General features: G+C 42.9%; 3 protein-coding genes across 7 annotated transcripts in view; 2 read left to right on the top strand and 1 right to left on the bottom strand.

The window, feature by feature from the left end:
- Nucleotides 1-3053, top strand: part of LOC142021204 (leukocyte cell-derived chemotaxin-2-like) — a 4169-nt gene extending 1116 nt beyond the window's left edge. The window contains exons 3-4 of the mRNA XM_075009750.1: nt 1894-2042; nt 2668-3053. Of these exons, the coding sequence (XP_074865851.1) occupies nt 1894-2042; nt 2668-2834 (316 nt within the window). The 3' untranslated portion in view covers nt 2835-3053. The remainder of the gene's footprint in view (nt 1-1893; nt 2043-2667) is intronic.
- Nucleotides 3054-18620: 15567 nt separating this feature from the next.
- On the top strand, nt 18621-23859 carry LOC142021381 (leukocyte cell-derived chemotaxin-2-like). The gene is made up of 4 exons (XM_075010099.1): nt 18621-18666; nt 21450-21546; nt 22744-22895; nt 23638-23859. Exons 1-4 carry the CDS (start codon nt 18621-18623, stop codon nt 23802-23804), a joined length of 462 nt encoding a protein of 153 aa, XP_074866200.1. The 3' UTR covers nt 23805-23859.
- Nucleotides 23860-32419: 8560 nt separating this feature from the next.
- Nucleotides 32420-69266, bottom strand: LOC142021066 (F-box/LRR-repeat protein 21-like). 5 transcript variants are annotated; one of them, XM_075009491.1, is made up of 7 exons: nt 69076-69266; nt 61200-61295; nt 60290-60429; nt 40682-41140; nt 36572-36694; nt 34985-35156; nt 32420-33649 (listed from the first exon to the last, which is right to left on the bottom strand). In XM_075009491.1, exons 4-7 carry the CDS (start codon nt 41051-41053, stop codon nt 33006-33008), a joined length of 1311 nt encoding a protein of 436 aa, XP_074865592.1. In that variant the 5' UTR covers nt 41054-41140; nt 60290-60429; nt 61200-61295; nt 69076-69266; the 3' UTR covers nt 32420-33005. The 5 variants fall into 5 exon arrangements, with proteins under 5 accessions (XP_074865592.1, XP_074865593.1, XP_074865591.1 ...); XM_075009492.1 differs by lacking the exon at nt 69076-69266 and adding an exon at nt 68459-68471; XM_075009490.1 differs by lacking the exon at nt 60290-60429.
- Nucleotides 69267-72089: the final 2823 nt, after the last annotated feature.

Genomic DNA, 72089 nt, shown 5'->3' with positions numbered 1-72089 from the left:
ATCCCTTGCTGCAATTTATACTTCTTGTCCCATCATCAGAGGTTAAGGAGAATAATTTTTCTCCCTTCTCCTTGTAACAACCCTTTAGGTACTTGAATGTTCACTCAAAACAAAAAAATGCTGATTTTAGCCATCGGGCAGTTACAGCACGCAGGGCTTCTGAAGTGTGTCGGAATGATGCCTCTGCTGAGCAACATCGCTGAACCAAAACCATCACAACATCCTTCCAATGTGCATTAATTCTTCATCTGATAGACTCATACTGAGAATGGGAGCGAGACTGTCTCCATGACAGTCCTTGGTCCTTCATTGCTGAGGGTACCGAGAAAGATCTTTAAGCACCTCGGTGGCACTTCTAACAATGTTTGTGAGGGGGACAGAATATTTGCCCAGTAGAATCTTGAGTCAGAACACCACAGGATTTCACATGCAGTTGGCTCTGATGCTATTTACTTTGTAACTCTTGACCAAGGGTGGCCAACCCACAGCTCTTGAGCCGCAGGCAGCTCTTTGAGCCATTAAATGTGGCTCCTCCTCAGAGCAGTGCACTGCGAGTGCCATCAGCCACTCTGCACACACGCCCCACTACTCAGTGGGAGAAGTGTGCGGTGGCAGCGGCGGCTCTGGGGAGTTGCTGGCATTGAGGTGGGGGAGGGGAGGGCTGGGGGTGCCTGATTCATAGGTCAGCATAACAGCCATAAAGTCACTTTACACCAGTGGAAGGTGCATTGCTCTTTTGAGATGTGTAAGTGAATTGACAGCCTGCAGCACCATGAGAGAGATCAAAAGTAGAATGTGTTAAAACATTTTTATCAAAAGTATCAACTTTTAGTTTAAAGAGGCCTTTTCTCTCACAGACTTGTTGAAAATTTCCCTTTTGGTTTGTGAGGTTTTTTTTCTTTTTATGTGGGGAGGGGAATATTTTTTCTTTGCTCAAAACCCGAGACCAGTGTTTTCCAAACGGTGTTCCGCAGAACCCTGGGGTTCTGTGAAGTGAAAATAAGGATTCTGTGAGAAAGCTCTATTGTAACATGATTATGATCATGGGTTGGCAACCTGTGGCTATGGAACCACATGCAGCTCTTTAAGGAGTCATGATGCAGCCACCGCTGACTCCTCTGTGGCTCTCTGCCCTGCCACCACTGGAAGGGGAGCCAGACAGGTCCTGCGGTTCCTAGGTCATCCTCATCTTTGATTGGCTGTGACTGGCTTCTTGTGTCACCATATGGTAGCCAATGAAATTTGGCCTTCGGGATGAGAGTTGGAAGAGCAGTGATGGCTAAGGTAGCTTAATCCGCCACGTTGGGCAAGGTAACAGGAGGAGCTAACTTGGGCAGAGTTTGTGCAGGTGGGGTTAGACTGGGGGCCTCTTTGGGTGGATGGGTTAGTGCCATGGGCCAATTTGGAGCTGAGGTGGGTTAATCCTGGGGAGTTGGGGGTTAGGGTTGAGAGGAGTTAAGCCTGGGGGTGGGGGAAGTTGGGTCTACTTTTTCAGCTCCATATATAAGATTGTTATTAGGGGTTCCACAAAATATTAAAAGGGTTCTGTGGCCAAATAAAATTGGGAAACACTGTCCTAGGACATTCCAAGAACATTTAAAATGTTTTAGAAGCAAAAAATATGTTATAAAAGAATTTTTTTTATTGAAAAATTAAATGAATTTTGACCAACTCTGATGAACAATGGCGAGAGAATCACCATTACTACAAGTGGACTGAAACATCAAACCTTCTTACCACCTCTGCAAAATACAACTCTGAAACACAACTAAGTTTACAATGGTAGCCATAGTGTGTGTTTTGCTTTAATAAACTAGGTGGTGTATTTAGTATCAGACTTTTAAGTCTAATGAATGTGTAATCAGCACTGTCTCATTACTTGCACATTTTCAGAGCTCGTGGACGAAAGCACCGAGGGGTGGATGTAATATGCAATGATGGGTCAACAGTATATGCTCCTTTCAGTGGTAATATTGACAGACGAGTTAACCCCTACAGAAGGAATAATGCCATCAATAACGGTCTCCAACTTCGGGGATCAGGTAACTGAAGCAACCATAGATACACCTTTGATAAACTTCAAATATTAGTCACTAAATACATTCACCTTCATTCTTAACTGGAGAGCTGTGGAAGAAGCACAATCTAAACAAATTTAAGCAAAACACAAGTATATTGAATAGGTTGGGGTTCATTTTTTCTCTCAGAAATGTTTGGCCCTGTATTCAAATCCAAGTACAACTCATTCATTTCATTCTTAAAAACATAAGAGAGAGTTCTCTATCAACTAGCCCAGCAAAACACTCCTTTTCCCTGCAGCTCTATATAAACTCTTGACAATGGGAGGATATAAAGTGACAAAAACAAGAGGGAAAATTGTCAGAAGTGAATACTAAGAGTGTATTTGAAATTTACTGTGGTTTGGGCATATAAGAAAGAAAGCTTCACCCTTCTCTCCTCCCTCAAAAAGCCCCGGTAATCCCAACGTCATAAATATTATTGGCTGGACTGCACTAGACTGCCAGCCCTAACAGCAATGATAACACAACACTGCAAGAGAATGTGACAATTGCCATAGTACAATCAGTCAAGGAGGTCGGATGATGATATTTTGTGTGTCTTTTATCCTCCCTAAATCTTTTTTTCCCTACCTCCTCTAACCTCTAGGCTTCTGCATCCAAATGTTCTACATCAGGCCAGTTAAATACAGAGGCTGGATCAGCAAGGGACAAAAAATAGGAGTAATGCTGCCAATGAGAAGAGTGTATCCTGGTATCACATCTCATGTTCACATCCAGAACTGTGACCGCTCAAATCCCACTCACAATTTATAAAAGGAAATCCCAATTAAAAATTTATCTGGGCAAACAAAAGCAAGCTTCATCTGCTCTGCCTCAGACTGGCCAGATTAAAAACTGTAGTTCCCAGAAAATGAAGATATTTTACACATACAGCTAAATAGAAACACACAACAGCCACAGTCTCCAAATATCTCACAATCAGTTTAGCATGCCAGTGCTTACATGCCTATGACACTGTAATCTCATTCTCAGCAATAAACCATGCCAGAAATACTGAACCGTCCAGCTGCAGCCTTTTTTGAAAGCAATATCATTAATATTGTATCTTTTATTAATATTGTATGTAAATTCAGAGTTCTTCATTGCATGCATCTTGGTGTGAACACTTAGGAAAAAAGTGCGTGCACGTGCTCTCGCTCTCTCTCTGTCCCCCACCCATGAGTTCAGGTTATACAAGAAGCAAGACAACCTATTCATTCTAGCTGAAAGGCAGAAAGAATAGCAGAGTCTAAGAGACCTGTTTATGCAGAATGGGAACAGAAAGGTAATTTTTCTATTACCTTTCTGTTTTAATGCACGTTTATAGACTGGTCAGTAAAATTTCTTACCCCTCATACCTGACGGATAGGATGTATATATCCTGTGTGCTTTAGTGGTGCTCCCCAGTGTTTTAAAAGGATACATTTTCCTCTGCCTCTGACAAACTGGATCTGAATGTTACCCTGGGAGAAAACACTGCCAGACTTTTGAGAATGTTCTCCCGTAAGCAGGCAGATGCCACAGCAGCCCTCACTGTGATGAAGTACGCAGTGGTTGTGAACAGGCACGGGACTGGTCTCTCTTCTGCCAATGAATGAGTCCTGAAGGACCAGCTGGCAGGGGTGAGGAACAGGCAGCTGCCAAGGTGCTTCTCACATGACGTCACACCTCAACACTCATCAGTCCAGTACTGGGCTGCTTCTAATGGAACAAATAACGGCTGATGCCAGGCGTGAACAAAATTTTGTTTCAAAGTTTACACTGACTTATTGTAGCTGCCGGTGCTGGGAGGGCTGCCCACCTTGGGGTGAGAATGATCATGGCTGTCTGCTAAAGGTCCACAGACTGGCAAGCCGAGCTCCATTCTGCAGGGCTGGGTTGCACAGTTTATAAGCTCTGGCCCTGGGGCAAGGTGGGCCAACAGCTAATGGGATTCAGCATCCTGCAGCAGGGCCGAGCAAAACAGTTTAAAAGGCTTGGTCCTGGGGCAGGGCGAGCAGCAGTCAACAAGGCCCAGCTCCCTTCAACAGGGCTGAGCAGCCCAGTGCACCAGGGTCTCCCCTGCAGTAGGATAGAGGGACAAGCACATCACCACAGCAGCGTGGGCCGGGAGAGGCAAGGGATGACCTCTCCAGGGGTAGGCCCTGCACAGGGGCCCTAACAACAGCTCTCACCAGGAGCTGGGCAGTGGGGATCCAGATTGCAACACAACACCATGGGCTCTGGTGGAGCATGTCCCAAGCCGCTTCCTACCTCCATCTCCATCAGTGACTGGTCCCACTCGGAGTCCTGGGGGAGGTCAGGAAGGCGGGAGTCCTCTGGGTCCATGGCGACTGGCAGGTCCAGCCAGGTGGGCATCTCCACGTCTTTCGGGTAGTAGATAGGGGCAGGATCATAGGCTCTGGTAGGTCTGAGGGCTCAAGGTCACTGGCAGCAGCCAGGATGCCAGGCTTGTGCCAGTCCTGGTCCTCAAGGTAACAGGCAGCGGGGGGATCCACTGGTGCAGGTAGGTCTGGGCATTCGGGGTAGCCAGCAGTGGGCAGGCTCACCAGCTCCAGCGGTTCTTCAGGGCGTGGGGCTCGCAGCAGGCCAGAGGACTCCAGTAGATCTGGGAACTCCAGGTACCAGGCAAAAGGCGGGCTTGGCTGCAGCCCTACAGTTCTGTCAGTGTGACTGGCTGGTGGCTCTGGCTGGTCTTGCTGTCCAGCACATGCCTTTTGGCTCCTGCTCACGGGAGCCCAACCAGAAGCCTCTGCCCTGCTCAGAGGCCAGCCTTTTAATGAGCCCTGGGCCACACCTCCGGTGCTTCCAGCCCCAGGTGCTTCTTGCTGTAGGGCAGGACACAGGTGTTTTGGGCTCATGCACCAAGGTCTCTGAGAGGCCTCCTCTGCCTCAGGCTTAGGGGGAGGCCACTGCACCTCACTACACTTAGCAACACATGAACACTTCAGTGAAATTTTACTAAGCCCCACTTTTATTAATAAACAAATTCTAATGTTTCTGTGGGGCCAGAGATCTCATTGCAAGTATACAGGGAGAAAAAGGAATTTAGGAGATTACAGGGTATAAATGTGCAAGGGTGTGAGGGTGTTTGTATTTTTCATTAAGGAAAAAAAACCTTAAAAAAAAAAAAAAAAACTTACAAATATTCAGAACATGGAGCATAAAAAAAATTAGGAGTCTTTTCTCTACGCCAGCACCAATGCTCAAAGGAGGAGGAAGATAAAAATCTAAAGTTCAGATCCCAAGAAGCAATAAATTCAAATTTATTAATATCAATTTTGCAATTGTGGAATTTCTAAGTTCGATTTTGACCATCCTCACCTCCTCACATGCTCCTCTCAAAGTTGATTTATTGCTGCTACACGTTAATTGGCAAACATCAACTGTTACAGTTGTGCATTGTGGGAACCTATCCCACAGTTCCCTCATCCCTGTAGCATGCTGGGTATGCTCGCTGGTCTTTGACATCATCTTCCCACATTGCATTTTCCTCATTCCCCTCCCGTACTTAAAAAACATCCATTTTTCCTGTTGGAAGGAAGAAAAAGTAGGGCATCCACAGAGATGGCAAAAAAGTTTACAGAAAAGTCTTTATTCTGTAGCTGAAATCTCAACTGGCCATCCATGGAGTGTCCCCCCTCTTGTGATTGCATCTGATTCCTAAAAATAATACAGGGAACCCGAAAAGCTTGAAGAAAAAGAAGATAGGAAAGTTTTTCAAAAAAGAGAGTTGCTTTCCAGTACACTATAAGGCTTCTGTGTTCTCAGCTGGTCCCACCTCCTGTGATTGCATCTGATCCCTACAAAAAGCAAAAGGAAAAGACTCTCAAAGTTAGAAGAAAGAGGATAGAAAAGTGTAGGAAAGAATATCTTTGGCTTCCCTCTTCACTATACACACATTGTGAACACAGGGATTCTTGGTGGGGGGCAACTTGCTATGGGCATTGGGGGTTCACTGTGAACTTCTCCAGAGGTGACAGAAAGCCCCCTGAGTATCCTTACAGTCAATTCCCCCCAGCAGTAGCTAGCACCCAACATTTTTTTCTGCCTGGGAAGATTTACCCCAGCATCATAAAGCCACTAAAAATATTGTTGGTGATAAGCCAGTTGCCAGAAGCATGAGGGGAGTTCAGTGGGGCACTCTCCCCACTGTGGCAGCAAGCCCCTGACTATCTTAGCCACCGGGAGAACGCTTCTCCCCAGTGGCAGTAAGCACCACTAATCCCTTGCTAGGGCCATGGGGGGTGGATTCAGTGGTGGGCCAGTTGAAGTGGATCCCCCCCAACTATCTCAGCTGATGGGGGAAACTTTCCCCCCAGTGGCTGCAAGCCCCTGAAATTCTTTCCCACCCTTGTAGCCCTAAACACATGCAAGCCAAGACATGGTGCTGCCTGGCAGCATGGTCAGCACCAAACAGCAGGCACCTCCTTTCATTGGGTCGGGAACTATTCACGTGATGGGGCTGAGCATGGGAAAGGCCCTGACTGCATGGTGCCTGTGGGGGGAGGGAAGGGGGTTCGTGCACAAATGTAAACTGCTGAGAAGAAGTTTCTCAGCATCTTACACAAGAACGATCCCCACAACGGCCTTCTGCCATGTGGTGTGGTAGGGGCAGTGGCTGGCACCAGGCAGAGCAGAAAAAAAAAAGCAGAGAGACAGAGCCACAAACTCTCTATGGGGGCTACTTGTAATGGGTAAATGGGCTCACAATGCTGATTGCAAAGACAAACAAACATTTCTCAAGCTCTGATACAAACATGAGCCCACGGCCACAGGTTTGCTGCTCTCACTTTGAAATTCACGGTCTTCCTGTTACCTAATTCCAGCACACCGGGGCTACGTCTACACGTGCAGCCAACATCGAAATAGCTTATTTCGATGTTGCGACATTGAAATAGTCTATTTCGATGAATAACGTCTACACGTCCTCCAGGGCCAGCAACGTCGATGTTCAACTTCGACATTGCTCAGCCCAACATCGAAATAGGTGCAGCGAGGGAACGTCTACACGTCAAAGTAGCACACATCGAAATAGGGATGCCAGGCACAGCTGCAGACAGGGTCACAGGGCGGACTCAACAGCCAGCCGCTCCCTTAAAGGGCCCCTCCCAGACACAGTTGCACTAAACAACACAAGATACACAGAGCTGACAACTGGTTGCAGACCCTGTGCCTGCAGCATAGATCCCCAGCTGCCGCAGAAGCAGCCAGAAGCCCTGGGCTAAGGGCTGCTGCCCACGGTGACCATAGAGCCCCGCAGGGGCTGGAGAGAGAGCATCTCTCAACCCCCCAGCTGATGGCCGCCATGGAGGACCCAGCAATTTCGACGTTGCAGGATGCGGATCGTCTACACGGTCCCTACTTCGACGTTGAACATCGAAGTAGGGCGCTATTCCTATCTCCTCATGAGGTTAGCGACTTCGACGTCTCGCCGCCTAACGTCGAAGTTAACTTCGAAATAGCGCCCGACGCGTGTAGACGCGACAGGCGCTATTTCGAAGTTGGTGCCGCTACTTCGAAGTAGCGTGCACGTGTAGACGCAGCTCGGGAGACCAGCAGCTAGAGTGCAGCACTGAGAGGCATGGTGGGTTACACATGGGACACCTCTAGAGGCTAATTTTTTTAAGACATGACGCTTCCACACTGGCCTTTAATTGAACTTCTGAATTCGAGCTTGACACTAAACCTGTCAGGTCACAGCGGTATTGTAATCTCAACGCTAGTGCTCCCAAATTTGAGCTAATGGTTCCGACAGTCACATGGTAATATCAAGCTAACTGCCTTAAATTCAAATTTATCTCATAGTATAGATGCAACCTAACAGAGATCAAAAGGAGAAACTCCTGTTGACCTTTCTCAGTGAGGATGGCTAGGTAAGTCAATTGCAGATAAGTCAATTCTAGCTATGCAATTGCTGTTGCTAAAATTGCATATCTTGAAATCAACTTATTTTCCTAGTGCAGCCCACACTCAGATGTTACGTGCTTCAACCGCCTCCCTTGCCCTAGTACAACACCTATAGAACAGACTCTGGAAGTTTCTGAACCTTAACCGTTGCAATCCTGAGGGCAGAGCCAGATAAGATATGGGAGTTAGTCTCACTCAGGACAGCATGATGTTTTGGGAGCACTTTGCTTATCTGCTCAGTAAAACAGAATAGGAGCCAAAGCAGCAAGGGGGCAGAGAAAGGTTGGGAGGGAAAACCTAGTTCAGTAGGGCCATCCCTCATCCTCAAGAATCCTTTGGACCCAGAATAAGGAAGAAAGACCCCCCTCCACATGCCCACATACTGGGCACACTGGGACCCAGGTGGAGCCTCCCTTCTCTGCCCCATCCCCAACCTTCCTGGAGAACTGTGAAGAGCAGCCAGTCAGACTCCAGATGTTGCTAATGAGAACAGCCAAAGGAGGGCCCTTTGGCTGCAATGTTACTGCCTTTCCTAACCCTGTGCCTGTCAGCTCCAGCCCTCCCTCTCCATCTCCACCTTCTCCCTGATTCACAAGGTACATCGACACTGCAATGAGGAGCAGTGAGCATAGCACACAAAGTAGCACGTGCTAGTGCTCATCTAGTTTGGTAGCTGCATAAACTAGACGCTTCTGCCCAGAATATTCAGTAATAACTCCAGTGGTTGCTGGACATTCAGAAACGTTTTGTGCGCCAGTGGTACTCAAGCTACTTTTAACTTAATTAGATCAAGGATAGGTCAAATATGTCTCCACATGCCGCGAGTACACCTCCCGACTGACGCACTGAGACATCCACAGTCTTCTCACACTACCTTCGCTCCACACCTGGTCACAACAGTCAGAGGAGCTGCTGAGAGTTCCCCACTCTGCCCCTGTATCCCCTGTCTATACAGCAGCAGTTCTGCTGGAGGACAGGGCTGGGGGTTCACCCCTTTTCCTTGCTGGGTAAGAATTGACAAATTTGCAATTATTACATCAGGATGAAACCTCAAAGTCTTCTACCTCCATTGTACATGTACAAATCAGAAACCTCACTCAGCTAACAATGGCAACCACAGTCTCAGAATTGCCTTAGATATTCTAGATGGCATATCCAGCACTGGGATGCAAGAGTAATGAATATGTGACTCAGCATTCTCTCTCATGTCTTGCACATTTACATGTTTTCAGAAGCGGTGGAAGAAAGCACCTGGGGGGGTGGATGTAATATGCGAAGACAGATCAATAGTATACGCACCTTTCAGTGGAACTATTGAGGGATGAGTTAACCCCTATAAAAATAATAATGCCATTAAAAATGGTCTCCAACTTTGTGGCTCAGGTAACAAGCTGCCACAGATACATTTTTGATAAACTTTAAAATTATTCATTGAATAAGTTCACTTTCCATTCATAACCAGCTGGAGAGCTATGGAGGAAACCAGACCTAAATAAAGCTAAGCAAAGTATAACACTATTGCTAATATCCATATTTCACTCTGAAGGGTCTGGTCCTGTGTTCAAATCCAACAACAACTCATTAACACTACAAATCCAGCAGACTAAGTTCTCCATCAGAAGAATTACCATGGTTCCCCAATAGCTCTTCAGCCACTTGGACAATGGGTGAAAATGAGGGTGTAAAGTGAAGAAAATAAAGAGCTATAAGTGAAGATGGAGGGGGATAATATTAAAAAAGGACCTTGTGATATTTGTAATCTAGGTGAATAAGAAAAGTATCTTCACCTCTTTGCCCTGCCTGAAAAGCCCTCAGTAATCCCAGTTGCACGAATGAGTTCCCTGATGTCTGGACTACCCAAGTGCTGTCACCACTGCTAGCATCAATGGTAGTATGGCATTAGGAGGCAGCCTGAAAATTGTCATAGTGCAACCAGCCAAAAAGATCAGATAATAATCTTTGATGTGTCCTTTATCCTCACTAAATGCAGTGAGTTTTTTTGTGCCAGTACTGAGTACCACCACCTCAGCAGCCCCAGCTGAGTACCAGCTTTTTTTTTTTCCCTTAAAAACACACACACAAAAAAGGCACTGATTAAATCTTTTTTTTTCTTCCTTTTCTACCCTTAAGGTTACTGTATCCATATGTTCTACATCAAGCCAGTTAAAGAAAGAGGTCATATCAACAAGGGGCAAAAAATTGGAGTGATGCTGCAAATGCAATGCATATATCGTGCTATAACCTCTCACGTTCACGTCCACGTCCAGAACTGTAACCGCTCTGACCCCACTCGCAATTTATAAATGGAATTGTACATTACATGGAAATGTACAAAATCCTAAATAAACCCTCTGAGCAAATATAAGCAAATTTCATATCCTCCACGCCAGATGGGCTATATGGGAAAATAAAAACATGGGAAAGGAAAAGATGTTTTACACAAGTGGTAAAATAAAAATGTGTATGTCAGCCACAGTAGCTACCTCTGTGTCTCACTGTCAGGTTTGCATGGCAGTGCTTTGAGTATGACATTATAATGTGCTGAGCACCCAACCAGACCAACTGCAACCTTTTTTCATCAATACTCATATTAACATTGCATCTTTGTCTAATACAGAAACTAGGATTTCTCCATTGCATGCATGGGCTCTTGGTGTGAGTTCTCGAAGAGGAAAAGTGCTTTGTGTTTTTGCATTCCTAAATGAGTCCAGGTGATAAGAGAAGCAGAACAACCTCTTTGTTCCACTAGAAGGGCTCCAAGGCCATGTCTACATGTCCACAGAGCATAGTCGGCTCAACGCCGCTCTGTTGCCAGTCCCTTATTCCAAAAAAAAAAAAACAGGTGGCACAGGCACGTCCGCACGGCCTCTTTACTGCCGGCAGCCCCCTCCGCCAAAAGCAAAAACTCTCGTGGCTAGGCAAATGGAGAATCATTCGCAATTTCTAGAAACCTCATTAGCATAGTGCTGCTGGCAGCAGCACTATGCTTGGGGGCCATGTAGATATGTCCTAAAAGAATAGATAATCCATAATGGGAAGACAAAGGTAATATTTTTATTGTTTTTTCATTGTAACTAAAGTTTATGGCATAGCCGGTTTATAGCAGACATATCAGGCACACAGGATTTATAGCCTAGGTGTTCTAGCGCCACTCGTCATGCTTTAGAAGGATGCATTTTACTGCATCTTCGTGTAACTGGATCACAATGTTGCACTGCAGGAAAAACACTGAGATTTTGAGAGCATCATCTCACAAGAAAACAAATCACATAGCAGCCCACAGCAGGACCCAGTATGCAGCAGTTGTGAGCAGGCACAGGAAGGGTGCCTCTTCTACGAGGTAACTATCAAGGGCGGGTTTGGTACTTGGAAGCAGGCAGCTGTCAAGGAGCTTCTCACACTATATCAAACCTCAATATTCATCAATTCAATAATGGGCAGCTTTTAAACAAACAGCAGCAGTATCGATAGTGCTGTAACTGCACCAACTTGTGTATCAAGTTTTTCTTTTGCTTGGTAAAATGTAAAAATTTTCCACATCAATAGGTTACTGAAATTTTACTAGCCCCACTTTTTTTTTTTTTTTTGTTTCAGTTTGGTTTTTAATATACAAAAAACCTGTAGGACAACATTTCAATTTCCCGGAACACTGAGTAACAGATTTAAAAGTAGCAGTCCTACAACAAAAAATTTCAAAAGTAAAATGGAGAGAGAAATCTCTGAGCTGCAATTCCACTTGCAAATTTGACTCCATCAACCAAGGATTAAACAGAGAATGGGAGTGGTTGGCCCATTACAAAAGCAGTTTCTCTGCTCTTGATGGTCATAGCTCCACATTAGATTCTGATAATGGGCCGCATCCCCCCTGACTGATCTGACTTGTTTTCTCTTCTCTTTATGTATGATACCAATACTGGGCTATTTCCACCCTGACGCAATAGACTTTGTTAGCTCTGGCCCCCACCCTTTACTGAGACCCCCCTCTTTAAATCCTTCTCTGAATCTCCCTCCCTCCCCCCACACATGCATCTGACGAAGCAGGTCTTTGCCCACAAAAGCTTGTGCTCCAAAATATTTGTTAGTCTATAAGGTGCCACAGGACTTCTGGTTGTTTTTTTTTTTTTTAAAATGAATCAAATTTACAAGTTCAATGTTTACTTTGAGCCATAGATCACCTCACAAATTATACAGGAAGAAAACAAACTAGTTTTGGAGATTTGATAGTGTAAGGGGACCAGGATGTGAAAAGAAACAGGTGTTCACATTTTTCATTAGAAAAAACCCTTCTCAAAGAATACCTGATAAATGGAAAATATTTAAAACACTGTACAAAAGCAAGCAGGGACATAGCAAAGAGCCTTTTCTCCAACCCAGCATGAATGCAGTAATGATGGCAGATACTTGGAGGAAAGAGGGAAAGATGTAGGATATCTGAAATTCAGTTCAGAGAAGCACCCAGTAGCACTCCAAGACTTGTCCAGATACTCAGAGTTTAGGAGCATCTATCCACCACATCCCTTGCGTAACACTCAGACAGTTTCATCCATTTTTATGTGGCAAGAGGCTTCCTATTACATTTCAGAACTGGGCAGATCAACAGCTCAGAGAAAAAAGTGGTGCTCAGAATCAGTTTCTGTGCCATGACAAATATATTTGATTTATTAACACGATAAAAATCTACAATGTCTGCAAAATGTCAAAGTAGCCAGAAAAAATACAATTTGTTAAGCAACCTCACAAACACTAGAGGCTTGTTACTAGGAAATCAAATCAAATATACTCAATGAAGTACACGTTGACCCTCTCTAGTCTGGCATTCTCTGCTCTGGCAACATCTGTGGGCCAACCCAATTTTAGTTAGCTAGATGACCACTTATCATGGGTCTGACCAAGCTTCCCATGCTTACAGCCACCAGTCCTGGCTCAGTGTGGTCTGTTATTTAGTTCTAATTTACCCCTGAATGTCTTCTAAGAGCCCAATAAGCAGTGGAAGGGTTGGTAATGCTGCTAGACAATACTGACCTCCTGTAGTTAGGCAAATTCTCTGGTTCAGCACTGGTCAGGTCCCGAGGGTGCTGGACTACAGACGTTCAATCTGTAGGAGCATAAATCTGGGGAAGTTGTGTTGCATCTAGTAGAAAATAAGGTAAAGTCTCATGAATGGCTATGAAGGACTTCACCAGCCAGAACCTCAGATGCTTTAAATTGCTGTCAATCTACTGACTAACCACAAATGTAAAGGAGGATGTGAAAAGTGTCTGGGGGTAGCTGTGTTAGCCTGTAGCTTCACAAAAATCATGCAGTCCTGTAGCACCTTGAAAATTAACACATTTATTTATCAGGTAATGAGCTTTTGTGGGTACCTGATGAAGTGGGCCATACCCATGAAAGCTCATTACCAAATAAATTTGTTGATCTTTAAGTTGCTACAGAATGGCTTGCTTTTTCACAAAGGATGTATAAAAAATATCTCTGGGATGAAATCAAACCAGCAGAATAGCATTCTAGTCAGAGGCTGTGCTGTGGAGGTTGGCTGGTGTGACTTTGTTGGGCTATGCAAATATATAACAGCTGAGTGGCTGGTCAAAAACCAATAAAACTGCATCTGCACTCTTTGAAGATTCCTGTCTTACTCTTTTTAGTTATGATGAACAAATGTGATTACACCATCTCACTGCCTTCTTTGGTGGTCTCTTAGATAAAATAGAGCAGACTATTTTGCAAGCCATTGCCAATAAGGCGAAGCTAGCCCATTTAGTGAAACTACATCACCATTCTGCCAGTTTTGTTTCATACAAGGAGAATAGATTTATTAGGACTTTGAAAATGTTGTAGCTTCGAGCATATGTGCTTTGCCTCTCAGCTACTCATTACAAATGATCTCAGAAAAGAATACCAAGAGACAATATTGCAAACAAATACGGTAATTACTTAATCCCATAACTACAAAAATCACAAGCAGAGTCTAATTGCCTTAATAACAAGAATGCAAATGAAAAAAAGCAGCTAACAGTGTCACACAGAAAAGTAGTTATTTAGAACCTACCTTTTGAAAACAATTGTCACATAGAAATATAGCCTGAGCCCTGCTCATCAAACAATAACCCTTATACCTCAAATACTGCATCAGAAAGGGGAAATATTATCAATTACTCGATATCAACATGCAGCTACCACCAGCTGCTCCAGTTTCCAAGCCATTACCACTGCATTACTGGAAAGGATGGACACCTGGCAAGCTGGGACAATGGCAATTACCCTCTGAAAGCAACATATTAGGGGATTTTTAAATGAAAGTTTATGCTAATCCACCCAGAGTTTAGCTTTGCATTCGCTCTTCACTGTGATCCCATTGGTAAGGTTATAATGAGCATGGACAACCAGGGAAGGCAGCAGTGAGTACAGGAGCAGCAAATCAAGAAAGGAAGACTGGCTGTGTATGAGAGAGACAGGATGTTTTACTGGATTTAACTCATCTGCTATACTTCTTGCACAGCCCCATGTTCTAGGCACTATATTCTTGGTACCCTACCCTTTTCTGTACCTTCTTGGTTCTACCCATTGTAGCTTGTAAGCCATGTCATAATTGCAGCTGCTCAAGAATTGTGCAATTTTTCAGATCACTGTTCTATTTCTGCCTGTTTTTTTATGTTGCAAGGTGTGTATTGCAATTTTCTTTCACAACTGGACATCACAATGGTTATATTTTCTCAGCTTCCCAGTTTCTTAATATCAGAACATTGCTTTACATAATTTCAGAGCTCTACAAATATGTGACTGGGAAGACAGGATTAAACCTTTATAGAACACACACAGCAAAAGAAACAGAACCGTGTAACACTGATTTTGTGGAACAATTATGGTAAAACAGCTGTAAAATGGTCACACACAGAAATTGACTGCTGTCAAGCCTAGTTATCATTGGCAAGTATATTACTATTTTAGGTATTTTCATGAGGCTTTAACAGAATTTTTAGCAGAAGCTTGAATTTTTGAGAAACATACTTGCAGCAAAATCCATCCTGATGTATTTCTGCAGTTATTGCAAATATGTTTAAAAGCTCCGTTAACAGACAAAATACATTAAAATATATGCACATGGATTTCTTTAACTATTTGGAGTGCCTACTCTAACACACTATCTGTTTTAAAGAAATGCCATAGAAACTGCAAGGCAAAGTGGTTTTAGATTATTCTGAATAGGTTTTAAAATTAGAGTATGTGCAGCCAATTAAGTTATTCGCTCTGCTTGGTTTCTACAGGAGTTTATGATTTACTTTGTAAGACAAGAGTTACAAGATTTTTTTTGTGTGTGAAGTCCTATTGAGCAACTAAATTTCAAGGTACAGAGAGATAACCCACTTCTGACTGCTCTTAGTCTTTAAAGTGCTACATGACTGCTGGTTTGTTTTGCCTTTACACCAGTGTCATTTCATACATTACAAGCAGAATGAGATCAGAATCAGACCCAGAGTCTCTAGCCTTATCTGCACTGGTATTTTTTCCAAGGTATCTCAGCACTGATGTTTCTGCAGCAGCATCAGTGGAGGCAGACTGAAGTGGGATTTTTAATAGCAACTGTTGCCAAGTATGAACTAACAACCCTGTCCTCTACAGCCCCGCTGGATAAATTGGAAGACAGGATGGAAAAAGCACCAGAGACTGATCTGTTCTACTATTCTTACCACTAGTGATAGCAACTGTGGGACATAATTAAGAAAAATCGAGCACAGATGATACCTTTGTGAAAACTGCAGATGGGAGAAATCAGACCCCTAAAAGTTTTGGAAAAAGCATTCAAGGATTGTTCCCAGCTTAAAAAAAAATTCTCTCTAGCTAGATAAAACCTGTATTTCAAGTTCTACATACTTTGATGTCTAGATCTTATGAAATTCTTAAAAAACACCCTTTGTTTGCATTGGATGCAGATGTATACACCAAATTCAGAGAGAAGCTGGCTGAGAAGCAGCTCTCCCTCTCCAAAATACTCTCGGTGAAAAAACCTTTGCAACAGTCAGACTCACTCTAAAAAGTGAGGTATGTATTGATTTCAGTCTCTCATTCAGCAGTCCTCTCACCCACTGAAGCTGAAATGTCAAAGCTGATGATTCCATTTAGTGCTACATTAGTCTCAGAATGCCCAGCTTTGGAACACCGTCATGACTTAACCCAGTTCCATGCAGGCAGTGTAGGAAAATCTTCCTGTCAGGGTGGTTTAACACTGGAATAAATTGCAGGCTGTGGAATGCCCATCACTGAAGATATTTAAGTACGGGTTAGACAGACACCTATCAGGGATGGTCTAGAACAGGGGTGCCCAATCGGCTAGGGACCAAGAGCCACGGATATAGTGCAAAACCATGTACTATCTATCTATACAGATAGATAAAAATAAATATGTGGTTCAATGCCCTCCCCATTCCCCACAGGGAGGCACCCCCAGCTTCCCCTCAACTCTAACGATGCTGATGACTCACCAGAGATGCTGCCACATGCTTCTTCCACCAAGTGCTGGAGCGTGTGTGGAGACCGGCGGACAGCACTCCTGGCACGTGGCTCAGAGTAGGAGCCACACTGAATTGCTCAAAGAGCTGCACAAGGCTTGAGAGCCACAGGTTACTCACCCCCAGTCTAGAGATTCTAGATGGTGCTTGGTCTTGCCCTGAGGCCAGGGAACTGGACTTGATGACCTCTCAAGGTCCATCCAGTTCTAGTGTTCTATGATTTTATGTGATTCTAATTCCATTACAGAACCCCACTTTTCCTTGTATAAGGGAGAACACAGTGCTCTGATGAATGTCGGTTACAGCATTCCTGCTTCCAAGTGATGCTCCACCATCTGCTGAAGTACGGGTTCAGAATTTTTCCATCTGTAAATAGAGAACTGCTTAAGTCCTGAATAGCAACAAATAAGATGAAGACAATTCAAGAGATATAAAAATCTGTGTGTATAAACAGCTCTTGCAAACTTCGCTCTTATTTTGATCAAAATGCCCTAGGGCCAGAGTTTTGTGTTCCTACACGTCTGGCAAGTTCCCACCCACTTTGGTAATTTTACCTGTATTGACATATACAAAGAAGTGCAGAAGGCAGAAGCTGCATTGTTCTTCAGCACATCTGTGTAATTTACATTTCTTTTCAATCCCTCATGAAACCCAATCTCAGGGTCAATAAAGTGAACGAATAGGCTTCAGTGGAGTTTAGATGAGGGCCGTATAAAAGTAGGTGCTTGGAGTTGCTCACTTCTTTCCTAACAATAATGGGCCTCTTGCGAGTGGCAAATCTCCATCTCTGCAGGTTAACCAACTTGACGGTCAGGATTAGGAAAATGAAAAAAGGGGAAAGGTTAGTTATGTGGTCTCCTGATGCGCTTTGCTTTTTGACTCCCTCAGGGTACTAGGTTTTCCTGTGAATATACCAGCCCAATGGCAAGCAGATTTCCACAGCCTCCTGTTATTGAGTGACTGCCAAGAGACTGTAAAACCAAATATTTTGGAGATCCATACTACAGAACTGCTAACAGTAACTTGCAACCAAACCTGTCAAGCAACACAGCCTGCTGGTTTGTAGTGAGACTCCAATGAATTGTCAGTAAAGCTATACAAGTTTTTCAGACAATGTTTATTAAGCTGTATATTGTACTAAAATACATTATTTTTGTAATTATCTCTTTCTGCATTTTATCATTCTAGAAAATCCTCATATATAAAGCAAATCAAACTCACTCTAGTGATCACAGATGATTGCATAGTAAGAACAGTAGGTATGAAGTCACCAATATTGCTTTCATGAAATCCTGACCAATAATGCCTTTTTCTGCCAAAGACCCACAACCTTTGTCCATTGCTTTTCCAGATAGTGACACTTTTCACTACAACACTGATCACTTGTGTTCATCGTAACTTGTGGGCCTGCTGTATGTATGGCACTGTACAGAATGCACAATGGCTGGGAACACGGAGGGGGCAGGTAACTACCCCATATCACTGTGTATTCACCACTAACTGCTCCACAAAATTTACATTGTAAAGCCACGGCACCACCGGAAAGCGTGAGCAGCTGGCTGAGACACATAAGGAACGGGTGCCACTATAACTGGCATGTTCCTCTACGAGTTGCAGGGAAGCAGCAAAATTTCCATGGCATTTCAGTGTAAGTTTATACTAAACATTAAATTTTCCTGCTATATTATTTGTGACCCTATTTGGTGGATTGTCATGAACACACTCTTCAAGCAAAGGCAGTAGCTCATGTAAGCACAATAAAGGCATTGGATATGTATGAAAAATCCTAAAGAACTGGGGTTAGTTTGTTTGCTCTATTTCCTCATTGACCCTCATGACATAGGCCATATTTTTGGAGTTTCACTCCCCTCCAGACACCTCTCTCAGCAAAATTACTGCCTCTCATCAAAAGCTCTGTAATTTCTCAGGATGTTTCATTTGCCTGATTATATGTGGCAAGTTAACTATTGCACTTAACTTTCAACAGTTGTGTGTTCTGTTAAACTCCAAATTGCCTAATCCAAGAATACTGCCTTACATCATTTCAAAGGTCTAATCAAATCTGATTGGCTGGGAAGAAAAGCAGCCCTTGTAGGGCACACAAATAACAAAGCAACCTTGTTTTGATAGAAAACTCTGATGCAAAATGCTCACACTCAAACTGGTTCTTTTCGCAGGTTTGGTTTACAATGGTAAGTTAAGATTATTGTCATATTTTATTGATGTTTTTATTTCAAAAGAGACTTCTTATAGAAGTACATCAGGTTTACTATTGACTAGACAGATTTCCTGCAAGACTATTTTGAAGTATTTATTTTTAAGACGAGTTAACGCAAAATATAAAATACCATGTTTCAAAAAAATCTATTCTTGGAGAAAATAAACATTTCAGTCTTATGGAGTTAGTGAGTTGACACATTAAGTGGTTTAAAGCAGGGGTGTGCAAAGTGGGGAGGGGGCGGACCCCTCAGAGCAATGTAAAATTTTGTAAGGAGGGCTGGCACAATCAGCTGCCAGGTTATCGGCTCATCCGGCTCATTAAAAATGGTGAAATAAGTCACTGGTTTTATGTAGGTGCATTCACATTTATATATTGATTAATGTTTTTATGCGCTGCATATTTTCTTACACATGCCAAAAGGTTTGGGGTTTGTTTTTTTTTTTCTTCATATGAACATGACTGAAATTTCCGTGGGTTTGGATTACATTTGACAGGTAGGCGTCCCACTGCTAATTGCAGGGATGAAAAGTGGGACCCAACATAAAAAGCGTGCTTATCCCTGGTTTAAAAATTGAAAAGCTAAGGCAGTTTTAAAATAGTTTGAGTCTTAAGAATACTGATATATACATCAATTTTTACTTTGTTTCTAGAGAATTTTACCATTATTTTTAATGGCTTCTTGCAACCTAAGTGCGACTCTATTCGAGAAAAATCTCCTAAGTTTTAGAGAAATGACCCAGTTCTGATCTCACTCCACAGATTTATAACCAGAAAGAGATAACAATCAGGTCCCAAATCTCCAGCCCATTCCATACAAGGTCTTCCTGCAAATTTCCTACATAAGGCACTGCACTAGTAGAATCAAGGGAGCATGACCTTAGTGCAACAATAGCTCCCTTGCATTTTAATCATACTGCTGTCTACAGCAGTATCCCTCAACCTTTTTATATAAAGTACCACTTTTTCAAAAAAGTATAGTACCCACAGACTTCTCTTGTGTACCCCTAAAGGTATGCATATCACGGTCCCAAGGTAATCTGAAGTCTTGAAACAAGTGTAATTCAACCTTTCAAGATTACTGTGCCCTTTTCAGAAGTCAGATTTGTTTTGCATACAACCAAGTGACACCTCAGTTAAAAACTACTTACAAAAACATGCAAAAATATCACAGAAGACAACTACTGAAAACTTGCCAACTTTCTACCACCTTATCATCAAATAAATGAATTGGACTAGAAATATGGTACTTACATTTCAGCATAAGGCAGATGAAGCAGTAGAAACAAGTCATCTGAATGAACTTATGCATTGTACTGACTTTACTAGTGCTTTTATGTAGCCTGTTGTAAAACTAAACAAACATCTAGATGAGTTGATGTACCCTCAGAAGACCTCAGTGTACCCCCAAGGGTACATGTACCCCTGGTTGAGAAACAGTGGACTAGGGTGTCCCTTGGCAAACAAGCTGGTTGGAACACCAGCGATCAATCTGCAGTAGCTGATCTGATGTTTCTGCAAGTGGTAGTAACTGGGAAATTTTAGGGAAAAAAATCTGGCAGAGATAGAGCCTCATCGCTCTCAACTCCAGTTTTCACAAATGGACACAAAATGTTTTGTGTAACACTTTTCCAAAGATCGGCATGATGAAAACTCAGGATTTATAGCCCATTATATACTCTTCTGTTTCAGAGCTAAATCATGTTCTTAGACCCTTAATTAACATCAATACATTTCCAAAGAAGGCATCTGATATTTAGCCTAAGTTAATTTGTATTTAGGTAACTGCTAGGAGCCTTGGTTATGGACCAGGATCCCACTGTTCTCATGTTATATAAAACAACCAGCAGATTTAACCAGCATTGCTCAGCTCCTTAAATCCATCTTTTTAAAAAAAAATGTACATGATTTAAAATACGTATTTTCAAAAATAGTGTTTTTATTTTTCCCCTTTATCCCTATAAATTCTAACAATTCACTGTGTTTTAACAAAAAAAAAAAAAAAAAAAAAAAAAAAAAAGGACTACAGTCAATTTGGTTTCCAATAACACTTTCTTCTAGGTTTTCAAACCTTAAGCATGGATTTAGCTGTGCCAAAACAGAGCACTACTTCAAGTTTCTCCTTTTTATCTTTTTCCTGTAAGGTTTATTGAGAAGCAATCATTTTTCCAGGTTTAGCCTATTTTTCTCATTCATCTTGGTTCAGTCTCTCTCAACATTTGCTCAGTTACCTCAGTTTTGAGGACCATACTTGATTTGGTGATTCTGTCTCTTTTCTGTTGGGTTTCATAAGTAGCAATCCATTCCAGGTACATCCCATGTTCCTGACAGAACCAAACCCTGACACCGATTTAACTTAGAAGAAGAAGCTGTATACCAAATTTCCTGGTTCTAGCTCTTCCCGTTCAGGAGGAGTTCCTGATCAGACAAGCTCTCTAAAATAGATAGTAGATACAAAGTTAGTAAAGGAGCAAAAGTGAGCCTAAAAAAAAAGTGTTCTCTTATCTCTTGAAAGAAACCTTCAAAGTCTTCTGAACTATGTACTCCACTTAAGACAAAAACATCAATCTACCTCTGCTAAAGTAAATAGAAAGCTAGACACACAATGTGTACTGGAAAGTGACTAACACATTCCATTTTCCTATTTTTAATCAATTATTTGCACAGAAAATATTTAATAGGCAACATTCTGTCCTGGACAAAAGTAAAATTAAAAAAAAAAAGTTATTTTGTTCCCTCTTCCCATTTCTTCTTAAGTTGCTGCAGGACAATGGGCACAAATCTGTGACGGGAATCCTTTGAACAGCATAAGAGGATGTGATAAGTATGGCTGTGGATATTATGGAGCTCCAAGGTAGTATACTTTGCACCCAGGGGTTTTGGTAAAGCCTGTTTTGGGTTGATTGTTGCTGAAGTAGTAAGAATGCTAACACTGAACTAAGTACACTAGTGAGCTAAGACAATTTTCTGAGACATTTAAAGCTTGTGAGGTGTATCAGAATACCACCACAAAGCAACTGACTAAAGAAAAACAGTGTTAACATCCTTCCAATGTGTACAGCAAGAAGTCCTCTAGGCACCTTATAGACTAACAGATATTTTGGAGCATAAGCTTTCATAGGCGAAGACCCGCTTCACCAGACGCATGTGTAGTAGCCCTCATCTGTTGGAGACCAGAAGTTGCCTTGCTAAGTGCTTTGTTCCATGGTTTTCATTGAAGAGATTGACAAACAATTTTCCAAACTACTTGAGTGCCACACCCGTTTATTTTCATGATAGGAACAGGACGATTGCCCACTGATCTTGAACCACCAGATGATTTCATTCTCTGTTGACTGTTGCTGTAGACATGGGGCAGAACAGAACCTGTTAGGAACATGGAAAGGGTCTGTAATCTAACTTCCAACCAGCTGAGTCACCTGAAACTCTCAGTTCACAGGCAAGATACACAGACTGAAGTCGGGACAGCTTCAGTGAAGTTCTTCTTTGGATTTGTACCAGTGAAGGGTCTCGCTTCAAGTGTTGTTTTTAGCCTTACATGTGAGTGACAATGCGACAATTTCCATAGCGCTAACCAGCAGAGATGATCAACTTTCCATAAATATTTGTTGAAATGAAAGATGTCTTTGCCCCCTCCTTAACACTAATTTACATTTTTCAGAATTTTCACTGAGAAACAATTTTCAAAATGTGATATTGCTTTTGTTTTTCCAGCAGAGAATACTTCAGTTTAGGAGTTTGGTTGATTGTCTAGAAACTTGGCATAGTTCCACACACAAATTCAATGAACACTGGTGATTCTCCCCCTCACACCCCAGCATTCAAATAAATTATATTTTGACCAGTTCTGCTTAGCAGTTGAGTTTTGCAATAATTAAAACTGGACTAAATCCTCAAACTTTCCTATTTCCATTACCGATATATAAATTTTAAATGCAAATAACCTAAGGATAGTCTATTTTGCTTTAAATAATCTGCATCACAACAGGCTTTATGGCTGGAGAACATGCTAATAAGTAATATCGTTGCTTAGCTATGTCCATATTTTCAGAAATGGCAGAAAGAACCTAGGAGTGGACATCGTATGCAAGGATGGATCAACAGTATATGCTCCTTTTAGTGGCCTGATTGTAAGACGAATTAAGCCCTTTGGGAATAATAATGCCATTGATGATGGACTCTTACTCCGTGAATTAGGATCAGGTAACTGAGCTACCATAGATAAAAGTCTTCGATAAACTTTTAATATTGCTCACTACATAGTAATACTTTCCTGGGCAATTGTAGATTTATGGAAGAACAATCTACATGAAAAGTTAAAAATTATGCAAAGCATAACTTTATAGAGTGGACCAAGGCCCTGGTTTCACACAAAGCTGTCTTTCCCTGTATTCAAGTCGAAGTGCAACTCATTCACTCTTAAAACAGCTCAACATCCCCTCCAACAGGAACCTAACACACTCCTTTTCTTTTATAATTCTACACGTCAACGTTCTGTTCAATTTTCTCCATCCATAGGCAGAATAAATTTTGTTATGTGCGCCAAGGCATGTGCAGATGTGCACCACCCATAGAAACACATGCCGCTGGCTGTGGGTGCTCTGCTAATTATTTGGGCAGCACCTGAATCTCTCCTGGGCAGCTGCCCAAGCACTCATCTTACAGGGAACACCACTCCACATACTTCAATTATGAGGTTAGCATAGAAAGGAGAAAGAATTAAGAGAACATGGCTGAAGTATGCCATTTGTTAGTTTAAGAAAAAGATGCAAATCTTTCCCCCTCCCTTATAAATAGCAACCCTGAAAATCTTAATTTTTTATGAATGTGGCCAGCTGGACTGCACCAATGCTAATGCGTTTTCTTGAAAGCTGCCAAAGTAGAGTCAGAATTTTGCATTCTCCCCTATTCTTCCTTAATCTCTTTCCTTTATATTTTCCTAAAGGTTCTTGCATAAAAATGGCCTTTATCAGGCCCTTGAGAAGCAAAGGCTGGATCAGGAAGCGATCGAAAATTGGAGTAATGCTGCCAATGCAGAGTGTGTATCCTGGTGGGATACCTCATGTTCACATCCAGAACTGTGACGGTTCAAATCCTACTGACAACTTGTAAATGGAAACACACATTTAATGGAAGCATACAAAATCCCAAATAAAAGCATTTGAGAAACCAAGTGCGAGTTTCACCTCCACCATCCCTCCTCCCCCCTCAGAGAAAACCTGCCTAAAAATAGAGTCCATGGGAAGGAAAAAAGGCATTAGTGCACACAGCAGAATAAAAGCATACCTCGCATGTGCAACATTGCCTGCAGTGACTCAGGAAGGTACCAACCTTAAGGCAGGTTTAAAGGGCAGAAACCCCAGACTGGTTGCGAGTTCTGTATTTAGATTTCACTAACCAGTTATCAAGTGGAAACATTTCACACACTAGCCTAACCATGGAGTCACAGAAGTCTGCTGCAGAACTCCCATTTATCCAGCTACTCGAGGGATCGTATTTTTGTGATATACGGTCACTAACAACAAAAATCACAACAATATTCAAGTTAATCTTAGTGACAAAGGATGAGTCACTTACCGCAAGTCAATTGAATCTTAGATCTCACAAAGACAAGGCTTTTAGCCAATTCTAGAATAGATTTATTAAATAGGCAGCTAAAGAGTTATTTACAAGGTTCAATCAGGAATACACAAGTACAGTTACAACTTGTTTCAAAGGGCAGTAGAAACCGCCATGTCTTTTACAGAAAACTGGGGCTAAACTGGGGATCTCATGCTTATGCCTAGAAAAATCTTCCTCTGCATCTCCAAATCCAAGCATAGAGATTAATCACTTCCTTTGTGTTAGGGTTTCTACCCCCTTCTTCTACATGTCCCAAGCTGAAAACTCCTCTGACAGGAGGAATGTAGCACTTTAAGACTAACAAAATCATTTATTCGGTAATGAGCTTTCGTGGGACAGACTCTGCTGCTTTGTTTTGTTGGAGTACAGACAAACATGGCTACCTTGCTGTTACCATTCTGACAGGAGGAATCCACTCATATGATTGGTCTTCATTGAGAAAGGTAGAACACACACACTGCCTGTCCCCTTTAATACCCCACAATGATCTATCTGGTGCCAACAGATCTTTCCTACTGGGCAAGAAGTAACTGCTGCTGCATATCAGTACTTCACTCTAATTCAGGGATGGGCGATAATTTTTGATTGAGGGTGTGGGGGTAGGGGCACTCCAGGATTTTGGTAAGTAGTCAAGGGCTGCATTTTTCTACGGCAGGGGTGTGGGGCATGGGATGGAGGTTGGCTGAAGGAGTGGGTTGTGATCTGGAGCAGAGGATTGGGGTGCAAGGTCTGGGAGGGATATGGATGCAGGAGAGGATTCTAGCTGGCAGGGTGCGCTGATTGTATAACAAGGCGCAGATGCTGGGATGGAGTTTGGACCTGGGGCTGGAGAGAGGTGCAGAGGGTTTGGGTGGTTACCTCAGGCAGGGAGTTAGCGTATAAGTGGGACTGGGGTGCTAGTTGCAAGCTTTGGCTAGGATGCGCTAACTTAGATGGATTATGGCCAACAGCCCAGAGGGACCCTCAGGCAGGTTCCTGCCAGGTGCAGTCCTAAATCACTAGACGCAGCTGGTTGCTCCATGTGCCTTTCTGCGCCGCATGCTGTGTGTGGGTCGGGGAAGGGGAAGCACACACTGCCCCACTGCCAACACAATCTCTCACCCCCCCATTATGCTGCGGGGATGCTGTGTGCAGACATACCCCCTCCTCCCTTTCCGCACTCAGAGCACATGAAGCAGCCAGCCCCTTTGAGTGGTCTGGGGCTGCTGCTTGTCGGAGGATCCCAGTGGGGCAGCCACAAGATGGAACTGCCCAGCCTGCCCCTGCTCTAACTAATGTCCTCACATGTCTGGTGATTTATATATTCTCTATACTACAAAAGGAATTCAACCTAAGATACTCAACTCCAGGGATGAGAATTGCATTGCTGGACTCCACGAACCTTAAATCCAAATTCCAGCACAGTCCCACTGCAGGAGCTCAGTGGGAGAAAACTGATCAATGGGGGCACCCTCAGCGTTCGATTTAGCGTGTCTTTACTAGGTGCACCAACAAAAGCCATATGGTTCAACCAACCGCCAGAGTTTCACCCTTCAGGTAAGCATAGATGCGCCCTAGGAGGCTCACAATACAAGCTCTCAAATATTACTTTACATTACAGGATACAGATTATTGAACACACACACCAAACTCTAAACACGAAATGCAGTCTTATAATTCTAATACTTACATTAACAATACTAACAGAGGAAGCCAGATTGAAAACTAAGAGATGCATATCTAGAAATCAATTGAGACAGGGGGACACAGACATTGTCTGGCACCTGTTCTACCACAACATGTACAGTAGCCATGTCTCACCCATCATATCAGGTTCATACCCCCGTTACAACCATTTTGGTACCAGTTTTGTTTTTTAATTTGAGCTCAGTCTACTATGAACTGTTCTCTTCACTGCATGCCTAGACTTACCTCAATGTCAGCTTTGACACAGGAGAAGCAGCATTGCCTCTGTTTTTGTTGCTATACGAATCCCAGTAGTAACAGATGCAGAAAACCCTCTACTCAATTGAAAGTCATTGAGGAAAAATGAAATTGCAGGGTGACTGATTTGCTGAAAACATACAATTTTTTTTTTTTTTTTTTTTTTTTTTTTTAAAAAAAAGGTTATTTGCACTGACCATGATTTAACAACAAGTTTCTGTATAAACTGAGGTAACATCCTATGGAAACCAGCTATCTAACCAAGTTTATGCATTTTAGTGAAATAGGTAAAGTGACCTAAGAAACGGGAAATGATTTGTTGATTTTAACACTGGAGAGATCTGAGTTTACAGGAGGAGCTACAATTGAGCTAGATGACAGACATTTCCACTGAGCCAAGAAACAGAATACTTGAATCTACAGCTATATCTACAGTACAAGATAATATTGATTTTAAGTCATTTAGCCGGATTTTAGCAAGTGCCTGTCTTCACTGTAAATTCCATCAGCTTGATGTATAGTGCATTAAAATAGACATATCGATAGCAGATCGTAGTAACCAAACAGATGTAGCATTCAGTTCGAATTTAAAATTCCGAATGACAGGTAGTGAGGAACCACCACGTCTTTAAATCAAATTCATTAACCAACAGAGACGTCCCACATGTGCCCCACAGTTCTCCGCTCTTGCCTCTTCCATCTCCGCTGCGCTCAGATGCAGAGGAATTAGGCAACAAGGATACTGTTTCCATTCAGCACCTGTAGTGGAGTGAGAGGCTGAAAAATCTTCTCTTTGGTATTAGTGTGGCTGTGGGGTCTGTGGTTCTGCATCTACCTCTGCCGGGTGCCTTTTTTTTACCCTGCACTACCTGGTGCCAGCTGCTAGCCCCCCCACCCGAACCATATGGCAGCTAGGCTGTGGGGGAGGAAGGGGGGTGTCATGCTTGTATGATAGAACGAGAAACTTCTTTTCAGCTGCTTACATTTTGTCCTGACCCCTACACCCCTTCCCTTCCCTCCCACAGGAGGCGCCAGGCATTCTGAACATTTCCTACACCCAGCTGCATCACATGGCTCGACCCCGAACCAATGAAAGGATGGTGTTGCGCAAGGTGCCAGGCAGCTTGCACATGGTGAGGGTCATGTAGCTGGCCAGGGGAAGTCTCCCTCAGCAGTCATGATTTTCAGGCAACAGAAAATAACACTTTGTCACTAGAGTGGCTGTCCTCTCAGAGGAAATTCTTGTATGGGCTTTATCCAAAGGCCAATGGGCTGGATGTAGTTGGGGGTCTTTTAGCTGCCTGGGGGAAGTCTCCCTGGGTGGTCACGATTTTCAGTGGCTGGCTATAGTCGTGGTCTTTTTCCAAAGGCCATGAAGGCAATGTAGTAGCTCTACGTTTACCACGCTTCTCAAAGTCAGGCTTGCAGGGATGAAAACTCTTCTTCTGAGGGTCTTCTTTGCCAGGTCCAAACCTAGATCCAAGCCTGGGCATGCTGGTAAGAGAGGCGGACAGCATCCTGGGTAAAGATGTAGCCCTGCTGGAGCTCCTTCAACGTCGCCTGGACTTCTTCCACACTGCAGCGGGTGACCTCGTTCCACCGGGGTGGTGGCCATTCGGTGTAGGCTTAAGCATTACAGTGCTTTACCTTGGTGTCTTGGAGTAGCTCCTCCTCACCCCACAGGTCCAGGAGGGTTTGCGCCTTTCACCGAGTCCAGGAGCGACCTGTCTTTTGGTGCCCTGGGCTGGCTCTTGGCTCTGAGGATCTTTTTTGACAGGAGGTCTAAATCCAGATCCAAGCCTGCAAAGATCCAGTGGCTTTTGCACCACATTTTGAAAACCTGTCGGTTGGGAAACCCAAAATCTTTTCTCTAACCTTTCCTAAAAGCTTTACTACCCCTCCGCTGCCGCCAATTACAAAAAGCACATCTCTTGTACAGGTAAGCCAGACCCCACCTGGAAAACACAGCAGGAGAATGATGGAAATGAAATGTAAGAAATGAAATGTAGGAAGATGTCCTCAGATGCCCACATCCACTTGTGGGGCATTTTTTCCCATGCTGCACCAGTGAAAACTGCCAGAATGCTATGGGGCTCAGAGAACTGTGGGTTAGGTTCCCACAATATACTGCTGCAACAGTCCATTTAAGGTACTTGTGTGGGGGAGCAGTAAGCAGATTTTGTGGAGAGCATGTGGGAAGGTGAGGATGCTCAGTATTAAAAAAATTGATTTTAATTAAGTTGATTTTAGCCTGTAGAGTAGACACAGCTTACATCTAGTTGGCATATTCTTTGTCCTCCAAAGAGACATTCGGACTTCCCATCATCCCTGGGTCCCCACTTTTTCTTCTCTAAATAAATCCTCCAGGCATTTTATACATATATATTTCCAACAGCTCCATCAGCAAACGTTAAACTGGAGATGGTTAAAACAAGCCCAAGCCTAATAGGTAGGGGTAGCCAACAAGTTGGACAAACAGCCAAAATAGCAGTGGATAAAGCGCAAAAAGCCACATCTTTTTAATATATATTACACCCCCACATGTGTGATCTATATTTTCAGATATAGATTAAAAATATATTATGCATGACTCCATGCCCTCCCCCTCCCCCAGAGCCAGGCACCCCCAGACTCCAGCACTAACTGGTCCCCAGCCCCCTAATTCCATGCCAACAACTCAGTGGAGCAGCTGCTGTCCAATTCTCCCACCAAACAGTGGGGCACATGCGTGGAGCAGGAAGGTGGCACTCCCAGTGCGAAGCTCTCAAGAGATGCATTTGAAGGCTCAAAGAGCCACAAGTTGGCCACCCGTGCTGAAGGGCAAATAACCAACAGCTGTTCACCTCATTAGCCTGGGTGCTACATAAGACTGACAGGAAGTAAGCAAGCAGGGGAGAAATGGGAGGAGCCAGGGAGTAGTAGGCTGTACTCCTCCGCTAGTTGCGGAAGCTAGAATTCCCTGAGGCTGCAAGTCTGAAGTAATGTGTAAAAAGGTGGTGGTGCAAACAGACATTATCAACCAACAGCACAGGCGAGCAGAGGTCTCCAGAAGACATAGCCAAAGGTCGAGGGGGCTGCCTGCATCCTGCTACGATAATTTTTTTTTTAAATCGTTGAAAGCATAGCTTCATCTTGGCCTAAAACAGAAAACATTCACATTCCAGAATGAACATTTTTAGTTAAAAATAAATCAAAAAAGTGTGTAACTCCAAAAGCAACTCAAATCAGAATCAATATTTCCCTTTTGGCTATGAGGACGGTATCTAAGATGCATACAATTCAGCAGGGCTTTTTCCTTTGGCACTCCAAGAAACTTTTCACCAGATATTGTGATTAGAAAGATCCAGGATAAATTCAACTAAGGGTGCAGCAGGTCAGTCTCACCAGTGAGACATAGGCATGTTCTGCCCTACAAAAACTGTATTCTAGCAGACAGCATGTGTACTTGCACGCATGTATAGAGATGCAGCAAAATATAATGATTAGGATGTCCATGCACCACATCGTACAACCTTTTGAACCTTCAGAGTAACTACCCAACAATCTTTTGCTATTCCAACTATAAGCAGCTTCTGTCAAAACTGATCTTCTCCTTTCTTCCTACTGAAGAATAGGTACAATCAACTCTCAAATTCATTAACATTTGGAAAGAAGTCTCTAATACGTGATTTGATAGTCATTCATAGATCTAAAAGCACTTGTGCCTTTGTCAAATTTGAGGATAATGCAACTGCAAATAGGGAAACTACAGTCACAGCATATATCTACATAGGCAAGAAAACCCCCAAAGCTGTCCCATGCCAGCTTGGACTCATGATACTGTTTCACTGTTGTGTAGATTTGTGGAGTCTAGAGTGCAGTGAGGTGGAAGGATCCTAGAGCCTAGGCTAGAACTCTATGCAGCAACATAACAGCACTGCAGCCTGAGCCCTATGAGCCCAAGTTGGCTGGCATGGGTTTTCTTTGTTGTATAGAGAGCCCTTGAAAGGTAAAGGCATTAGCAGCAAGTCAGGGAGTACGTTGTGAATGGAACTCAGGTCTACCATACCATTCCCATAACCACAGACATATTTCTGTTTCCTTATAATACAGCAAAATATTGGCAGGCTATTCTTTCTTTTTTTTTAAAGACACGGGACTTATTTCATTGGATTGGTAGGAAATAAGAAAGGTAAGAATGCCTTGTTAAAAAAAAGTTGTAAATAAAACATCTTACAGATCTTTTGGGGAAGCAAATAAGGACTACTTAACCAGTTTTGTTAATGTTTAATTTAAAATGTGGTGAGCTAAGATAACCAAATAAGACTCAGGTCAATGGAGTTAAAAACCATCATCATATTATGCACAATGGAAATCAGAGTTCACACCAGCAATAATTACAAACCCTTTATTAGAGCAGCCTAGAAATAAAATATTTTTTTAATGGAAAAGCAAACTCTTGGCATTTGTTACTTTTTCACAGGAAAGGCAGAAGAACTGGGTTATGAAAATACTTAAATATACAAGCAACTCAGCCAAATTGCACTAACTTTTCCTGCTGTCATAAAGTGCTTTTATGCTGCATATCATTAACAGAGGTTCAAGTTCAAGCAAATTTATTTTAATATATATTTTTCAGGTTTCAGAATTTGAAGCAATTCCAGTTGCTATACTTTAAGTAAAGGAGGAAACACAAGGTGACTAAAACCCCCACAGTGGGAAAGTCAGCTCATTCCAGTACAAGAAAAATAAAGTTGTTAATGTTAAGGATGAGTATTACTATTAACTAAGTTAAAGAAACAGTCTTCCCCCAAATTAATCTCCACCAATTAAAAACAGATTCCTTTCCATTTGAACTCCTATGGATGTTTACCAGCACTTTTCACCTATTCTAAAATGTTGCCCTTTAACTATTATCACTAAAACCAACATAAATTTTTTTTAAATCAGTGGACAGGTTAGATCAGTTTATTAAATTTCAATTTTCAACAAAAATCCTTGTCAAAATATTACCATAATTTAGATTATATGTATTTACCACTTATGAACTGGTTGGCTAACAAGTGCTATTACTATCTCTAACAAATTTTTTTCTTCTGTAGGTTGCAAACACTCACTGTGAGTGTAACCTCTCCAGTATGGCACTCTCTCATCTAGCAACATTTGCAATCTGGCACTAGGAAGAAGGGCGCTTTTGAAGGAGGGTGTTTCCCTTTGAAGGACCTCCATCCACACATCTGCTTTGGCTTCGGGAAATGGCTTTTGCGGAAGCCAGATCGTGCGGGAATATGGAAATGAGGTGAAAGATATGCAAGTCCATGCCTCAGTTGTATGCACCTTCCAAAAGGGAGGGACCATGTAAGTGCAGCTAATGTGTTTTATCCTCATCATCTCTTATTTTATGTTGTGTATGATTCTTCAAATCGCTGTGGTTAGCCCAACAAAGGAATTAGCCAACACATCACCTCAAGTTATTTGTGCAGCAGAGAAATTATATTAACTGAGAAAGTGACTTTACTTGGCTTTTATTTCAATGTGTTCACTTTGGCTATGTCTACACTAACCCCACACCTTTCAAAAGGGGTATGCTAATGAAGTGCTTTCATGAATATGTATTGCCTCATTAGCATAATGCAAGCCACAGTGATTCAAAAGTACTCCTTTTGAATCGTGTGCCGCCTGTGTAGATTGGGGGACCTTTTGAAACGACCCCCCCCCCCAAGTCTTTGAAAGCCCCTTATTCCCAAAGCCAAATAGGAATAAGAGGCTTTCAAAGACTAGGGCGTCCTTTTGAAAGGCCCCCGTCTACACGGCGGCATGTGATTCGAAAGTGGCACTTTTGAATGGCCATGGCCAGCTTTATGCCAATGAGGTGCTGCATATTCATAGCCCTCAATACAGATCAATCTAGTGCACGTCTCTGATTTGCTGCTACAAGCAAGGTTAGTATTTCAGACACAACACCCCTGTTCTCAAAAAGTCAAAGAAAGAGCTACTATTTCCTATACACATTTACCCAAGTGCTTCACCACTTGACCAAGAACTGAAAAACCATGAACCATTAGCTACAATTTTAACAAGACTGTATGTTTTCTGCATGGTTAAGTCAGTACACCTAAAGAGAAGCAAACAATTTACTATGTAACACTACCTTTATGATTTAACTTACTGAAATAGTGAACACTGAGTACAGGAGCGTAAGATAAAATCAAAAGATTTTTCTTTATTGCAGCACAAGTCCATAATTTGCCACAATGTTCGAACACACATACAAGCACATTAAAATACAATTAGCTACATTATTTCAGATTGTTATGATACAAAGTATTTGTTCTATACGTTCAAAAAAAATGATTCGTAAACTGGATAAAGAGACACTGTAAATAATACAGTTTACCTGAAAGTTCCATCAATCAGACAAGCTTCAGACTCCTTAAAACATACCAAAGAGTAACAGTCTAGAATACCTGCAAATCCGTGCACTGTGTTTAATGGAACAATTTAATTCAACAGAAGCCAACTGTCTTAATTTAAGTGGAGGAAAAAAAAAAACCCTCTAACCCACAGACTTCTGTTAATGTTAATGTGTCTATTGCTAAGCTTATTAGAGTGTATACTCTGACTTATTCTAGCACGGTCACTCAAGCATTTGCTTTTGTCTATATGCAGCTCATTAAACTTGAGAAATGCAAGTTGTTTTGATGCTTCATTTTATAATTGCTTATTTACATAGTAAGCAACACCTTGATCTAACCAGTTCTGACGACAGTAATACTTTCTGTAGCTAATTTACCAAGTAGGCATCATATCAGGGAACCACATTCTTCCAAGATGTTTGGAGACTTCTGAATGAATTTGATCCAGGTTGTAATCATTATCCGGAATTAACACTTCCTCCATAATAGAAAGCTGGGTTAGCCGCCCTCCACACATTTTTACAAACTCAATAAAACCTCTGCAGGTAACCTCACATTCACCAAGGCCCATAGCTGTTAGGTTCTTACAGCGTTCAGCAATGCAAATGAGCTCATCGTCCAGTGGCTGTAGACCATTAGCACACACCACCAATTCAATCAATCTGGGACAGTTCATTCCAATACGACCTAGCATGGCTTTGCTCACTGCACGACCAAAGTAAAGATGAGTGACGGGAGTTTCTTCTCTGAAAAACGCATCAAATTCCTCTTCATATAAAAAGAAGTACATCACAATATTCACTTTGGGGGAGTGCTTAACCAGCGCATCCCAACTTTGCTTTTTAATAGTATGAAATTCAGTTTGTCCAGGATTTTCACTCACAACGTCTATGCGAAGATGTTCGAGGTTCACATGTTTCTCACTTGAAAGAGCCAGAAGCAGTTCATCACTTAGTATGTAATAATTCAAAGCCAGTTCCCTAAGGCCATGACACTGATCAGCAACACAAAGAATTCCTAAGACAAAAATATTTGAAATCCATAAATAATGTACATTTCTTTTATAAAATTAAACATTTGTATATTTAGTTTTCATTAAAAGTTTTACTCAAACCACTAAACTGCCTATTATTCTTTTTAGAAAAGCCACAGAACATCTAGTATTTCCAGAAAAGCAGTAATAATAGGAAAAGGGTGCGTTTTTCAGTTGTGAGAAGGTCCAAAGCTGTCAGCTTTACAATAGTTTAGATTTGATGGCATCCCCAAAAGCTGTCTCACTATTATTTCAAAATAAAGTTAGGGTAAAATAAAGTGAAGCTCTAGTGTGATGGCTCCATAATGAGTTTTCCTACTTCATAGCTAGGAATGCACAAAAGAAGCAGATCTGCTTATTTTTGTAAAACAAAACAGCAGTCATGTAGCAGTTCAAAGACTGACAAGATGATTTATTAGGTGATAAGCTTTTGTGGGACAGACCCAATTCTGGAAATTATACAGATCTGAAGAAGTGGGTCTGTCCCATGAAAGCTCATCACCTAACAAATCAATTTGTTCAAGTGCTACATGACTGCCGTTTTGTTTTGTTACAATACAAACTAACACAGCTACCTCTTTGTTGCTTATTTTATTTTTCCCTTTGTACTTTTTAATGCTAGTCCTAGAATGCCAGACACCTATAAGAAAGTAAACTCCATTTTAGCCATTTCGTATACCAACAGAACTGCTTACTAAGTTTCATTAAGTTATAATTGTAAAAAGCTACTGAAAGTATTAGAGTATCACTAATATTACAGAGGTATAATCTCAAGATGAGTTATACATCCTGTTACTAAGGGAAAATTTGGTCTACAGAAGCTTTTAACTAGTAATATTTAAGAATGCAACTTATTTTTTAGTAGTGCAAACTGCAACTGAGCTGTCATTCAAAAGCCTCAGTACACAACTGAACTCATTTAAATATTTATGTTGAGAACAGAACCGCACAAACTTCTTTAAATCACTGTAAGCACAATGATGGCAATAGACTGGAAGAAGTCGAACAACAGGTGAAAACTCAAAAGATCAAAAAGTCATATGACAAGTACATCGATTCTAGTCTAATGTTTTCCTTTTACTCTGATTGCGCTATATAAAAATGCTTGACATTAAGATGACATTTTCTCACGTTCCACACAATAGAAAACATAGTCAAGTTGAAGTTGCAAGTACTTTGAGCTGAGAATTTGCATGCAAGATTTTAAGTATAACTTTTTCAAAATGTGAAGTACTTGAAAACAAGTTAACAGAAATGCATCGTCAACAGTAATTACTGCATTACTACTTCCTTCTTTTTAATACCAATTTACTACTCACCAGCTGGTGACACATGAGGACAGCTACTCATTTTTAGCAGTTTTAGAGTATCGCTATTGTTAGCAACGAGGACCTTCAAAGAGGGATCATCAACTGGTGTGTCATCAATTTTGATGGATGATAATGACTTTGAGTTTACAAAAACTACTGTCAATGCTGATGCAAAATGAGCCTGTTCAGAGATATTGAGGGGTGGGGTAGGAGGAGTAGACATCATCTTTCAGGAAATACATAACATTACTATATCCATAGCATAATTGAACTTTTACCTCAAAGCAGAACCATTAATTTTGCATAACATGGGCTGAAGGGGTAAAGTCATTAGCACAATTAAAAGTTCTTAAAAATCAATCGCCAATGTTACGCAATAAAGAATTAAGTATTTAATATAGGAAAGCAGCAGAAATGTAGCACTTTAAAGACAAATAAAATGATTTATTCAGTGACGAGCTCTTGTGGGACAGACCCACTTCTTTAAAAGCGCTACATTTCTGCTGCTTTGTTTTGTTGGAATACAGACTAACACAGTTACCTCTCTCTTACTTCTCAACATAGGATTTATTCTAATGCTTAATGTGAGCACAAGCAGTTCTGCCTTCCTTCTCACTTTGCCTCTTTCCATAGAAAAAAGTGCATACAAGAGATTGAGCTAGCTACAGAATACCAGTAAGTAAAAGCACCAAATTAAGAAATATTTTGTTTTCCTGCAAGAAACTGAACTGAGACCTGGAGTGAAAATTGAACCCAATCACCTTCAGATGAGAAAAAGGATACATTCACATATGTAAAATTAAATATGATAGCACCACACTTCTGGAGACTGACTTGTCATCAATACAATTTTGGAGTCCTGAGACATACATTTGCTTCCCAGATGCACCTGCTCTGGATTAAACACCATACTTCAGTACTCATTGATTTTAATGAGATTTAAGTCTTCAAATCAGAGAAACATATGCTTAGGCTTTGTCCACATTAACTACCCTCCCACCCACAACTGAATTAACTTATGCAACTTCAGCTACACAAAAAGCATAGCTGAAATCAATGCATTTATAATGGAATCTTCCATGCTGTAAAGTGTCCCAGGGTTGTGCTCCCATTGACTCTGGCTACTCTTCTTGTCCTGCTGGAGTACTGAATCAATGGAAGAACACACACATCAATTTATTATGTCTAAAAGGATGTGATAAATTGATGATTGGTGGATTGATTGCTGCAGTGTTGATCCTGCACAGTGAAAACAATGACCTCCTTTCCCAAGTGGGGCAATAATCAAGAGGTCATATAACCCATTGTTGTGGATATATGTGTACTCATTTTATGTTCAGTCATTATGAGATGGGCAAAAACTTTTCTGGGAATGCGATGTTGTCAAATATAGGCCAGTCTTTAAAATAAAAGTATTAAAGTAAGTGTTTAGCAAAATGTATGGCAAGAAATAGAACTCTATGCATTTGTGTACTTTAAAGGACTGTTTTATAAACATTTTAAAATTCAATATCTACACAGCTTAACATGCTTCAATATTAAGTGATTTGTTATACTATCAAGCAAGGTAAAACTTGAGAATTCATATGACATTACCTTGGAGACATTCATAAAGCTTGGTTTTGCTGTTGAAATCAAACCTAATGTCTTGATAGAACAATTCACTAACTGAGAAAGGATGTCACAGGCAGCTTCTGCAGACTCAGTACTACTGTCAACCTAAAAGACAATTTTAAAAACTGAAGTTGTTTTGTATTGCTTCCTAGAAAGTCAACTTGATGAAATATATTTAATATCCAAAATAGAGTAGGCCACCAGTTTTTAAGTAGTAGATTACACTAGAGCAAATAAAAATTAGTACAAAATATTTCTTAAACTTAATCTTAAGTAGTCAGTTTGAAAACAGCAGAAAGTCATGAAAAATACTTGCCTACACTACTTATTACACTGTGGGTGCATCTACACTAGGAACTAACTTCAAAGTAGCCTGCAGAGAGTCTATACATGTTTTCCTTTACTTTGAAGTTAACTTCGAAGCAAGGGAGCCCAACTTAAAAGTCGTTACACCATTCCCAGGAATGGATCAGTATCCTACTTTGAAGTTTAACTGCAAGAAGGGTGTGTGTAGATGCTCAACTTCAAAGTCTGTTCCTTCTGTTGTTTAGCCTGTTTTTAGGTCAAAATAGACCTGAAGTCGGGCTTTTGATAAGTATGAAGAAAGAGGCATCAGAGCTGTGGAATATGTTATACATTAATCAGCAATTCAATACCAGTTATGCAAATTGGGATCTTAAAAAAATGCAGACATGAGACAAATTAAAGATGGATAGACAGCCTTAAGATTTACACTGTTAGCAGGACTATCAGAACAGGATTTATCACATAATGAAACAGGCAGTGTTTGCACTACAAAAATAACTTTAAAAACAGACTAAACAACAGAAGTTACTCAGCAAAATGATCCACACTGCAGTGTTTCACTAAGCTGTATTCTCCCATTGACCTTCTTGAAGACCTTGGGCAAGCCTCTTTACATCTGTACCTCAGTTTTCACCTCTTTAAAATGGGGATGATACCTCCTATACCAAGAGTTTTAACAATAAGCTATCTGGAACTAGGTAAGGTGCTGATGATGATACTGACTGAGAGAGTAAGATCGCAGATAGAAGGACATATAGCAGATGGACAAGCAGGGTTCAGAAAAGATAGAAGTACCATACAGCAGATATTGGCACTGATAGCGGAGAAAGCTTGACGAAAGAACAAAAACACATATACTTGCTTCATCGATTTTCAAAAGGCATTTGACAGTATAGATCAGAAAGTGACCTGGGCGGTGTTGGAGTCATACGGAGTGGATAGCAGACTAATATGGTTGTTGAAAGATATCAATGATAATGCAGAGGCAGCGGTGAAAACATGCGGCGAATTGGAAATTGGTTTAAAACAAGTAGAGGTATGAGACAAGGAGATCCAATATCGTCAAGTATCTTCATCGCACATCTGGAGAGAGCGATGGACAAGATCAAGGAATAGGTAGAAGGGATATCTGTGCATGGGAAAAGAATTAACAACATGAGGTTCGCGGATGATATAGTTATCATTGAGGAAGATGAGGAGAAGCTAGCCAAAACAGTGCGTGTGTTAAAGAAGGGAAGCAGTAGGGACTGATTATGAACATAAAACAAAAACAATGGTATCTGGAGATAAGAAAATAGGAAGGAAGATCAGTGTGGATGACACTGAACTAGAAAATGGAGAGAAGTTCACATATCTGGGGAGCAACATAACGTATGATCTAGACTGTAAGAAGGAAATAGCGACTAGAATAGCGAAAGCAAGAGCAAGTTTGAAGGCGATGGATAAGATCTGGGAAAGCAAAGCAATTAGCTTAAGAACGAAGCTGGGCATCTTGAAAACGTGTGTATTCAGTACCATCTTGTATGGATGTGAGACATGGGTGATAACGAAAGATTCGAAAAGAAGAATACTGGCATTCAAAAGGAGTTGGTACAGAAAAATTCTTAGAATAGGATGGATGCAGGTGGTCATCAATGAGGAATTATATAGGAAGATACAGCCGAAAGGGAACCTGCTGCAGAAGGTTATAAAACGGAAGCTACAACTATTTGGACATGTTTGCAGAATGAATGACGAACAAAAAATCAAGACCCTAGTATTCGGCATAATGGATGGTTGCAATAGGAGAAGCAGACCCCACAGAGAATGGATAGATGATGTAGTAGATTGGTGCGGAGCTACTCTACAGAAACGAAGCCACTCTGCATTGGATAGGGAAAGATGGAAGGAAATAGTAAGAGAGGCATCACACACCAATGGGTGCTGAGCCCACGGTTGATGATGATGATATCTGGAACACTATTCAGGTGACATATTAAGAGGCAAATCAGTTTTATTAAGTGAAGTAGCAGCTTGTATTTAAAATAACTGATGAAAATGTTAACCATGAACTGCTGCACAAATGCATCGCAAGAACTCTGAGGGCAAGGAAGGAAGGAAATTATTAAACTGATGAACACCTCATGGTGGGGTTGATGACCCTTCCCATGTGCGGTATTTACAAACTAAAGGGCTATTTTGAGAATATAAACTTACACATGTAAAGGCACCTGGTTACAACAGTGTAGTCCTCACTTTTTAGTTAAAAAAGGGGGGAAAAAGTCTATCCACTTAATTGTGCCACTCTTTGTGGTACATCTCCAAGACCAGGTACATCAATCATCATCATCATCATCATGATAACATTAAGTAACTTTGTAGTTCCCCAAATGTACTATCATCTGAATGATCTAACATGAATCAAGGGAAGACTATGTTAAATTAACACACTAAACAAGAACTTTTAACACTTTAGTATTATTATGCTGTTTCTTAAATATTAAGATTTCTCAGTTACCTAATAAACATTTGCAGCATGTAAAAAGTTTTGAGATACCCTTTAATATATGTAGTTATATATACTACTAGCACATTGAGCCAGAGTTGTCAAATCCTCAAAGAGGATTCAGGGCAGGGGGTTTGGCCTATGGAGGGTTGGCCAGCATGGCGGCTCCCTGGCGCTGGTCCACTCTAATACAGTTATAGCTGTCTCAGCTCTTATCTGTGGCCTACTGCTGCCCCCATGTAGTCATTACGTAGTATAACTGTCCCTGCTAGTAGCTCCTTCCCTTTCCACGTTATGATAAACAATCACATTCCAGGCACATCCTATTATCCTGGCACAATTAAACTATCACCTTGCTTTAAGTTATGATGAGAGGAATGCTGCATACCTAACTTTATGGTCCTAGCTCTTAGCATTTAGAAGGAGTTCTTGAACAAAACACTAAACAGACAGATGGATAGACAAACTCACAAGCTAACTCTCTCGAATATATAGTAATAGTAGATTTTGATTACACTTTTTTCCACAACTGGGTGACAAGTGTTGATGGGACCTGTACCTGTATGCTTTAATTTCTACATGTATAAAATGCAGAAATTACTATTTATTTGCTTCCCTCCCAGAAGCTGAGGATTAGTCTACAGACTTAATGCCACTATAACAAAAACCTCAGTGAACAGGATACTCATCTTAGTCTTCCAGTATACTTCTAGTAATTATACTACCAGTTTAACCTCTCTACTCAAGCACTTTCTTGGCCAGAAATCTCCTTAAACAGGTATGATCTTAGTTAGCCAGATGACCACTTATCGCAGGCATGGCCAAGTTTCCAGTGGTCCCAGAAAGTCTGTTTACAGCCACCAGTCTTAACTCTGTTCTGTGCTGTTATTTACCTCCAATTTACCCCAAATGTCTTCTAAGAACCCAGTAAGCAGAAGGGTTGGTACTGTTGCTAGACAATGTTGACCTTATGTGGTATGGCAAATTCATTCAGCACAAGTCACGTACCCAGAGCGCCAGATGAGAGGCATTCAGCTGGTACACCAAACTATGAAAATCATGTGAAGTAGATACTGTGCACAAATACAAAGTATATAATTTTAGCAACTGTTTCCTTCTGGAAAAAAGATCTATCAAGCATCTTTGAATACAACCATCAGTATATTCACTGAAATTATACAAATCATACAAATTTATTCTAAAAAACGAACAGTTTTTGGACTGACATGCAATAATACTTACAGATATCCAAACCAACCACTGTGTCAAGTGATAAAACAAGCCTCTACTAATAACTTTACCTTGAAGCTGACATACTGAAGATGATCAGCATGTCTCTTGATAATTTGCTGAATGAGGTCAGGGTGAGTGGACTTTAAATAAGAAGTAGCTGGTTGGTTAAGCTCAAATTCAAACTTCCTCCAAAGGTCAGGAATATGAAAAACTTCATTCCACCTTCGACAAACAGAAGATGCCCGTGCTCGATCTACTAAAGGCAGGAACTGAAAAATATGTAGAACTACATGGAGTGGCAGAGTTCCCCAGTCCATCAAGGTTTGCAGGTCAGATGTGTCAAATGATGATCCATACAAACAAGTCTTCAGCTTTTTTGATCTTTGTGGTGTCTGGAGAACAGGGTTCTCAGTTTTAGCAGTCTGCCTCATTCTCTTCATGCTGAGGGGGAACAATTTCAGGTACTAGAGCAGTGTGATGTAAGGAAGATACACAGCTTTCTGTATGTATTCAAGTACAGTAGATCTCTTAAAAAAAAGTACAAAAGATCAGAAAAACAAAATCAAACATGTTAACCAAGCCCAAGTATATCTGACTACCATACAAAATGTCTCTACCCTGAATCTAACGTCTTATTTCCTCACATATAGAATCATAGAAGAGTAGGACTGGAAGGGACCTCGAGAGGCCATCAAGTCCAGCCCCCTGCCCTCATGGCAGGACCAAGCACTTTCTAGACCATCCCTGAAAGCCATCCATCTAACCTCTTTTTAAATATCACCAGTGATGGAGATTCTACCACCACCCTTGGCAATTCATTCCACTGTTTGATCACCCTGACAGTTAGGAACTTTTTCCTAATGTCCAGCCTGAACCTCCCCTGCGGCAATTTAAGTCCATTGCCTCTTGTTCTATCCTCAGAGGCAAGGAAGAACAAGTTCCCTCCCTCTGCCTTATGACACCCTTTTAGACACCTGAAAACTGCTATCATGTCCCCCCTCAATCTTCTCTTTTCCAAACTAAACAAGCCCAATTCTTTCAGCCTTTCTTCATAGGTCATGTTCTCTAGACCTTTGATCATTCCCATTGCTCTCCTCTGGACCCTCTCCAATTTCTCCACATCCTTCCTGAACTGCGGTGCCCAGAACTGGACACAATACTCCAGCTGAGGCCTAACCAGCACAGAGTAGAGCGGGAGAATGACCTCTCGTGTCTTGTATGCTTCACAACAATTAATGAAACCAAGCTTCCTAGGTCCAGATGAGTTACTCAAGGAGAGTTTGCCTAAGGTTTCCACTGCAAACTGCATATACCAACATTTGCTACTAAGCAGTATTCCCTGTAAACTGAGCGCTTGGGCAGCCACCCAGAAGAAAATCAGATGCTGCCCACATGACTGGGTGGCTGTGGGCACTCTGCTATAGTGGGCGACATGTGCTTCTATTTGTGGTGCACACCCTAACGTAAGTTGATGCACATAATGCAATTATGCTCATGGATGGAAAAAATAATCAGAGGGAATTCTGCTACTAAATTTAAAGTAAATTGGCTTAAACTAGAGAGTGTGTCAGTAATTTCTAAGAACATTTTCTTTGTTACCATTTAAAGTTCACCATCAATGTATATTTTTCCCAAAGTGATGGACCTGTGAAATGCCATGCTGCCTTGCATCTTACTATTTCAGTCAAAATAGGGCTAGTCTACACAGGGACACATAGCAAAAATTAATCCACATCATTAAAGGTGTAAATTTAAAGCAAATTTGTTAAAATGCATTGAGTAAGAGCATCCACACACAGTATTTAGTGTTAAAAGGACTAATTCAATTAATCTAAACCAAGCTAAGACAACTCCCTGTAAACAGTGTGAAGGGAGGGGTTTAATGCTTTAATGATCAATCCACTTTGCATTCATTTTACCTAATCTGAACTAAGTTTTGTCCACACAAGAGAATTAAGTGCCACTAAGATTGCGAAAGAAGGATCACCTCCACACCGCCTTATAGCTTGTCCAGTCAAAACTAATTCAAAGACCTTTTAAATAGCGACTTTCATCCATATTCCTTTTTACGTAAAAGATAAATGCATACGATATTATTGAACATAAAAGCAAGGCAAGACCAGCTGATCACAGAATTAGAGAACACTAGGACTGGAAGAGACCTCGAGAGGCCATCGAGTCCAGCCCCCTGCCCCAATGGCAGGACCAAGTACTATCTAAACCATGGGTGTCCAACCTTTTGGCTTGCCTGGGCCGCACTGAGTGAAAATAGTCTTGAGCTGCGTACAAAATATATAATATAGTTAATGTATATAAATCACATAATAATGTTAAAAGTTTACGATCTTGTGGGGCCGCATTACTAGCTGTCCAGGGCCGCATGAGGCCCGCGGGCCGCAGGTTGGACACGCCTGATCTAAACCATCCCTGAGAGACATCTATCTAACCTGTTCTTAAATATCTCCAGCGATGGAGATTCCACAACCTCCCTTAGCAATTTATTCCACTGTTTGACCGCCCTGACAGTTAGGAACTTTTTCCTAATGTCCAACCTAAACCTCCCTTGCTGCAGTATAAGCCCATTGCCTCTTGTTCTATCCTCAGAGGCCAAGAAGAACAAGTTTTCTCCCTCCTTATGACTTCCTTTTAGATACCTGAAAACCGCTATCATGTCTCCCCCTCAATCTTCTCTTTTCCAAACTAAACAAGCTCAATTCTTTCAACCTTTTTTCATAGGTCACATTCTCTAGACTTTTAATCATTCTTGTCACTCTTTTCTGGACCTTCTCTAGTTTCTCCACAACTTTTTTGAACTGCGGTGCCCAAAACTGGACACAATACTCCAGCTGAGGCCTAACAAGCGCAGAGTAGAGCGGAAGAATGACTTCTCGTGTCTTGTTCACAACACACCTGTTAATGCATCCTAGAATCACGTTTGCTTTTTTTGCAACAGCATCACACTGTTGACTCTCATTTAGCTTGTGGTCCACTATAATCCCTAGATCCCTTTCTGCTGTAGTCGTTCCTAGACAGTCTCTCCCCATTCTGTGTGTGTGAAACTGATGGTTCCTTCCCACGTGGAGCACTTTGCATTTGTCCTTATTAAACTTCATCCTGTTTACCTCAGACCATTTCTCCAATTTATCCAGATTATTTTGAATTATGACCCTATCCTCCAAAGCAGCTGCAACCCCTCCCAACTTGGTAACATCTACAAACTTAATAAGCGTACTTTCTATGCCAATATCTAAATTGTTGATGAAGATATTGAACAGAACCAGTCCTAACACAGACCCCTGCAGAACCCCACTTGTTATACGTTTCCAGCAGGATTGAGAACCATTAAGAACTATTGTCTGGGTACAGTTATCCAGCCTGTTATGCATCCACCTTACAGCAGCCTCATTTAAATTGTATTTGCCTAGTTTTTGATAAGAATATCCTGAGAAACCGTATCAAATGCTTTACTAAAGTCTAGGTAGACCACATCTACCACTTCTCCCCTATCCACAAGGCTCGTTATCCTATCAAAGAAAGCTATCAGATTAGTTTGACAAGATTTATTCTTTACAAACCCATGCTGGCTGTTTCCTATTACCGTACCACCTTCCAAGTGCTCGCAGATGATTTCTTTAATTACCTGCTCCTTTCTTTAATTATTCCTGCTCCTGGCACTGAAGTTACGCAAAGGGGATGAACCCACAGGACAGTTTTTGAAACATACAAACTAGAACCTCAGTGCATCTGAAATACTTCACTTTTTAAATGTGGCAGAAATGTAGCACATAAAAGACTAACAAAATGATTTATTTGGTGATGAGCTTTCATTCTGTTAGTCTTTGAAGTTATACATTTGTGCTGTTTTGTTTTGTTGGAGTACAGACTAAGACTGCTACCTCTCTGTAACTTTTAAAATGTGAGTTTATCCTGTATAGTTGACAAAATACAGTGGATAAAAGAAGGAAGTTAAAATCTCTACAATCTCATTTTACACATCTGCAACATTTATCTAGGCTAAAAACATTTCTCACATTTGCCACTATAATATAGGCAGGCAAAATACAGCCAGCAGGTTCCATCTGGCCCACAATGATCCTCTGGGCCACCAGTGTTCCGACTCTACAGTAGGCTCCCTGGCTACTATGCCCTACACAATGCCCAAAGTGACCATCTGCTGGGGCCATCCACCCAATGCATCTTTATGGCTCCCATTAACTATCAACCAGTCAATGGGCACTCCCTGGAAAACAACCCCCAATGGGCAGGGGAACATGCTGTGTGAAGATGAACAAGTTGATCCCAGCAGCTGGTCGTTTTGAGCAGCATGTTGCACTCAGCAGACAGGGAGCCTGTCTGAGGGTCCTGTTGAGCTGCTGGTTAGGTAAGCGCCTCACAGACGGTCTGCACCTGGCACGCCCTCCCACACCCTAAATTCTTGCCCCAGGTCACAGTCCAAATCCTCTGCATCCCTGCAACTGGTCACAACTCTCTTCAAGACCCTGCATCCCCTCTTACACTCCTCCCCTACATCAGAATCCATGCCTGCACCCAAACCCCTCCCACACCCTGCACCAGGTCACAACCTCCTTCATCCAAATTCCCTCCGACACTCTGCACTGCCTTCGGCATCTCAACCACCTACCCCAACCTCTTTCCTGCACTAAATCTCCACCACAGGCCCTGGATTCCCTCCAAAGAAAAGAACATCTCTTGACCACTTATCAAATTCTTGGCACAGCACTCAATCAAAAAGCACTGCTCACTCCTGAACTATAGTGTAAGGATCCTATTTTAGTATGCATTAACTTTGCAAAAAAACCTAGATTGACTAAGGTTCTGAGGCATTACATAAAACTTGACAGTATTTCCATACGGCAACTTTTAAGTGATGCATCACATCAATTCCAGAATTTCAAGGAATGTTCTAGGTATTAAGGGTTAGATCCCTCTTAATTTTGGGAGCACAATGCCATCTGTACAGAACAGCCACAGCTTCAAACCCTTCTATATAACTGTCCATACAAAATCAAATGCCTGATCATGGCACCCACTAATGCCGTCCACCATAACAGTACCCCTCATCTCATCTCTTCACATCCTTCCAATAGTTTTATGGCAATATACTGAATATCCTGTTTTTCAGATTGGAGGAGGATGGAAATAGAGAACCCAGCACAAAGGAAGGAACGCATGGGGATGCAGAGACGACACGGGTTCGGAGAATGAGGGAGCCAAGAATGGAGGACATGTGGAATCTAGTCTGGGAAAGGGGAAAGAATGGGAGCCCTGGCATGGAAGGAGAGGTGTGCGCATGGGGCAGACTCTTAAATAGGTAGGGTTGGAGAATAGTCAATAGCATGCTTGTGGAAAAACAGCAGAAAAATACAAGAAACCCTTGGTGTATACAAAAAGCTTGGGCTAGAAGAACAACAAACTCTTGCAATCTCCTACCTTTATATTACACAAGTCACCAAAAGACAGAGCTTGTAAACTTGCTGCAAGGTTAAATTTAGTTGGGCTGCAAGGAATGAGGATAAGAACCACAGGAAAATAAGGAAGTGGTAATTCAATTTAGGCCTGTGCTGTGGTATTTTTAAGACTATAAAAAAAGGAAGATACTGATTCAGTTGTTATGGGTAGTGAGCTTTCAGAAATTTACCTTATGTAACAGGCTTGCTGGATAAGAATTCCCCAAGCATAGTGCAACATACATAATGCAAGACCACATTTGTCCATGTTTATGGGTTTAATCTAAACTGCTACAGCATTTGGCCCAAACAGAAATTAATTTTGGTAGGCAAACAAACCTCTTTCATTGTTATCATAAAACTCACTCTAATCTGGTATGTCTCTGTAGTTTAGTACTTTCCAGTCTTGCAGTTTGATAGATTGGAAACCCTGTGATGTGTGCCATAATCAGAAGCCTTTACAATCTTTTTGCAAATAAATCGATTAAATATTAACCACAAAAAAGTAATGAAGTTAGTCTGAAAGACCAATCTAATTGTTGTGTTTGCATTTTACATTCTCGCAATAGGGAACTGCATAAAGGCCACATATATATTAGTAGAACCTGGCAAATCCAATGATATCCTTACCTGCATTCACAGATGTCGATGCAGATATCCAATCATTTCAATTTCAGCTCAGTTCCCCACTTTTCATGTAAAATAGTTACTCAAAGTTATGTTTAAGGCACTGGTTCTCAAAATGTGGTCCATGGACCACTAGTGGTCTGTGGCAACCTTGCAAATGGGCCAAGGTTTGAGTTCATCCCCTCTCCCCTCCCTCCGCAGTGGAGAGCCTTTATTGGTGCTCTAGCCTTGAGCACCCATCCTGTGAGGTTGCAGCACCAGCACTGGCTTCCGGCCAGGGAAGGCAGAAGAGAAAGCCCCAAGCCTCATTGCTAGATCGAGCTCATGCAGGAAGCAAGCCACTCCAAGTGCTGCCACTCCCCTTCCCCTTGTTGGGGGAAGAGCAGCACACAGATGCAATGCCTGTAAGTTTTCCCCACTGCTCCCAGTGACCGCAACTCTGGAATCAAGGCCAAAAGGAACAGCAGGAAGCCATGCCTGGGAACAGCACAAAGCCAGATAAGTACCCTCCCGCCTCATTCCTGCCATGGCCAGACTACACACCACCACCTCCTTCACACACACTTCACAGAAATTCCGCACCCCAGCCTTCTCCTGCACCCTCTCCCTCTTCAAACACCCAAACCCTCAGGCCACTGCTGCATCCTGCTTCCCTTCCAGACCTCTGACCATGCTTCTGCAACCTCCCTCCTAGGTGGCCTCCTGCTTCCAGCCATCTCCAGCATCCCACCTCCCATCCAGACCCCCACTGTCACCCCCCATTCCTATCCCACTTCATGGCTTATTTTGGCTTCATGGGGGGCTCACAAAAATCTACTAACCCTAGGACCCTAAAAGAGTTAATCTGGCCCATGGGAACCCTGAACCTTGGTCCTTCTTGCCTCCATTCCTGCTTGCCCCCATCAGGCTGCAGTGCCAGGGGACTGAGGTTTCTCAGTTGGGGGCCACATCAGAGAGGGCTGGGGTGTGGCACTTTTTTTTTAGGGGGTTGCCTCTCACTTGTGTGCCCCTGACTGATTTTTCTTTGGATCAGTGACCCCAGGCCCAAAAAGGTTTCCCACCCCACAAAGACAACACAGAAACCTTTGTTTTGGACATAATTTATGACTATTTAAAACAAAGTTTGCTAAACTAACATGATGAAGTTAAAGGGCTTAATCTAATTTTGATTTTGATTAATATTTCCTCTCTTTCCTGTTATATATGCCCCCTTGCATTATAGCTCCATTAACCTAATATGAGCACGTTAGTATTTAAGGTATTTAGAGAAAAGTGAAGGCATTTTGTCATCATGAGTGGTTAGCTGGTGGGCCACAGAAAGGTTTGCATTGAGCAGCATGGGCCATGAGCCAAAATGTCTGAGAAGATAGGGCTATACCAAATTCACAGCCATGAAAAACATAGCAAAGACAATGAAATCCAGTCTTCTGTGTGCTTCCACCCTATACGATATTTCATGAGATCAACATTTCTCAAGTCAGAATGCCTGGCCCAAAGAGGAGTTTGGAGGAGTGGTCTTGTGTTTTTTAAGCCATCTTTACTCTGGTGCTGCCTTCAGAGCTGGGCAGTTGGAGAGCGGCAACTATTACCCAGGAGCCCAGTCTGAAGGCAGTGCCTTGCCAGAGGCAGGACAGAAGTAAGGGTAGCAGTACCACAACAATCGTACAATAGCCTTTGGAACCCTCCCGATTCTCCCACACTGCAAAAATCCCCCTTCTCTTTAGGTCAGAATCCCTTACAGTTACAACATTCTGAAATTTAATTGAGTAAATCAAATTTATAATTCTTAAAATATAATGACCTTGAAATTGACAAAAATGGGCCATGAGTTTGGTAGGGCCCTAGTTATATTGAACTCTATGGACCAGACTTCAGTACATATATTATAGTTTAAGATGCACACAGGAATGTGTAAATTAAACAGAACATGAATCCAAATTAAACAGAACACAAATCCAAGCATGTTAATCCAGTAATTGCTGCAGATAAGGAATTCTGACTGAATGTCTATTCTTCTCTACAATGCCCAAAAATGTTAAACAATGCTCACCCCGTATTTCACAGTTTACAGTGTTTTACACAGACTTGAGACAACTAATCTGAATGATGAAAAGCTTAACTTTCTGCTCACCTATAGGAGAGTGTCTGGAAAATAACCCAAACCCATATCTTAGAGACAAAGTGGATAAAGCATCTTCTGCTAGTGAGAGAAGCAAGCTTTTGAGCTTTTACTGGGCAATATAAATTGGTCCCAAAAAAGATCTCATCCACCTTGCCTGTCTAATATCCTGGGACAAACACGGTTACAACAAACTCCGCCCTCAGCCTTTTAGTCCACAAGCTTTATAAGAAGCTTTTACCATTTAAAATATGGAAGGTAGCATTTAGCCCAATAAAGAGAAGTTACTCACCTGTAGTAACGATGGTTCTTCGAGGTGTGTCCCCATGGGTGCTCCACAATAGGTGTCAGGCTCGCTCGGCGCCATAGATTGGAAATCTTCCAGCAGTTTCTCCTGGATCGCGCATGCGCCAGTGCGCACCGTCCCCCTGCGCGCCCCCGGCCGTGCGCGCGATCCAGTCCCTGCCAGTTCCTTGACCAACCGCCTCGGATGCTCCTGAAAAACACTAGACAGAGATCCGAAGTGGGGAGGATGGGCGGGTGGTGGAGCACCCACGGGGACACACCTCGAAGAACCATCGTTACTACAGGTGAGTAACTTCTCTTTCTTCTTCGAGTGGTCCCTGTGGGTGCTCCACAATAGGTGACTACCCAGCAGTAACCCAAGTAAGGAGGTGGGTAATCGGTTTATGTGCAGCTTGTCCCCGAGCGGACTGCTGTCGACAGACGGGTATCCTCTTCGAATATCCGAGGCAGGGCATAATGCTCGGTGAAGGTGTCGTAGGATGACCAGGTCGCCGCTCTACAGATGTCTTGTAACGCGATGCCCTTGAAGAAGGCTGTTGACGCCGCCACCGCCCTGGTGGAGTGAGCCCTGGGCGGGGCCAGCAAAGGAGCATTTTGAAGCTCGTAACACATTTTTATACAGAACACAATGTGCTTTGAGAGTTCTCTGTGAAGAGAGACCTTCTCCTTTTGACCTGGGAGCAAGAGAGACTAGGAGCCTGTCCGTTTTCCAGAAGGACTTAGTTCTGTCTATGTAGAAGGCCAACGCCCTCCTCACATCCAGGAGATGCAGGCGTGCCTCCTTGCTGGAGCTGTGAGGCTTCAGGTAAAACGAGGGTAAAACTATTGGCTCGTTAAGATTGGACTCCGAAGAGACTTTTGGAACAAACGCTCGGTGCAGCCTTAAGCTTACCGCCTCCTTTGAGGATACTGCGCAGTGTGGCGTTGCCATCACTGCCTCGAGCTCACTCACCCTGCGGGCTGACGTAGTTGCAAGGAGGAAGGTTGTTTTTATCGTCAAAAGTCGGCATGGTTTCTGCAGAGGGAAGTCGTGTCTAACTAATCTATTAGAATTCTTTGAAGGGGTTAATAAACATGCGGACAAGGGGCACCCAGTGGACATAATAAACCTAGATTTCCAGAAAGCCTTTGACACGGTCCCACACCAAAGGCTTTTATGTAAATTAGGTGGTCATGGGATAGGAGGAAAGGTCCTTTCACGGATCGGGAATTGGTTAAAAGACAGAAAACAAAGGGTGGGAATAAATGGTAAATTTTCACAATGGAAGAGGGTAACTAGTGGTGTTCCCCAGGGGTCAGTCCTGGGACCGATCCTGTTCAACTTGTTCATCAATGATCTAGAAAATGAGGTAAGCAGTGAGGTGGCAAAGTTTGCAGATGACACCAAGTTGTTCAGGACAGTCAAAACCAAAAGGGATTGTGAAGAACTACAAAAAGATCTCAGCAAACTGAGTGATTGGGCAGCAAAATGGCAAATGAAATTTAATGTGGGTAAGTGTAAGGTAATGCATGTTGGAAAAAATAACCCAAATTACACGTACTACATGATGGGGTCAAATTTAGCTACGACAGATCAGGAAAGGAATCTTGGAGTTATAGTGGATAGTTCTCTGAAGACATCCACACAGTGTGCAGCGGCAGTTAGTAAGGCAAATAGGATGTTAGGAATTATTAAAAAAGGGATCGATAATAAGACAAAAGATATCATACTTCCCCTATATAAAACTATGGTATGCCCACATCTTGAGTACTGCGTGCAGATGTGGTCTCCTCACCTCAAAAAAGATATATTGGCATTAGAAAAGGTTCAGAAAAGGGCGACTAAGATGATTAGGGGCTTGGAACGGGTCCCATATGGGGAGAGGCTAGAGAGACTGGGACTTTTCAGTTTGGAAAATAGGCGATTGAGGGGCGATATGATAGAGGTATATAAAATCATGAATGGTGTGGAGAAAGTGAATATAGAAAAATTATTTACCTTTTCCCGTAATACAAGAACTAGGGGACACCAAATGAAATTGATGGGTAGTAGGTTCAAAACTAATAAAAGGAAATTTTTCTTCACACAGCACACAGTCAACCTGTGGAACTCCTTGCCCAAGGAGGATGTGAAGGCCAGGACTCTATTAGGGTTTAAAAAAGAGCTTGATAAATTTTTGCAGGTTAGGTCCATAAATGGCTATTAGCCAGGGATAAAGTATGGTGCCCTAGCCTTCAGAACAAGGGCAGGAGATGGATGGCAGGAGATAAATCACTTGATCATTGTCTTCTGTTCTCCTTCTCTGGGGCACCTGGCATTGGCCACCGTCGGCAGATGGGATGCTGGGCTGGATGGACCTTTGGTCTGACCCACTATGGCCATTCTTATGTTCTTATGTTCTTACGTAAGGAGACGTATGGGACCTGTGGCTAATGGTTCAAAAGGTGGACCCGATAGCGTGCTGAGCACCAAGTCCAAATTCCACGATGGTGGAAGCGGTTACCGAGCGGGGTACAGGTTTACCAGCCCCTTCAAGAACCTGGTAACGATAGGATGGGCGAATACCGTGGGCCCTTCCTCTGTATGCCGAAAGGCTGATATAGCGGCGAGGTGGACCTTTAGCGAGGATAGAGAAAGCCTGCCTCTCTTGAGGTCCAATAAGTGTTCTAGTATTACAGGTATAGGAACGTCAAGGGGAGCTAACTGCTTGGCGGAACACCAGGCTGTGAATCGAGTCCATTTCTGCTTGTAAGTCCTCCTGGTGGAGGTCCTTCGGCTACATTCCAGGACTTGTTGTGCTCCCTCCCTACACGTGCTCTTTAAAGGAGCTGAGCCATGGATTAGCCATGCTTGTAGGTGCAGACCCTGAGGATGCGGGTGCACTATGGACCCTTGAGCCCGCGTGAGTAAGTCTGGCGCCACTGGTAGAGGGAGTAGTGGGCAGTCCGACATGCGCAGAAGCCAGGGAAACCATTGCTCCCGATCCCAAGCAGGACTATCAGTTTCATGCGAGCTCTCTCCCTTCTGGCTTTGTGCAAGACCTTGCGGATAAGCGCTGCAGGGGAAACGCATAAAGTAGGGAGCCCTTCCATGAAAACATGAATGCATCCCCCAGGGACCCCCGCCCCACTCCTGCCCTGGAGCAGTACTGGGGACACTTTTTGTTGTACTGGGTGGCAAACAGATCGATCTGGGGAAACCCCCATGTACGAAAAATGCACCGTAGCAGATCGGAGCTGATCTGCATTCGTGCGTGACTGCGAAGCGCCTGCTCAGCTGATCTGCTTTCACGGTGTGAGCGCCCGGCAAGTACGAGGCTTTCAACGTTATGTTGTTGGCGATGCACCAATTGTACAATCGGACCGCTTCCGCGCATAGGGCACGGGATCGTGCTCCTCCTTGTCAATTGATGTAAAACATAGTGGAGGTATTGTCGGTATTGAATCCCAACTACTTTGCCATGTAGGTAATTTCAAAAACGTCTGCAGGCGTTGAACACTGCTCTGAGCTCCAGTATGGTTATGTGCAGTGTCTGTTACGCAGGGGACCACAGCCCTTGCGTTACCTTGGCGCCGATGTGCGCTCCCCATCCTACGTGGGAGGCATCGGTAGTAAGAAAAATAGAAATTTGTGGTTGGTGAAAAGGCACCCCCACTAGCGCATTCTCGGGGTTTTCCCACCACGCCAGGGATCTGCACACCTCTGTTGTGGGCGACACCACCCTGTGGACAGTGTGGGATGCCGGTTTGTAAACGCTCGCCAGCCAATACTGCAGGCTTCGCATGTGCAACCTGGCATTCTGTACCACAAACGTCGCTGCCGCCATGTGGCCCAGCAGCTGCAAGCACGTTAAGACCGGCACCGTGGGGCTGTATGTGATGACTTGCACTAGCGAACTGATGGCGCGGAAGTGGGCGTCAGGTAGGTACACCCTTGCTGTGATAGAGTTTATGCGTGCCCCTACGAACTCTATATGTTGTGTGGGTTCAGACTTTGACTTTGCGAGGTTGATAACCAGGCCCAGCAAAGAAACGTGTCCGCTATGACACGTATCATGCGTGAGACCTCTGCCTTCGAGGCCCCTTTTAGCAGACAGTCGCCCAGATATGGGAAAAATAAACTCCCCCTGTCTGTGCAGGTAGGCTGACACCACTGCCAGGGTTTTGGTAAAGACTCTGGGGGCCGAGGAGAGGCCGAACGGAAGAACCCTGTGCTGGAAGCGCTCCAGGCCGACCGTGAAGCAGAGAAAGCGTCTGTGTGCCGGGTGGATTGTTATACGAAAGTAAGCATCTTGTAAGTAGAGTGCTGCAACCCAGTCTCCATCGTCCAGTGCCGTGAGTATCAAGGCAACTGTGATCATCCGAAAACGTTGCTTGCGCAAGTAATGGTTGAGGCCCCGAAGATCTAAGACGGGCCTCCAGTCTCCTGTTTTCTTCTCTGGTAGGAAGTAGCGTGAATAAAAACCTACCCCTGGAATTATTCTGGCACTCTTTCCACCGCCCCTATGAACATAAGGTGATTCACCTTCTGCTTGAGCCTCGCCTCGTGGCAGCGTCCCTGAGGTGAGGCCTGGTGGGAGGCTTCGTTGGTGGAAGCGACTGGGAGGGGATCGCGTAACCCATGGCTATGATCTCCAGCACCCATTTGTCTGTGGTGATCTTTTGCCACTGGCAGTGTAACGGTCTGAGGCGATGATGGAACATGAGATGAGAGTGGCATTGAGCGAGGGTATTGATAGTATAGCCCCCGACATACCCGTCAAACTTGCCGCCTTTGGGCCTGACCCGAGGGCGTACAGCTTTGTTGAGAACGTCACCTAGGAGTTCTGTACTGTTGCTGCTGTTGATAGCGCCCTTGGCCGTAGCCCCGTTGATATTGAGCACGCTGTGGTTGTAAGCGTAGCGTCTTTGCTGAGGATAAAATTTTTCCCTCCTGTATGGGGGAGTATAAATGCCCAAGGCTCTAAGTGTAGCTCTCGAGTCCTTACTAGAGTGAGGGACCGAGTCGTTTGAGTCTGCAAACAGCTTTTGTGCATCAAAGGGAAGGTCCATGATCTTCGCCTGTAGGTCCCTCGGGATACCCGACGTCTGGGGCCAGGATTCTCTACGCATGACCACTGCTGTAGCCGTTGAACGTGCCGCCGTGTCCGCCACGACCAGGGCAATCTGGACTCCCGTCCGCGATGCTGCGTAGCCCTCTTGAACAATCGCCTTTAACACCGGCTTTTTGTCTTCCGGAAGTGAATCCATGAGGGGAGTAAGCCTGGAGTAATTATCAAAATTATGGTTTGCTAGGTATGCCCATAATTTGCCACTCTCAATAGCAGGGTAGAAGAGGAATATACCTTCCTGCCAAACAGCTCTAGCCTCTTAGCATCTTTGTCCGATCCCCCAATTTGTACTGACAAGCCTTTGACCTCTGCTGGGACGACTCGACCACCAAAGAATTTGGTTGTGGGTGACTGAAGAGGAACTCCATGCCCTTTGCCGGGACGAAGTACTTCTTATCCACTCTCTTGTTCGTAGGTGGAACAGAGACCGGAGTCTGCCATATAGTAGTGGCTGATTCCAGAATGGCTTCGTCCAGCGGAATAGCAATTTTGGATGAAGCCGGGGGTCTCCAATTTTCCAGGAGTTTGTGATGTTTCTCCTGCACCTCTGCCGTTTGAATGTCTTGCATGACTTCACCCTTTTAAACAGCTCCTGAAACTGTTTAAGGTCATCCGGGGGAGAGACATCCCCGGGGGCCATGGCCTCATCTGGGGAGGATGAGGAGGAACCACTAGGGTAAACCTCCCTCGAACCCTCGGGCTCCTGCGGTCGATGATACACGTGCTCGCTGGAGGACTGTGAAGGAAAGTCTCGGGGTTCTAAAATTAACTCCCCTTGAGACAACTGTGTTTCCGTCCCCGATCGGGAGTGCCCACGGGGGTATTGAGCGGCCGGGGGGGGGGGGACCTGCCCCTGGGTGTAGGCCTGTGGCGTCTGTGTCCAGCATGATAAGGACGACCATGGCAGCATGGGCAAGGGTCCGGGGATGGAGACCTAGACCATTCACGGGGTGTGTACCCCCGATGTCTGGGAGAGCGAGACCTCCGCAACGACACAGATAGAGGTGAAACTGGCTTGTGATAGTACTCCAGGGGATCCAATCCCAGAAATGGTGAAGGTGGCCCAAGCCATGGTGACATTGGTTGGAGCAACGGAGAAGGAGGTTCCGGACGGGCTGGTGGAGACACAGGCCTTCGGTGCAGCATGTGTATCACAGGGGGAGGGCTTGGTGCTAACAGCAGCGCAGCCCTGTCCGGAGATGGACTGCGGTGCCAGGCTTTTGATTTTGCCTTGCCCCTCCCCTGCGGGGCCAGCACCGCCCCCTCCCGTGCCGGGGATCTTGGCCCTGCTGTCAGCGCCGCGCTCGGCACCGTCAGCTGCTGTGCCGCACGGGTATCCTCCTCCGGTGCCTGCAGGCTCCGTGCCTGGTGCCCCTGCACCATTGGTGCTGCGGGGGGGTGGTGCCGCCTGTGGCGGTGCCACCGGGTCCAGCGCTTGCCTCGCTGACGCTCTAGGTGCCGCGCATGCTGGCTGTTGTATAACCAGAGGCTCAGCCTCTGCCACGTGTGCTGCCGCTTGCCTGAGTATGCGGCTGGGGGCTGTGTGCTCCGCTCGTCCTGCTCGCTGCAAACGCTGGCGAGGATTAGCCAGGGAGAGTTTCCTCCGTTTCTGCACCAAGGGAGTCAGAGAAAATTGCCCTCCTCTTATGCAACCCAGAGGGCCCTTCTGGGTGAGGCTTCTCCCGCAAGTCCGGCTGGAGAGCCTTATCAACAAGAGCATTTTACGCCTCATCGCTCTGTCCTTCCTGGCCCTGGCTGTGAGCTTAGCACAGTGAGAACACTTCTGGGTAGCCTGTGATTCCCCCAGGCATCAGATGCATCCGCTATGCCCCACGGAGGCCAGCATAGCTTCACGGCATGACTCATGCTTTTTAAAACCTGAAGAGGCCATTGTGGTGAGTCCTTTACTGTTAATAGGGTACTTGGCACTTAATCCGTGCCTTTCCACCCCAAATAGTGATCACCAGCCTGCGGGGCAGCGGGTGGCCTAAATGGCCTTCACATCCACTCTTCTCTTCTCCGCTCCTCTCTTTTTTTTTTTTTTTTGCTGATATTCTCTTTGTCTTTGCTTTCTCTCTCTTTTTTTTTTTGTTTAATAACCAAAAACAACAAATGACACATAGAAAAAACCCACTATTTAATCTGACTCTGGCCTTAGCCTGAGTGGCTTCCGTCTGCAGCCGATGGCGGTTGAGAAGGACCTGGCGGGGACCGGATCGCGCACGCGGCCAGGGGTGCGCAGGGGAGCGGCGCGCGCCGGCGCATGTGTGATCCAGGAGAAACTGCTGGAAGATTTCCAATCTGCGGCGCCGGACAAGCCCGACACCTGTTGCTGAGCACCCACGGGGACCACTCGAAGAAGAAGCACCTTTTATATACAAAGGTGTATAAACATTAAATCTAGTATTTCCCAGTCATCCAACCGCTTTTTGAAAATACTGATGTACTTCCAATATCAGTGGCTTATACCCCTCAAATATTTAAATGCTTTGGAGACCAAAAGGGAGATTTTTTCCAAGACATATATGGTAGCTGGGGCAAGTCAAAAGGAGTTGGATGCCTAAATTCCAAGCTGCACTAGATGGGCAGGTTTATGTAGGCAAGCAGGGAAGAGGTCAGAAAAGTTAATTAACAGTGCGGCTCTAAATCAGTTGGCATCTGTTCTAAATCTTGTAAGATCACATGCCTTTCATCATAACTGGAACCCTTGCTAACCACTTCAAACAGAGGCCAAAAACAAAATGAGCACAAAGACTTGATGGCTGTGATGGAGCTTCATCAAAAGGGGAAGAATCTTAGATGGACATAATGGTCAATGTTAAAGGCAGTTTCTGCTAAACTGAAGAGGTTTGAGGATTAAGCCTGCTTCTGTTGCCAGTTTAGTGTCATCTTAAAAACTATGAAACAAATGATGCATTTATGATATCCTATTCCACTAAGGAAATGGGTAGCTGTGTTCTCCCCACTGTAGTACACCTGCAAAGCTTTCACATTTAGTGTCAGAATTATTTCAGGAACCTAGAATGTGGAAAAAAAAGAGATAAGGCTGTAGTGATCTATAATCTGAGATGAAACGACAGTTTTCTAAAAAACAGAAAGATGAAATTTTCCACTACTGATGCTACCTGATTTTCCAGGGTTGGTGGGGAGCTGAACAAGATTTAAAGGTTCAGAGCACTCCCAAGAGCAGGAAATAGATATGATCAATGTGGAGAGATACCAATGGGAAAGAAAGCATTTTAACTAGCTCTGTGAAAAAGATACCCCACTCTGACCAGCATAATTGATGTTTCTTTTGTACACAGAGGATGTCAGTCACAATTATCACAACCACCTTCAGAAGCAGTAAATCCACTTTAACGACTATGGCGAAATATGATCATATTCACAATGACAAAAAAAAAAAATCAAAATAACAAAACTCTGAAGACACTTTAAACAATTCAGAAATATTTTGCCTTACACGTGCATTTCATATTACAAGTCTGAAAGTTAATCAGGTCCAAGAATAGAAAAAAAAAAGTTTCATCCACTACCTTTGCACAGCCAAGACTACAACAATTGAAAGATTTCAAAAATATTCTGCTCTTTGTACAGAGAATTCCACTGTACTTAAGTTTCCTGTTATGTAGTCTTCACAAAGCAACAGGGAGAGGAAAACCACATTAAAAAAAAGCAATTGTGACAAAAAATACATTTGAACAAAGTTTTGCCTCTAACTGGTAAGGGTTCCAAATCTCATCAAATATCTGATTTTTACTACTTTAAAGAACTTAGGCAAATGTACGAGTTCACGTTAATATAAATTTGATGTGTTGCTCCACTATTCACACCCTTTTTTCAAATACAGGTCTAACATCTCTAGTCTGGTACTCTCTTATCCAAGATCATCTGCAATCTAGCATGATTTTACTTAGCCGGACAACCATTTATCATGGGTGCAGCCAAATTTCATATGGTCCCATAATGTCTGTTTACAGCCAAAAGTGCTGTGTGTTATTTAGCTATAATTTATGCTTAAATGTTTTGTAAGAGTCCAGTAATCAGTGGAAGCACTGATCATGCAGCAGGACAATAATGACCTCCCATTCGACACTGCTCAGGGCCTGAGGGCGTTGAACTAGAGAAAGTCAATCTGTAGTCACCTAAGTGACCAAATTTACAAACTGTTAAAACAATGACTAAATGGCTCTTTAGCATAACAAAATTAGTATTCTGATACTATCGGCAGCTTCCCATTAGAAGACCCTCTTTGTTGTTCCTTGGAACTTTGCAAACTTTAAAATTTCCTGGGATGACATTTTTCAGACCACGTCACCTTCCTCTGGATGAAATTAAAAAAAAAAAAAAAAAAAAAAGTCACCCAAAATAGCTCAGCTAATGTCTAAGAATAACGTCTAGTGTACACACTTTCCCAGGTTGATTTCTGGAATCTTCTTTGATAAGCAACCATATACTCTAAATGAGGGCTTTTCATTTGGGAGTCTTCTGTGTCAAGAATGTGCCTTGTATTATTCCATGAAAATCTGTCCAAATGGGGCCCAAGTTACAAGTATCTGACAAACTGCAAGACTTGCCAGAGCTTCATGGCTAGATTCCCTAAAGATTTTGGTCACAAACCCCAGCTTCGATTCGAGCAGGACCTTCCCTGAAATTACAGGATAGAGGTGCTGCAAGCCAGGCTGGACAACAGACATGACAAGTGGTTTTCTGTACTCTCAATAACATCATTGATGGGCCTGGAAGGGCAGAGGACACCTCAATTTGAATGAGGGTGGACTACAGAAAAAATTAGGTGGCATAGACTGTGATTGGATGAGCACCAATGTGCAGGAAGAAAAAAAATCTGAGAAAGCTTTGGGGAGACAAGGAGTTGCTGAGCAAGTAGCCTGGAGAAGGGAGACACGACACATACTAAATGAGGAGGCTGAGAAAAGAAACCAAAGGGACAGGAAATATAGGAGGTAGGTGAGGAATAGACTGGAAGCCCAGAGGGGCAAGACTAGGCCTGGCTGGCCGAAGAAACTAGGATAAGGTGTCTCAGAAGTTAAAATTCGAGGCTTGCTAGATAAGGGAAAAAAAAAAGTGGGACTAGGAACCATAAGTGGGAAAGAGACAAGGTAGAAGGTGTCATGGTTGAAAGAAAATTGAAAGAGTCTGTGCACCAAAGTGTTCCCTCCAGTCTCACCAATTTTCTATCAGCCTTTATGAAAAAAATATTGTGCATGTGCGTTAAGATGTTTGCATGTTTTAGTGCAACTTTTTGCATGTAATTTATTATTCACTTCAAAATTTCACGGAATATTAGACACTGCTAAAATTTTAATTTTAATTCTATTTCTGACTCTACCACCATCTAAACAACACAACTACGAAAACTATGCAAGCCTTCTCTCTAAGGCATGAAGAACCAGTTACTCAGAAATAGACTTTTGGAACCAGCATAGATAAGGTGGAAGCACCAGAGTCTTGTCTAACTTGCAGCTGGTGCCACTGGTTCCCAGGGACTGTCTGGGCAGCTGGCAATCATGAAAATGCAACAATTGTGACCACACCTCAAATGGTAGGGTGGGGCCAAAATATGGAATAAGTACCTCGTAAATGCCAAACACATACAATACATGAACTGAAATGTAGACTACAAGAAGAACAAAATAATTATAATTACTGCACTAACTATCATTTTGAATATTTGAGTCTGTTACCATTTTGGTATTTTATATACATCTTCAATATTTTAAAATTCTTACAAATTTCCATCATGCTGTTGAGAAATACCAAATTTAGAACCATAAACTGAAAAAAAAAAAAAAAGTTTTCTGGTACTTGTATGTGTTACTTCATCAGCACTATAGATTCCCCCCACCCCACCCCCCGTTTGCCTTTTATAGATAATTATTCACAGATCCTTCTGCTCCATTCTGATATGAACTAACAAAATAGAATGTATGTCACAAACAATTATTTCTTAAGAACATATTTTCTACCACTGAAGTTAGCTACAATCTAATTTCCAGATGATGCAATCAAGGTAGCCTAGAATCAGAGGTGCACATGCACACATACCTCCAAAGAATGTGGAAGTTCCTGTCTAACACCAGCACCTTTCAGGTATTTGAACATCCATCCCATTGCTGAGCCATGCTGTATACGTGAAAGGATTCCTTAACCAGAAGGCAGGGAAGGGTCCCAGAAGATGAACTGACCTGTGAAGTCATTGACCAAAGACAAACTGACCTGCAAAGTCTGGGAAACCCACAAGGGACTTTAAGAATTCTGTAAGAATTCTAATTAAGTATTTTATTAAACCAAGAGCACTACTGAAGAAGCTAATGTCAACAGGTTCGCTCAGCAGTTTATCAACACAACAGGGACCTTAAAGAAGCATGGCTTTCATCTTGTGCCACTTTATTCTCTCAGAAGACACTCAGTTAGCATTAGCTATAAAATTACAGAGATTGAAATTACACAGTAAATACCATTACCACGCAATCAGAACAAATATAGCATTCCACTCAACCAAGTAACTCTGGGGAAAAAAAAAAAGCATTGCGCAGCTCACATAAGTTAGAATCTAAGAGCTGTGGGACTGCATTTCTCTGATGTTTCTGTGTGACAGAATCCACAGATTTTTTTTTCTTTTTTAAACTTCAACTTCTCACAGTTACAGAATCTTCTGTCACCTGTGCATCCTACTTTTAAAGAATATTCTTAACAGAAGATATTTTAAATTGACTTTATCCTTCTGTTTTGTATATGCACCGCAAGAATGTGATCAATAGTTATAGTATACAAGAAAACTGATAGTAAATAATTTATAATTAGGAATTACGCAAATATACATGTAAGATCATAACAGAAGACAAAGCAACTAACAACTAACATCCTCACATATTTTAAAACTGTAAAATTATAAAACAAATGTAAAAGCCCAATTTTATAAGTTGTACAGACCATTATGAAGCAGTTTTCTTACCGAGATAAAACATCCAAGTTTTGGTAGGTAGTGTATGATTGAACTGTGGTAGCCGCATCCATGGGGCATTCACCAGCATCTGTCCGCTTTCACTTCCTGTCCAGATTAAAATGCAACAAAAGTTTAAAAATTAAGACTAAGATTCCATCCAGTAAAAGAATGAACATGTTAATAAGGAAGTACAGGCACCTCGATAGACTTTGACCTCCCTACTGATGTTTATACAGAGAAATTTAGCATCCCTCAGCACAGCAAAAAAAAGGTTGATAGTGTCGGCCTAACAGCCTGGATGTCTTCTCATGCTATAAATATCGAAATAGAGAGAAGACTAGTTCTGTTCAAGATAAGCATGACATTGAAAGAGATGAGTACAAATTAAGAGTATACTGGCCAAATTGTATATAAGAATTTTCAAAAATGATCAACTGATACAATAGTACAAATTGAAACTCTAATCTGGCAGCCATACCCAGCATTGCACCCCCTGCTGCTCTGATTGTCTGTAATTCTAGCCAATCAGAGCAATGAGAGAAAAGCCTCCCAGGCAGTGCTGCACTGCAGTTCCCTCAGCGAGGGGAGGCAAAGACACCCGGAGCCACTTCCACCACCAACCAGGTCAGATGCTCAGGAGGGGAGCTCCAAATCTTGAGAGGCAGATCCAGGCCATGTGTTAGAACTGGACCGCACATCAGGAGTTCCCCCAGCCTTGCTTTAAAGTTAGATTTAGGCTAAATGTATCAACAAGAGAAACAGTACAGGCTCTTCCTTATTTTTCCTGTGTCAAAGATTTTTCATTTATCACAGTCTGCTACTACATAAAGGAGTTTTCTTAACATCAAGAATCTTTAGTATAATCAGATCAGTAGGCTATTTTTGTGATCGCACAGTAGATACTAATATGTTACTTCAATACATTTATATTTCTGAAAAATACTAAAAGCCTCACTCACCCCTCCGTCTTATTTTCAGCATTTTGGGAGTCTTCCCATCATTGTTCAATTTGACAAAACATAAGCTAAGACAAAAATACTATTTACAGTCACTTTCTACTGAATGTCTCAAATGCCACTTAGTTTTGCATATTAAAAATAGCTTCCCAATACCATCTTTTGTGGTTTGCTTATTAAAGCTTTTACCAATAGCACACGTAACAATCTCAACATGCCAAAAAGCAACAAACGCTTCTGTGTTTCATCAAGATTTAGGCTGGATAACTTCAAAATCTAATTATTTAAGCTCATCACAAGTTACAATTCACGGTTAAAATAAATTCCTCTTATTTTGGTATTGGGAATATGCTTAGAAGTTCTCAATACAGATTTAATACAGTAAATCAAATAGATATTATGTTTCATAAAATATTCACACTTCGTAATTATGCAACAGTTAAGAGTCTTAAGCTAACCAAAAACCATAAACTGTAATGAAGTAGATTTCTCATACACACAATTATTAGGATACATGTAACTGCTTGATTTACTGTGTAAATCCGCACTAGGGACTTCTACTCTTTCAATAAAATTAAAAGATAAATCATACAGAAAATTTAAAGTTATCTAAGGCTTTCAGACTAGCCCAAAGAAATTTCATTAACTGAAAAAAGTATTGCACACAGTGCAGACAATGCCATCTACAAAGCCCTGAAAATGTGTGGCTATCAGCTGTGCATCTAAACCGGCAGATATGGATGCAGATATATATGATTCATTTTTGCAGCTATGGATATGGACACAAATTTTGCATCTGGAACTCTGCAAACTTGTAATCTCCAGGGACATGGTTGCAGATATCAGCACATCATTTCTTTTTACAGATGCAGTTATTTTGTATCTGCACAGCTTTAGACATCTAGTTTTAAAAGAAATGTAATAAATATGACTAATAATTAACAAAGCTGTAACAAGATATTTATTAAAAGAAATAAACTACACATGCAGAGAAGTCAATGTGAAATGACAAGAAGTCGTCCTGTGGCACCTTACAGGGTAACAGATGTGAAATGAAAGTCTAAGATAAACCCAACCAAACGCTATAAGAACTAAATAGCTAGAAGGTCTGACAGATGAGCAGTTGCACACAAAGCTTAACATAAAAAGTGATCCTACAAACCTCACCACTAAACTGAAAGGAATAAGTGTTTGTACAGGTGTGTAGACTGTAGTTTTGCCTTATTGTTCAACTTGCATCCTATTGGCGTTAGATCAAACTAATAACTTTATATTGCTACCTAACTATTAAAGCAAAGAAAACAAGCAATATGAAGACTACTTTCTTCACAATGGACATTTCTTTATGACACTAAGTGCCGTGACAGAAACCACAAACTGTGAAAGAATACAGAGCCATACAAAGCTGGCCAAGTGGTACCCCACAACAGTGGCCTGAGTGAAAGGGTGTGGAGAAGCATGTTGTTCATGGAAACAAAACTAACAAGCAGGTGTTCAATGACTGCCTTGATAAAATGTCACTTGCAACCCATTATGTGCTAATAGGTTTTGAACAAACTAATAGTCTACACGTTTTACACAAACTTGACGGCATAAGAACCTATGCCTGAAGATTCATGGACTTCCCCTTGCAGTTCCTGATCCTAGTAGTGAACATTTAATACAGTAAACCCTCAAGATCGGTTAATGCGAATGCCGCTCCTGTCAGGGCAACAGCCAAGAATCAGGTTGCCATCCCTGACAAGAGCCGGGAAACTGCTCCTGTCAGGACCAGCAGCCTGCTTCTTAGGTACCGCTCCTGACAGGAGCAGTTTCCCCTTTCCAGGAGTGGCGGGGAGCTGCGAACCAAGCAGCAGCCTGGCTCCCAGCTCCTCTCCACTTGCAGAGCTGGGAAACTGACCAGGGCAGCAGTTTCCTGGCTCCAAGGAGTGGAGGGGAGTCAGAAGCCAGGCTACTCCTGGTTCCCAGCTTCCCTCCACTGGCAGGAGCCAGGAAACTGACCAAGGCTGATGCCCTGGTCAGTTTCCTGGCTGTGCAAGGAGAGGGGAGCTCAGCTGAGCCAGGCTGCTGCCTGGTTCCCAGTTCCCTGCAGTTTGCAGGACTCAGAAAACTGACAACTCATGGCTGGTCAGTTTCCCAGGTCCCCCAAGCGAGGACAAGGAGTTAGGACCAACCAAGAGGAAGCCTGGTTCCTGGCTGTCCTGCACTTGCGGAAACCAGGAAACTGACCAGCCATGAGCTGGTCAGTTTTCCAGGTCCTGCAAGCAGCTGGGAATCACACTGCCTCTTGGCTCCCATCTCCCCAGTGCTTTTGGACCCAGGAAACCAACAAGGACATAGCTGGTCAGTTTCTTGGGTCCTGCAAGTGGCAGGGAGATGGGAACCAGGCTGCCCTCTGGTTCCTGTCACCTGCCACTCTCAGAGCCAGGAAACTGACAAGCCCTGGTGGGCTGGTCATTTTGCCAGCTCCTGCAAACCCAGGGGAGCCAGGAAACAGGCTGCAGCCTGGTTCCTGTCTCCCCACAACTTACACGAAAACTTGAATTATGTGGGGGTTGCAGGAACACAATCCCTGCGCAACTCAAGGGTTTAATGCAGTTGAGAAATTCAAGCGCAAGTTGTCACTTGGGCAAAATACACGTTCTTTGTGAGAATTTTATTTAATCAGAAGGAGACAATTGCTGAGCAAAACAAGGCTAATGTTACATAGCTTCTGGTAAGTGCTGTAGGCTGGTTCCTCTTCTTGGTGAAGTTATGTGTATTAGTTAAAAAAAAAACTACCTACTCTCGTGGCCAAGATTTGAAATATCCAACTATAATAGAAATTGAAAGCAAGTCAAAAGAACATATATTTTGCTCAATTAGCAACTGAGTTATTAAGTCAAATGCTTCTTGGAAAATACATACCTGAGTTAAAATAGCCATAAATAGCTGAAATGTATTATGAACACTTTTGTTTCACCAATTTAGTTTACTATGTTTTCCGGACAAACAAGACTAACGATCTATTTAGAGTTAAGGCCCCACAAGTTGTAAATGCTGCACCACCCCACAAAAAGATAACTGAAATATTCCAGGGTTCCCTCAAAGAGATTTACCGAGAAATTAGAAGTTACGTAGTAAAAACTAGATGAAAAAGATTTGACCTAACTTATAAATCGAAGATTTTTTTGAATATTTGATTGATGTGATATTTAGAAACAGTGGTGACATTCCATAGAAATTACATATATATTCAAATCGTGATGTGCACATTTTATTTTGGTGTTACTGATAGCTGTGAAAAACTAAGAACTTCGCTATAAATATCACTTTGGCAATGTAACCAAGTCAAGTTCTCAGTATTTAAGTGACTTGTTTAAATTTCTAAAATTCAAACTTTAGTGTCTGGCTGAATTGCCACGATGACAAAGATTTTATTTAAGAATGCATACTTCAATGCTGGTACCCAAAATCACCATTTTAGAATAGTAAAGAATTAAAAAAATGCCTATGTAACAAGATCATGATAGACCTTGAATTAATGTATATTTCTCTTCTAATCAGTTTTAACATCCCATATCATCCTGTGCTGGTACCATTCTTTTAAAGACAGTCAAATAAAATGATTAGTTAGCATTTGCAATCACTCTTACAAGGCAAAATAGAATTTAAAAGAAAAATTTCAAATAACTCAGCAATCTGTACTTTAGCTGGAATCTGAAGAACTCAGATAAACTCTAACTTACACATTTAATTAAATCTATTTTATGTGAGTTTTCATATTGTGACTCAATCTCCCCACTCAGGATTCAATAGAAAGTCCATTTACCAAAAAAAAAAAAAAAAAAAAAAAAAAAAAGACTATCCTGCTGCATGCACAATGCATATATTGCCATTTTGTGTTAGTCAATCAAAATAAAGAAAAGAAATGAGACAGTAAAACAAGTTAGAGTGACAAGTTTCATTTTAGCAGAGAAAGAATGCAATGCCAGAATAGGTGACATTCCAATTTTAAAAATGGTCTCATTTACAGGAAACTAAAATGTTACTTGTAAGAAGGAATATGAATCCTCTTTAGCCAGGACCACAAAATTCAAAGTATTAAATCTGAATATAAATAAAGCTATAATTTCAAATAAAAAAGCAGTCCTGTAGCACTTTACAGACTAACAAAGTAATTTATTAGGTGATGAGCTTTCCTAGGACACCCACAGTCTCACGAAAACTCATCATCTAAAAAATTATTTTTAGTCTTTGAAGTGCTACAGGACTGCTTTTTTGTTTTGTAAAGGTACTGACTAACAAGGCTACTTCTCTGTTACTATAATTTCAAATCATTGTTGATACTCTGTACTTAACATAGCGCCTTTAACACAAGGCTCTCAGTCTTTACAAAGATGACTTTTTCCCCCCAAGGCATAAATGGAGGCACAGACTTTTAACTGATTTGTCCAAGATGACAGAAGGTCTGTGCCACCACCATACAAAACACATTTCCCACCTCTCTGTCACTGGCTCTTGCATTCAGACACTGAAGCCAAAGAGAACAGATTCTGGGTCAGTGTTTCTCAAATGTGGCCAACAAGTGCTTTTCTGAAGGCCACAACAGGCTCCTGAAGAGAAAGGAGGCAAAGTAATCTGGCCCCCACCCTGGTTTCAGCCAGAGGCTCCAGCAGCAAACTTCAGTTACCCTCCCCCCACTGGCCTCAGTTCCAGGGCTACTCCCCATCCCTCTTCAGTTTTGGATCTTTGGCAGAGCCCATGGTTTAGCCACCCCTCTGCATCACTTCAGCCCTCTGTGATGGCAGGGCTCCAGACTTCAGCCACCAAGCCCACACCTTGGTTTAAGCCACTGAGCTACAGCTCTGGGATTTAGCAGGGTCAACCCTACAGGGCACTTTGGTCAAAATGCAATGAGCTGAGTGAGCACAAGGTACATGGCTATGGAAGCATGATCTACATGGGGGGGTGAGGGGAAGCAGCAGGGAACAAGGAGGACCATGGGAGTTCATGGGATCCAAGGCAGCTGAGGCAGGCAGAAGGAACCTGATATGCAAAAATACAACTGCATGTTGTTTTATGAGCATCTCTAAAGCCCTCCCTACATAAATCAATTACAACCATTTGGACAGGTGCATATTTATTTGCTTTTCCCCTAAGTATTTTAGGGAAATTTTTCACAGCAAGCCAGCAAAAATTTCATTGCAAGAACCACTGCTGTAAGCTCTTAATGGTGTTTATTGACTTAGTATCTGCTCCAATTGCCTTCACTGACAGCAACGTCAGGTCCTCAATAAGGCAAAGTCAAAGCTTAAGGAAAGAAGAGTAATATAACTGGCAACTATAATAATCTGTTAAAATGGGACCCTGTTATTTCAAAGAAAAGACATTGTTTCACAGAAACAGAACCTTGGTCAGGAGACAGATGTTTCATTTTGTGCAACTTTGTCCTGTAAGCACAACTCACAAGTTGAAAACACTTGCTTCATAGCAATATTTAAATGTAAAAAGCTCTCTTCATAACAAATGCTTTGCTAATCTTCCTGCTTTTAATGTTTGACGACAGAATGTGTGTAATGACATAGTTACTTCCAATATAAAGTTGGGTTCCAGATTTTCAAAGAGCCCACATAACTGGAAAAAATTAAGCTACAAAATTAACTTTAAATTTTACCCATAACTTTAATCTTCCATGACTGCCAGTAGTAAAAAAATTCAGAAATCTATTTGAAAAGCAATGCCCTCTTTTTCAGTTTCATGTTAAAGCTGTTTTAAAATCCCCTTTTTCCATAATTACTCAATGCTACAATGAAGCATTTCAAAGACAAAAATACCAAAGAGGAGCTTTTAAAGCCTACCTATTCTTCATTATAGAATCACAGAAATCAAGACTTTTTTCCCTACAGTGTTTCCTGCAGCATTTCACCCTAATTTTAAGTATTTTGCACATGGCCAAATTACAAAAATCCCACCTGTTTAACCAGACACCATCATTTAGTTAAATTTTTCAGAGAGAAACAATTGTAAGAAATCTTTTGAGACAAACCCAGATCAGCTCCATCTACAGACTGAAAGATGGCATCTCTCCAGCTATGCCTAACAAGAGTATCACTAAAATATTTATCAGAGGGGTAGCTGAGTTAGTCTGTATCTTCAAAAAACAACAAGAAGTCCTGTGGCACCTCAGAGATTAACAGATATCTGAGAGCACAGTATTTCATGGGCAAAGACCTGCTTCATCTGACACTGGATCTGTTAGTCTCTAAGGTGCCACATGACCTCTTGTTGTTACTAAAACATTTGCACCTTTCAGCTGGATGTCACTATTACCTCTCTCCTTCTAGACACCAAGCTCTGCCAAGGCTCTCACTTGACATGTCCACTAGTAGACGGTCAATTTAGTGCCCGATGCAGGATTTTTTTTTTTCAAAGATCCTGGAGATACCCGGCATGTGTCAGTTTGATCTCTCACTCTGAGCGCACCAGTCCGAAAAAGCCCGGCGCGCAGAGGGAGGAGACTTGAATAACCCCAGCAGCTGGGCCACTGTTTATAAACAAGCGCCGCAGACACGCACGCGAAGAGAACAGACGTCAGAAGGAGAAGCAGCTTTGGGGCTCAGAGTGAATTAAGGACTCAAGGCCAATTACCGCGCACCGCGGCACTTCCTGACTCCGCAGGTTAGGGCTCTAGCACCCTCCCCCTCCTCGCCCCGCCCCCGCGCATCCCCTGCTCAGCCCAAATCCCGCCCCCCTCACCTCCCTAGGGCGCCCCCGGCCCCGTTCGTTGCCCCCGCGCGCCGCCCCGCTCCAGACAGCTTCGCAACCCGAAGCACGGAAACAGCGTCCCCCCCACGCTGCTCCCCGCGAGCCTGACAGGCCCACGTTGCGCAGGCGCTAATTCCCTCAGCCGCCGCGCCCACCGGCCTGCGCTGCCCCCTCACTCTCACCGCTGCGGCCGCGACGTCCCCGCCGGCTGACTAGGTTGAGGAGGTCGGGGAGGAAGCCGGCGTGGACAGAAACTTCCCGGCTAACAGAAGCCAGCAGAGTCACGGTCCGCTGCCGCGCCTGTGATGAGGGGGTAGGAGCTTCTTCCAAGGCTCCCCCACCAAGCACGTTCCCAGCAGCGCATGCGCCGAGTCACCTGACGTAGGGCGGGCAAGTCCTTCAGCCGGACGGTGGCGGGGAAGTGCGTTTGGGAGCCGCTACGCCGGCCGCCGCGCGTGCAAGGCGGCGCCATGTTCTGCGAACTGAGGGTGGGGTATGGTGCCTCGTTGCTTAAAATGGGGGTGAGAAGGGGCATCTTCCCCGCCCGTGCGTGTGCTCAGTCAGGCTACGTCTACACATGCCCCAAACTTCGAAATGGCCATGCAAATGGCCATTTCGAAGTTTACTAATGAAGCGCTGAAATGCATATTCAGCGCTTTATTAGCATGCGGGCGGCAGCGGCGCTTCGAAATTGACGCGCTTTGCAGCCGCGCGGCGCGTCCCGACGGGGCTCCTTTTCGAAAGGACGCCACCGACTTCGAAGTTCCCTTATTCCCATAAGCTCATTTCGAAGTTTGGGGCACGTGTAAACACGGCCCCAGCGTGCGGCGCAGAGGAGCCTGCTCCATACTGCAACCCCCCCCCCCCCCCCAGCGTTGAGACCCACGCCCAGCAGCCCCACGCGCTGCTTTCGGGGAGGCTCCGCTCAAGGGCCGGCATAGAGGGGCTGTTCCCGCTCCCCGTGCCCTCTCCTGCCCAGGGCCGGCACAACGCAGCCTGCCACAGCCCCCCAAGGAGCGAGAAGAAGAAGTGTCCTCTTGTCCTTCTGCAGGAACTGAAGCAGGATTGGTACAAAGGCTACAGTTAGACTCCCCCCACGTGGGACTAGCCATGGGCGAGGCAGGATGGTGTCTGGTGCAACTCAGAGCTGATCCCGTTCAAGCCTAGCTGCCTGTGGCCCCCAGTAGTGACTGAAAGGGGTGCATGCCTCCCAAACGCCATGGGCAGGTAGGGTGTGGGGCCAGTGGCCCTGAGTGCAAGGTGGGGGACTGGTGACCACAACAGGAATCAAACTACCTCTCAAAGCATGCTCACAGCAGTGGGGAGGTAGGATGATGTGGCTCCAAATCTGTTTGGGGAGGAGGTGGGACCTCCCCCCACACCTAGGAAGCGGGAGGCAGCCAGGGGACCAGAAGAAACTGCTCCTAAGTTGCACTGCTGCCCCTGCTGCTGCCAGTGACTGGGGTGGGGGGGTTGACCTCCCTTCCCCCAGCTGCTGACCCCTGGGCCAAATTGATTGGGGGAAAAGGGGGAGTGGAGCAACATCAGGCAAAGTTGCAGGGTCTAAAAGAGGATGGGGTTGTGCTGGCCCTTTTCTGGGCTGGTGGTAGGTTGTGTGACTCCATATGCCCCCACCCCCCATCCTTTCAGCAGTCACTGTTGACCTCAAAAGCAGCTTTAGCATCTGAGAATGGCCTCTCCATCCTTTCGTGGAGAGGGTAGTATCATAGAGTTCCTATGTAGGTATATAAACAGTCCTGTAACAGCTTAAAGACTAACCAATTTATTTATAAGGTAATGAGCTTTCCTGGGTAAGACCCACTTCAGATTTGTGGGTCTTACCCACAAAAGTTCATTATTTAAATAAATTGGTTAATTTTAAGGTGCTACAGAACAGCTTGTTTTTTGTGGAGCTACAAACTAACATGGGTACCCCTCAGAATTTGTTAATACATAGGTATTTCAACCTTTAGTGGCCAAAACAATCCACTTAATTAAACACCCTATATTATAATGCAGCATATTTTCCTTCTCTAGCTGCCTCTCTTTCATTTGGAAGTGGGATTTCCATAAATAGCAGCTGGCAACTTTCTTTAGGGCTCAGACATGCTTCTGGATCTTTTTAAATAGATCTCCCACTGCATGCAGAAGATCAAGAGAATAATAAGGAAAAATAGATTTTCCATCATAATTGAAAAGGCTTTATCTTTTTTAAGATCTACTAGAAAACATGAAATATCAATTTATTAGGGCTGAATCCTATTGCTTATTTTATATGAGAATTTTAAATGAGATAAAGATTAATCAACCTGAGGTTTACAAATTACCCAGAAAAATTTCTACTTACGTGATCACTTTTAAAATAGACTACTTACGAGACCAACCTATAGGCAGCACTATTTTTGTAGAAAGAAGGGAGTTTGTTTTAAAAAAAAAAAGAGAAGCCAATACTCAACCAGCTCCACACCCTCGCCCCATCAGCCAATCCTGCAACTGGGCTGCCAAGGTACCATTGCTAAGTACTGGCAAGTTCTGGCACAAAACACAAGCACTGCATATCGAAAAGTTTTTACATTGGTCTTTATGGTTTAGGTGGATTCTGTTGTAATACACAAATAACACTAAAAATCTAGGAGTGTATTAGTGCCCAAACTGAAGTCTTATTGACTTAGGCTGGGTCTACACGTGCTCCTTCCTTTCAAAAGGGGCATGTTAATGAGCGGGTTCAAAAGATGCTAATGAGGTGCTGCAATGAATATGCAGCACCTCATTAGCATAATGGCAGCCACACCGATTCGAAAGTGCAGCTTTTTGAATCACACGCCACCTGTGGAGATGGGACCTTCCGAAACAACCCCCCCAGTTTTCAAAAGCCCTTCTTCTGATCACAGATAGGAAGAAGGGCTTTTAAAAACTGGCGGGGGGGGTTGCTTTGGAAGGTCCTGTCTCCACGGGCAGTGCGCGATTCAAAAAGCTGCACTTTTGAATCGCCGTGGCCGCCATTATGCTAATGAGGCACTGCATATTCACTGCAGCCCCTCATTAGCATCTTTTGAACCTGCTCATTAACATGCACCTTTCGAAAGGAAGAGGCACGTGTAGACTGAGCCTAAGGCTTCGTCTACACTAGAGAGTTTTGTAGATAAAACGGGGGTTTTGCAGATAAACTTGCACAGTGTCTACACATAAAAGGCAT

Source organism: Carettochelys insculpta, chromosome 15, assembly GCF_033958435.1.
Source record: "Carettochelys insculpta isolate YL-2023 chromosome 15, ASM3395843v1, whole genome shotgun sequence".
Taxonomy (NCBI): domain Eukaryota; kingdom Metazoa; phylum Chordata; order Testudines; family Carettochelyidae; genus Carettochelys; species Carettochelys insculpta.
The sequence above is the reverse complement of the archived record's forward strand: the minus strand, read 5'-3'. Positions and strand labels throughout refer to the sequence as shown.

Bases quoted from the DNA above. Each gene is read 5' to 3' on its own strand.
- LOC142021381 (XM_075010099.1), top strand. From the start codon at position 18,621: ATGCTCACACTCAAACTGGTTCTTTTCGCAGGTTTGGTTTACAATG. The intron at 18,667-21,449 runs GTAAGTTAAGAT...TTTCTTCTTAAG, and splicing joins CGCAGGTTTGGTTTACAATG to TTGCTGCAGGACAATGGGCA. The intron at 22,896-23,637 runs GTAACTGAGCTA...ATTTTCCTAAAG, and splicing joins ACTCCGTGAATTAGGATCAG to GTTCTTGCATAAAAATGGCC.
- LOC142021066 (XM_075009491.1), bottom strand. From the start codon at position 41,053: ATGAAGAGAATGAGGCAGACTGCTAAAACTGAGAACCCTGTTCTCCAG. The intron at 35,157-36,571 runs GTAATGTCATAT...ATCTCTGAACAG, and splicing joins GCTTTATGAATGTCTCCAAG to GCTCATTTTGCATCAGCATT. The intron at 33,650-34,984 runs GTGAGTAGTAAA...TTTTTGTCTTAG, and splicing joins TCCTCATGTGTCACCAGCTG to GAATTCTTTGTGTTGCTGAT.